This window comes from Gigantopelta aegis, chromosome 4 (assembly GCF_016097555.1).
Source record: "Gigantopelta aegis isolate Gae_Host chromosome 4, Gae_host_genome, whole genome shotgun sequence".
In the NCBI taxonomy this organism is placed as follows: Eukaryota; Metazoa; Mollusca; class Gastropoda; order Neomphalida; family Peltospiridae; genus Gigantopelta; species Gigantopelta aegis.
Genome location: NC_054702.1, coordinates 5,502,631 through 5,567,444, shown reverse-complemented (window position 1 = coordinate 5,567,444; position 64,814 = coordinate 5,502,631). Strand labels below are relative to the sequence as shown.

Sequence of the window (64,814 nt, the reverse complement as noted above, 5' to 3'; positions counted from 1 at the left end):
TTATTTACTAGCCCAACATTAAATGTCACTAGCCATGGGAGTGGGGCTACCATAATCTTGAAGACCTGACTTTAAAAGCAAATCATCTTTTGTTTTGGAAATCGCAAGCCACTAACTTATGCACAGCAGATTTCAATCGTTGTGTTGTTGATGATTATTTTAAGTCAGTTTTCAAACATGTTTTTTTTTGGTTTTGTTTTGTTTTGTTTGTTACATTAAACAACAATACTGGAGGTTCATTATAAAATTAATATACACGCATTTCGTTTTCTGTACCTTTTGAGAACTGCATGGCGTAGAAATAGCCCAGATAGCCGAGGTGTGTGCCCAGGACAGCGTGATTGAACCTTAATTGGATATAAGCACGAAATGAAATGAAAAATGAGAAGTAGCGTAATGAGGCGCCAACAATGGCGTAGGAGTGGTGAGCGTCATTTGGGAATTAGTGTGGCTTCCATGTTTGGTGTGGGGCGGGACGTAGCCCAGTGGTAGAAGCGCTTGCTCGATGCGCGGTCGGTCTGGGATCGATTCCCGTCGGTGGGCCCATTGGGCTATTTCTCGTTCCAGCCAGTGCACCACGACTGGTATATCAAAGGCCGTGGTATGTACTACCATGTCTGTGGGATGGTGCATATAAAAGATCTCTTGCTACTAATCGAAAAGAGTTTCCTCTCTCAATATCTGTGTGGTCCTTAACCATTAAATAAAATGTGTTGGGTGCGTCCTTAAATAAAACATTTCCTTCCTTCCTTCCATATTTGGTATGGCTGTTCAATCTGTTTCGATTCTATCTGTCAGTTTCCTCCGACTTTGTTTTCTGACCACGACTGGTATATCAAAGGCCATGGTATGTGCTATCCTGTCTGTGGGATGGTGCATATAAAAGATATCTTGCTACTAATGAAATGTAGCGGGTTTCCTCTATAAGACTAAGTCAAATTACGAAGTGTTTTACATGCAACAGCTGATGATTAATAAATATATGTGCTCTAGTGGTGTCGTTAAAGAAACCAAACGTTCATAACTTTTGAATCCTTTCATGGGCTGCTTTAATATTTGGTATACATGTTTACAATGTTTTATTTTTTAACCTGCACATCTCTTTGATCATGAACATATTGTATCAGAGTAAGGTAGAAGTCTTTTAAGGTTCCAGTGTACCAAATCAATTCGCATTGCTAATAATGTTAACATTTACTAATAAAACTGATAACAGTAGTGTATCAACATACCCTTGTAGTATACCAATAAATAGAGAATACTACATGAGTGGCCGTTAGATACCATTTATCTCGCAACGAGTTGTTTTAAAGGTTCTAATAGACCAAATCAATTCCTATTGCCGATAATGTTAACGTTTACTAATAAAACTGATATAAGCAGCGTTTCAACACACCCAGGAAGTACAGCAATAGAAAGTGTGGCACCTCACATCTAATCTACCTGTTGTATATGTAGTGTGTGCATGCATAATCAGAGTCTCTCATTTCCAATAAATAATTACCTTAAAACTCATTTATTGCAGTGACCCTGTGTTTTGAAAGACTTTAATGGGCATATGATAAGAACTTCACTAGAAAATAAGCATATTACATGTGGCATCTGAAATTAACACCACTGCATCCACAAATAGTAGTAAATTAATGTGGTACACATCATGGTGGGGAAAACACCCAAGGTATGGAATATGCTTGGATGTCAAGTCACTGAATGCAATATTTTCAAACCCATCAGCCTAGTTGGTTTTTATATATGCATTATTAAATCTACTAACAGCTACCAATATATCTGTTGATATTTTATTAATAATCTCCAGTGATTGGTGTTTACAGACATGTATCATATCTAGTTATCATTAGGGTTTTACATTTTTATTTTTTATTTGTCATAACAAAAGCACACTCAATGCATCAAAAGAGTGCGAAAGTCATTTTTCTTTAATTATTTTCTGTTTTAACTGAATATAATATTTATATTGTATGCATTACTACAATCTGTAATGTAACAAATCATTTACATAGTAATATTGACAAATATAGCTTTACAAGTGTGGTAATAATGGAAGACACTCCAAGGTAGATTAGCAAATGTGTCAAAATTGCTCTTGTACTTGGTATATACTTCAAATACCCTTTACTATAGAAACCTCACTGAATATATGGACAAGATTTAATGAATTGACCTAAAGCTATCATTACCAAGCTTATATTTGTGTACAAATAAAGAAGAGAACGCAAAATGGCTACACAGAACCCACTTCTGTAGATTTTAATGTTTTTGCCAAACTCACAAAAACAATTGTAAAAACTCCCATATTTGCCTAAAACATAATTCACCAAACTAAAATGTATGTTAAAATCACAGCAGAAATCAGGTTATTTAAATATAGTCATTCCAGAGCCAATTACATTCAAATACACATCGTTGATGGAGATCTAAAAGATTAACCTAATATCAGTTGACATTATTTTTTAACTAAAAATTAATTATTACTAATAGCTTATTTCATCTTGCCTAGACTTATTATCCTAAATAAGATTAGTGTTATATGACATGTCCATCACCTTGGATAAATAAGCTTTAAAATATTTTAAGTAAAAAATATGGGCTAAAATCTCCAATTCGTCAGCACAGACTTTTTTTCAAACTCTATTCTCAGCAGTGCAAAGTAAATTAATGCCAAGGTCAAGGTCATTGTGAACTCCCATGCCTGAGTGTAACCTAATTAAGCAATTATGACTGTCAAATAACAGTAAATGGCACACAATATAAAATAATGATAATATAGTGAATATATGCTATAGGTTCTAATAGACTTTGACACGGAACTCTCTTCTTTGGTACTATGCAACCTAAAATGTATCTAACGAGCGAAAGCGAGTTTGATACGTTTTTAAACAACGAGTTGTGACATAAATGGTATCTAACGGATACGAATGTATTATTCTATTTCTTACATATCCTCAAAAACCAGGTTTTAAGAAAAATTTTACATCTTTTTCGACTAAATGTTATTTACAGCCTTTGCACTTGTAGCTAACTTACGCGTTCACAGACCCATGATTGTCAGGTTAACTATACGTCACAATGTAATCGATTTCCATTGTGTAGTTTTTCATTGGATGTATGGCAGTGGTGATCTGGACATCACCTAGGAGCAGCTAGTCGTATATTTTGAAATTGTTGACACACATATGGTGTTCTCGCCAACGGGTGTGTAAGAAAAAGCATTCCCAGTCTGAAGCTTGCCGCGGTAAGACGTGTTTGTTTTTCCTGTGCACACTGCACGTGCTTTCGTGTGCTCGACTTGTGAATCCTACATTTTGTTTTGTTTTTATCAACAAAATGGAGTTTTCTATTGGGATGTATCCGGCCATTGGAACTGATTGAACGCTGGGACGCTTCTCGTTTGGACAGCCTGCAACACCAGGTTGGATTCTTTTTAGCAAGATTCCTTGCCTCCACGTCATTTTTCCGGTTGAAGTTTGTCGACACGTTTTTCTATGACTCGTATAACGGCCATTCTGCAGAACGCCACGGTTGTTCGCGTTTTGTGTCTACCTGTCCGAGCCTGTCCTAGCAGCACTGGAAGATTGACCGCCCCACTCTAAGAAGAAATAGGAAGCGGGGTCGGCCCCATCTACTCTTTTTCTAGACTTTACCTTGTTTTATAGTGATACCATCTCGTATCCTCCGGAGTCGGGCCCGTCCGCACCACTATACAAACCCATGACGACTGGACTATACCCTAGTCTGATACTCTCTCTCGTTCAGACGGATCCGGCTTCTCAAGATCTGTATTTCAGCACACCTTCAACGTCTATCGACTGTCAAAATTAGTTTTGTACCCCCCCCCCCCTCTTTTTTCACATACTTAAATACATCATACTGAGATGTATCCTCGTGCCAAATCCCATGTTTGTATATGCCATATTTAATTACTTACTCGGACGGTGAATACCAACTCTCTTGCGCAAACTGTTCACACAAATGTTATGGTTCACATATTCACTCATTCCCAGTCTGGAGCTCCACGCGGTAAGATGTGTTTGTTTCGCTTGTGCACACTGCACGTGCTTTCGTGTGCTCGACTTGGGGGTCCTTCATTTCGTTGTTTTTGTCAGTGAAATGAAGTTTTCTACTGGGATGTATGCGGCCATTGGAACTGATTGAACGCTGGAACGCTTCTCGTTTCGACAGCCTGCACCACCAGGTTGGATTCTTTTTTAGCGAGATTCCTTGCCTCCACGTCATTTCTCCGTCTGACTGTCGACTTGTTTTTTTCGTGACTCGTATGACGGCCATTCTGCAGACCGCCACGGTTGTTTGCGTTTAGTCTCTACATGTCCGAGCCTGTCCTAGCAGCACTGGAAGATTGACCGCCCACTCTAAGAAGAAATAGGAAGCGGGGTCGGCCCCCATCTACTCTTTTTTTTAGACTTTCATTTGTTTTATATTGATACCATCTCGTATTCTCCGGAGCCGGGTCCGTCCGTACCACTATACAAACCATGACGACTGGACTATACCCTAGTCTGATACTATCTCGTGGACGTGGACATATATATCGAACTTTAAACTTTTAGACCTTTTTATGCCGAAATTACCTTTTTAAAGTATTATTAAATAGTGCGATCCTCTCTTCTTTATCTTATTTACTCAAATGTGTTGAGTGTGTCGTTAAATAAACCATTTCCTTCCTTCCTTCCTTCCTTATGTATTGTTAGATCATCCTTCTAAAATGCTCCAAATTATATAAATATTGGGTCGAGCAGTCAATTCCTTTTTATTTTTGGCTTGTTAATTATTATGTTTTAAAATTCTATTAACTTTTTCACTAATTGCTATTTTAAAAATTCCGTCCTTTTCCAACTCTACTTCCCCACCCACCTTCTGTTCCAGACCCAGTCACTGGCGAAGTTACAGATTGTGCTTGAACCTTAATTGGATATAGGCACGTTAATATGTTATCCAATCCAATAAAAAAGCATGGCACGTCGTATTTAATCTACCTGCAAGAAAGCAGGAGGGGGATCATACACCATTTAAAAGATTGGATGAATGTTTTTATTTTGCTGAAAATCGAAGTTACATTTTTTGGGGTACCCGTCACTGATTTCAACCTCTTGTGTACACTGCATAACAACTTTATAACAAACAAAAGTGTATTTATTTATTGACAATGGATAATAGTATTTGCACAAATAATCATCGTCACATATTACTACCAATCAGAGCCGCAGCTGTTTTAACTCCGTAAATATTTCACGGTGCACCTCAAACTCCGACATCGAATTTTCTTATTTGGTGTAATCCAAGCTTAACAAATGGAAAGGCGATTCCGTGTAGGAGTCAGGTTTAAATACTACGCTCTAAAACATGTGCAGTTATGGAGTGCATTACACATGGAAAGGCGATTCCGTGTAGGAGTCAGGTTTAAATACTACGCTCTAAAACATGTGCAGTTATGGAGTGCATTACACATGGAAAGGCGATTCCGTGTAGGAGTCAGGTTTAAATACTACGCTCTAAAAGATGTGGAGTTTTGGAGTGCATTACACATGTTAAAGCAGTCTTATGTTGGACTAATGTTCCCTGCCCCAAAACCTGCAGCAATTATGAGGATTGACTATTCAATATACGGATTTAACCCAAAATTGGTTTTTCTAACAATAAAATTCCTGTATGACGATCGATCTATGTAAAACCTCTGTTACACTTGTATCAAAATCTGTAAACACACACGCAAGCACGCACGCACGTATACACGCACGCACGCACGCACTCTCTCACACACACACACACACACAAACACAAACACACACGCACGCACTTTGATATACCTTTGATATACCAATCGTGGTGCACTGGCTGGAATGAGATATTGCCCAAGAGACCCAGCGATAGGGCTGATTACATAAGCCCGAAAAATATTTCATATAATATATATTTTGAAAGAGAGCAAGGTTTTTCTTAATATTGTTACATTTAATGTAAAAAAAATAAAAAAATAAAACTTTGCCCTAAGATTAATATAGATGCAAAATAAAAACAAAAAGATACTTTAAACGGAAAAAAGTTTTAATATCTATAATATGTCAGTTTTACATTCCAACAATAAAATAAAGTTTAAACAAACTAGCATTACAATACGCACAAAGAAAGCAGATTGTCACACAAATAAGCAGTTTCCATGTGTGCACCGACATGCTGTTCAAAGTTTTCAAATTTACGTTGTACGAAGTATTCGTCTTTGGTTTGAGACTTGTATGGGTTCATCTTGTGGTAAAATTAGCAAAGTAATTGATGATACAGAGTATGCTTTGATTTTAGGTTCAAAGTGTAATATATTTTTTATTTTACAACATTACGAAATGCACTACATTGGAGTTGTCTGGAAAAGTAATACTGTACTACGCTCCGTTATGTTGAATTGGCTTTTAGAGTACGTAACGGTACCAGTCTACGGACATATGGCCGCAGATAAGAGTTACATAAGTAAAAATGTATGATTTCTTTAAAAAAATAAAAATACCAGAGGGTAATTTTGTCAAAATGTGATCCTGCGCCTAATCGTGAATGCATAATAGGGAATAGCCCCCCCCCCCCCCCCCCGACCAAATGGATATGGTGTTATTAAATTCAAATCACCAATCACAGGCCAGTATCCTACAGTAAATGCTCACAGATTAAGTGTCATGGTCTTCAATAAGGAGATGGAAATAGATGGCAGGGACATCAGCCACCTGTGCCATAACCGTCTTTGTATGTTTAAAGAGCACTTATCTGTTGAGCCACATGCAATTAGCAGCTCACGAATACAGTGTGTGAACAGGAATGTCTGTCATGGACATGGACAATACCCCCCCCCCCCCGTGCCTCTTGCATCTAAGAATGCAAAACATATATATAACAATGTGAAACAATAACAAAGGTTAATTTAAATACATTTTTAAAGTAATAAAATCACATATAAATATCACGACTGATTGGGAATGTTTAAATTCACTCTACAATGTCTAGGGCTCATGTTCCCAGCAGAAATGCTTCACAATCAAACTAGTAGTCTACACTGTATGTATAACTTGAACGTTTGTTAGAATGCACGACTTCGAGTAGCTAGGGTCACAGGAGTTATCTGCTCTTTGACTGTCAGTATCAAGTAAACATTTCTGGTAGTCAGTTCGCTGCTCTCTGTGTAAATGTTTATATTGTATGTGATCTCGAATTTTATATTCATGCTGGATTAAGTGGCTTTTAACAACCTGAGGTCTATTTAGGTATCTCTTTTGATATTCTGTTTATCTGTCCATCTGATGTAATGAATGCATCACCCGAGCTGACAGTTCAATCCCACAATGAAGTTTGTTTGTTTTGTTTAACGACACCACTAGAACACCTTGATTTATTAATCATCAGCTACTGGATGTCAAACATTTGGTAATTTTAACATATAGCCTTAGAGAATGAATGAATGAATGCATGTTTAACGACACCCCAGTACGAACAATACACCAGCTACTGGATGTCAAACATTTGGTAATTTTAACATATAGCCTTAGAGAATGAATGAATGAATGCATGTTTAACGACACCCAAGTACGAAAAATACTGGGTGTCAAACTATGGTAATGGGGTAGCCTTAGAGAGAAAATCCTCTATATTTTTTTCATTAGTAGCAAGGGATCTTTTATATGTACCATCCTACAAACATCCCACACCATACCACGGCCTTTGATATACCAGTCGTGGTGCAATGACTGGAACGAAAAATAGCCCAATGGACCCACCAACGGGGATCGACCACAAACCGACCGCGCATCAAGTGAGTGCTTTATCACAGGGCTACGTACCGCCCCCTCCCTCAGTGATTGCAGTTTTCTATTCAGCCTGAGAATGATGGATGCAGCTCGTCCAGTCATGGTTCGTGAATAGTTCACGATTTTAGGTAAAGAAACACCGAGAGAACGGATCGCAATCTTACATTTTGGTGTGCCTGTATAATATTTAATTTACCCTACAGCTGAAATACTTAGTTTAATCTTCAGAAGTTCCAGTACTAACATTTTGCCATTTTCATTCATATTCAGCTCTGTGATTCTGTGTGTACCCAGGAACATGGATTGGTGACACCAGTTGTTCGTTATTCCTTCATTGCAGACGACTGAGTACCGTGAACACTTTGAACATAGATTCCAGAACCTTTGGTAAGTTTCGTTTCAGTGTCCTGATATCACCAGCATGTAGTTTCATTAGTTCCTTAAGAATTAAACTGCACCTTTCTTTCATATCCTGGCTGAATACTTTTCCGTGCTTCACGTTTCTTTTCACGGGATTGAAGTTAGCTTTGTAACACTTGCAGAACTGGAGCCAATTTCACTAAAGTTGTCTAAACAACGTAAGTTACGTTTTGCACGTAAACGTAAATCTACGACTGAAGAGCATTTCACAAAGAAGTGTAAACTTAAGGTACGAGTAAAATTAGACGTACATCTAAGAGCGGACCTCGGCTCATTTGCCTTGCACAAACTCAACTTGCTTCTATTACAATTCTGTGACGCCCCTCTCCCCTTCACAAATGTCTAGATCCGCCCCTGCTATCAAATGTATTATTTTAAAACTTATATTTGACCACTGTATCATGTTTTACTTTCATCTTTTTAAAATTCAACATAATATTTTCTCTACAATTTAGAAATAAAAGATATATCCATACACAAATGACTGCCTGGTTAACTGACTATTATTTTGATTGGGGTGAAAGTTGTCTAGACAAAAAACAAAACAAACAACAACAACAAACAAACAAACAAACAAAAACAAACACCCCCCCCACCCCCACCCCACCCCAAATACACTCGAACAGTGGCGCAGCGTGGGTGGGGTTACCGGGGCGGTTGCCCTGGGCGCAAAATTCTGGACTGGTGGAAGGGACTCGGGGAGTGCTAACGGTCCACTGGTTATGGGGCGCAATACTTGCCTTGCCCCGGGAGCTGGCACCCAAACGTCATCTTGCATTTTGCCTAGTGTAATTAATTGTGGTCTGATACCTTTTTCGGTCGATCGGCATTATCTACATTATTTTTTTTTTTTTTTTTTTGTGTGTGATTTTTTTAAAACGTTAGGGTCGCACGGTTTTTGTAAGGACGGCCGGGTAATCGGAACCACAACTATTATTTTGTTTAACCTAATATCAGTTTTCATTTTTGTTATAGTTAACGTTATTGTCAATGAGAATAAATTTTATGTGAGAGAACCTTTAAGCCCATTGTTGACGAAGGTCAGTGGCCTACTTTAACTGTGTACTGATTATCAGTATTTAAGCCGATCGGGACGGACGGAAAGAAGACCCTCATTAGGTGAGTAGTTACAATTATATGGTCTGTTAGCTAGAGTCACCTCTAGTCCTTTTCTTGTCAAGAAGGGGAGGATTAGAGGTCTGTGTGAGTCCTCTTCTCCGGTGTACCCAACATGGCGTCATACTTATAGTTCTTCCCACAATGAACGCCTTTTTCACACTATGGAATTTAACAAAAGTTATTTATTTTTGAGCCGATTGTTTTCTAAATTGTACGCAAAAATAGGGTTTTTTATTTTTTGTTATTTCCAAAATACTTATATTGTTTTCTTACATCAAACCAGGAGGATGGGACGGATAATAGGCAAAATTTAGTAGTTGGTTGTGAAACTATGGACATCGAAATACCAAGTGTCCCTTGCATACGAATATAATATATAGAGCATGTCGTTGGCTAGTGTCAATCGAAATATAAATCCGACCCCACTACGGCAAACTCCGACTATTAATGCTATTCAACGGCACCCGATTGCCCGAACACAAACAATATGTCGGCTACTGGGTGTGAAACAAGGTAAATATATTAGAAATGAAATTATTTTCAACATCAGTTTTAAATTAAAACAGTCTTAAGAGAGGGGTGGGACGTAGGCTACGGTAACCCATGGATAAAGAGCTGGAAACAGAAAGTAGACATTTCTACGAAGAATATGTTCGAAGCGGGTAAAAAGAAAGTTCGAACGGATATAGAAAGAAAGTGTGGTTCTGTGTGGTTCTTTCGTACTGGTGTACGGGCATATGTACTTCCGTGGGACTTGAATGTTAATTTTTGGAACCATCCATGATTGTAATTGTTATAGTATTTAGATTACAAAAAAAAATATTATTCAATTTTTGTCTAAGGAAGGTCAATATCAATACTCAAAATGGATTTATAGCATCAATGTGAGAGGTGTTTTTTCTTTAGAACATGGACGTATAGTGTGACGGAACATGCTCTTAATTTTGTTTTCGCCTGTGGCGATATTAATTGTGTTAGAGGGCCGTGTGCAGTTCCATATGCACTTAGCCCAGATGCGGAGCCCAGGTGGCCAGTAGTTACGTAATACCTCCGCGAGTGCGGTTTTTACAACCGTGATTTGGCGACTTGGCGTCATTGAGTCTGGCGATCTAAGAGAAAGATATGCCGTCTTGGTCGCTGTGGAAATTCAGATGATACGTGAGGTACCGCCTTGTGCCCCCAGGCGATATTCGCTGTCTCTAAGAGTTTTGAATAAATAGCTAGGGTTTTAGAGGGTGTATACTACCAAATCAAATCCCATAGACGACAATAGTAACATATGTGGCTAAAACTCCTACCTGCAACGTATCAACCGACATAAACGCCACGGATATAAATACTACCACCCCTTACACTTAAAGTGAATCAGAAAAAAATGGGGGTCAAGCTGCTCGTTTCTGAGATAACGTGTAGCGTCTATGACTACCCTAGTTTCGCACAAAATTCGAGTCTTTTTTTTACAGGTACCCCATACATGTTTCAAGCACAAGGCTACTTGACACATTGGTACTAGATGAAATAAAATTGCACATTTTTTTTACCCAGATGAAACTATTATTTTTTACAACCAACACACTCACATTTATAACCAATCACAGGACTTGTGGTGTTCACTTCTCTATCAAAAGTTCGGTGCACCTCGAACATTGACCCAGCCGGAAGTTATTTGGTTTAGTACTACCTATAGATATCGAGAGAAACATTTGGAAGTATCCAGGGGAACGATCGTCGTCCACTGAACGATCTATATTAGTTTTCTGCTCTGTGTATAACCTTGATGTGATTGATGTGACTTTAAATATTTTAATACTGTATTATACCAATATTATTTAGACGGTGCTGCCGGTCATCTGACGCAGTAATCTGTAGGCTCACTGTCCTAAATAATTATAAAAAGCTTAACCAGTCATCCTAGAGGTCCTAGGTCAACTGTAGGTTATTGTCTTTATAGTATTAATTCTGTGTTACAAGGTTACTGAATGAGTAGTTAAGGGTTAATTACAAATTAACCAGTTAGGAATAGAGCTGTAATTCCTTTATTAATTAAGTTCCCCTGGAAGCGTTTCTCAATTATCACACGTGTGGGTGTTGTGTCACGGTGAAGTGATTAGCATATTGTGTAAACTAGACACCTAGAGATTAACTAATTAAGTGATCAGTTCTGGGTTGTTATTATTGTTGTTATTAATTAACTACTGCGGCAGTACATTTAGCAGCGTAGGTTAATACAGATTCCAAAGAGTATTGTGTTTTTGTTGTGTTTTCTAGTGAACTAAACGTGCTGTATTATATATACTTATATAAGATCGTATCTCTGATCATACCTAGACGAGCCACAGCGGGTATAACTGCCTGTTACAGAGAGATCTAATAGATATACAATTAGGAGAGATATTTGGACAATCGTGTTTCATTCAGTTACGGGTATTATAGAATCCCCGTGACATATAGTATATCGATGGATAGCTTGTGTTGAGTATTGTACAGATAAGTCAATATTATGTATGGATATGGTATACTTGGTCATAAAACATGTCAATAAACCGTTTTAATTTAATATAATTTTAAAAGTCTCTCTTTTATTCTAAAAACCTATGCGAATTTAGTTTATATTATAAAATTTATATGTGCCTAAATTATCTCTGTTATATAGGTAAAATAAGGACTATATTATGGTGAGCATACTATATTACCTGCCCTCAAATATTAAGTGTGCATTCCAACTACATGTATAAGGTTTCACTCAACATTAACATCATCATCCGATTCATCACCATCAAGAACAAGTGTGTGTGACTTTGATGATAAAAACATGCCATTTTGCATTTTAAGACATAGTTTAGGAAATATTTTTAAAATAGGAACATTAGAGATTTATTCGGTGCTTGTTGTGGCAGCCATTGTTTTAAAATGGCCACTTTGGCTGCCATGAAAGCCAGTGTAGGTATCAGAATTGAACACATTTATTGTTATTTACACACTTAATTACACAGATTTACATATATAAGTCCATTACACATCTTGTAGTTTACTGCTTAATGGCAATTTCATGTTGTTGGTTTTTAATAGCTATCATTAAAGATTTATGTTTATACTACACTAGTATGGCTTCTATTTAATAAATATTTCAAGGGCAGCTTCGGAATTAATGCCAACCGCCGTTCTTTGGAGAAGGGTTATGACCACCTTGTGTCTTTGGGGAAAGTGACTTACATATTTAATTAAGTTGCAAACATTCACAGGATAAATATTACACTGGTTAGTGCATATGCCAAATTGATGCACATATTGCAGGCATGAACCTTGTAGGGCATATGAGTCACATGCACCTGGAATAATATTTGAATGGTGTGGTGGGAACGAAAGTAAAAAATGTTCGTAGTCTATATTCCATGATAACCATCAACCAGTCAGTACCACCCATGAGAAGAATGTGACCATCATTTCTCTCGTATGCTCTTTTGTGACGCAGCCTATTCATCCTCAATGTGTGTTGTGAAGATGGAAGTTAATTGGCATTCTGAATCCCACTACCAAATGTTCATAATCACCCTGGACCACCCTTTGTATGTCAGTTACATACAGATCGAATGTATATTATATCCATTAAGTCATAGTGAATATCACTTAATTGTGCTTGTCAGATGTCATCGTATGAATATAGCATCTCTCAATGTGGTAGCAAATCATATTGAAGACAGTGAATTAGTGGATATCCTAGTATATATAGGCTGAAGTTGCCTTCTCAGGATTCCTTTACCAAAAACCGCTAATGTGTCATATCCTCACCATCTTACAGTAGAAGGCATGTGTGATTTATATTTCATGTCGGTCAAAGACTGATGCAATCACAGAGCCAAATCATTAACCCCGTTCCAGTTTTGTTTTCCAGTTCTGCAGTTGGGAATAAAAGTAATACTCTTTGAAAAGCAAACTTTCTTTTGTATATAAGTATTTTATCATTGGTTTCTTAAAACAACACAAACTAGGTGACTTTAGGTCCATTTGCAAGATTTGGCGACACTTAATGAATACGATGTTGATGTATATGCTGAATTTTGGCAGGGTGTATCACAGTGAAAACAAAGAGCATGATAGCCATTCTCTAGTGTTGATATTGACCAGGACCATGAACAAAATAATGCTTCTATAAAAGGTGGCAGTAGAGCTGGAGATATCTATGAAGCTCAGTCAAAAGTTGGAAAAATCTGAGAGACCATAAACAGACCAAATACACCCAAAATACAATTCTGAGAGATATAAAGTTGGGACGTATGGAAAATATTATATAGAAAGCAGCAAATAGACGAAGCATCGAAGAGGCACTAAGTCCAAGCTTTCAATGATATGATGAAAATACTTATTAAAATGGGCATGGAGTGGCGACAGCGGGTTTCCTCTCAAAATCTGTGTGGTCCTTAACCATATGTCTGACGCCATATAACCGTAAATAAAATGTGTTGAGTGCGTCGTTAAATAAAACATTTCTTTCTTTATTAAGATGGGCAATGGCCAGTATATTTATATTTATGATATATTTATTAATGAAAGGCTTGTTTCTTAGATCGTTTCAAGATGAATAATCTTTTCTTCAAATGACCTCTAACTCATAATAAATCCAGAAAATAACAGCATCTTTCTTGAAGGAAGACTGTTCCAGGCTTTATTACATTTCGTGTCAAGTAGAGACACATTTTATTTTAAGTTTAAGTAGGTAATGCTGTCAGTGAAGGACATTCTAAGATCCAAATACACACAATGGACAGTTTTCTTGGTTCTGGCAAGTGCAACAAGATCTGTGAAACAGAATATTTTTTTCTAGCCATGTGTTGCTTTTAATGCTGGATGCCCATGTGATGTCTTGAAATCTAGGACCTGGCAGGTGTCTTTCATTGCCCATGTTCCATTGGCTGCTGTGACGAAATGTTTGTCGAGAAAAATCGAACAATCAGAGCTTGGGTTCACCTAAGGGATTCAATCCTTCAACTCTAAGCACGCCAGGTGGATCCTGTGCCGACTGACCTAGATCCCACTCTACTGATCAACTGTACAGAAAATGTACATGGGGAGGGGTGATAAAAAAAATCTTTGATTTTAAAAAACCAAAACTTTATGGATGGTCTCCAATTAGTAGTCTGAAAGACCTACTACCTATTTTACAGTGACAAGTTTGCACACATCTCTCAGCAAACCTACTTGAATGAATGAATGTTTAACGACACCCCAGCACGAAAAATACATCGGCTATTGGGTGTCAAACTATGGTAATGCAAACAAATAAAGTGATGATCAACATCAATATAAAAATTCAAGATTTAAACAAAAACACAATGTAAAGAACTGTGCAAAAACACAAATATCACAGATAGATACTGACTTTTACTCAAATTCAATTTTGTTCTGTATTGGCCATTATCATGGACACACAAACCAAACATTGTATAACCTACCGTACTCACTAAATTCCGATTGAAGTACTTACGTCATTATTAACAAAATAAATCTTCCAACGACAACCTTCAAAACTGCCCCCTCCCCCTACGCCCCATTTTAAATTTGCTAAATAGAGGGAAGCATCTCGCCCTGTACATTAAGAAAAAGTATAAAAAAAAGTATTGATTTAATGCGCGCCCTGCACTAGTTCGAAGACTAGTACCGTTTAGTACTCTGTAAAATAACAAACATATTACACTTTTGACCTAAAGTAAAAGCACACTCATTATCATTTATTTCTTTGCAAATTTTACAACAAAATAAACCTATGAAAATGTCAGACGCAAATCGAATACATGTACTTAGTTACAAATGGGACTTAAAGCATGCTGGTGCACATGGAAACATGGTTATTCATGTAGCAATCTGTTATCCGTGTGTTTATTGTAATGTTAATTTGTTTAAACTTCATTTGGTTGTTGGATGTCCAACTAGACATATAAATACAAATTCTTGAATTTAAAGACTGTTTGGTTTTTATGGTGTTTAATTATCTATATTAATTTTATGGACAAATTTAACAACATATATCAATTAATTATTTTTTAAAAGTACATATATCTTAATATAAAATATTTCAGTTTTAAAAAAAAACAGTTTAGTCAACGCCTACCTATTCTAAATAATTTCCTCAAAATTATTATTTTTTAAATTGAGCCGACCTACCTACCCTAATTTTCAACTTCTGTAATCGGAACCAGACATTATTATCTTTGGCCTGATCGTTAAATAAAACATTACTTCATTCTTTCAGTGTAAAGAGCTATTCAAAAATATAAATATCACAGGCAAGTATATTAAAATGTCAAATAAAATTCAACATGTTAAAATATCAAAATAAACCTAGGATGGAACTGAAACGATTCTATCACATTTCATCGTCCGTAATATACTCTTCAAAAAAAGAAACGCAAAAGGGTACAAATGGGTTATAACTCCGATTTTATGTTTCCTACCGGTTCATGCTTTGTGAATATAAGTTCATTGCATGTCCCAAACACATTCCCACGGTTACATTCGATAAAACGCAGCTACTGTACAATAAAGTTCCAAAATGTGAATATTCGCAAAAACGCAGCCACGTGCAAACCATGTCACCACTGCACGTGCGTTGTCTGCACGTGCAACATGAACACCGACAGTATAAAAGTGCAGGGTGTTCGCTTGCCTGGCCTCTGTATCTGGCCGACAGTTGACAATCCAGGACATGCCACGTCTCAGTGAACCGCAGAGAAACAATGCCATCGGCCGACTAGACGCAGGCGAATCCAGAACGGCCGTTGCCAGGGCATTCCATGTGTCCCCAAGCACCATCTCCAGACTGTGGGACCGTTACCAGCAACATGGATCAACACGTGACCTCCCTAGATCCGGTCGACCACGGGTCACTACCCCCGGGCGGACCGCTACATCCGGGTACGCCACCTTCGGGAACGATTGACTACTGCCACCTCCACAGCCGCAGCAATACCAGGTTTGCGCAGGATATCCGACCAGACCGTACGGAACCGCCTACGTGAGGTAGGAATTCGTGCCAGACGTCCAGTTCGAGGTGTCATCTTAACACCACAACACCGTCGACTCCGACTGCAGTGGTGCCAGATTCATCGACAATGGCCTCAACTGCGATGGAGACAGGTGTGGTTCAGTGACGAGTCCCGATTTCTGTTCCGACGTCATGATGGAAGATGTCGCGTGTATAGGCGTCGTGGTGAACGTTATGCGGCAAACTGCGTGCAGGAAGTGGACAGATTCGGCGGGGGTAGTGTCATGGTGTGGGCAGCCATCTCACACACTGGCAGAACTGACCTGGTCCACGTGCAGGGCAACCTGAATGCACAGGGCTACATTGACCAGATCCTCCGGCCACACATCGTTCCAGTTATGGCCAACGCCAACGCAGTGTTCCAACATGACAACGCCAGGCCTCACACAGCACGTCTCACAACGGCTTTCCTACAGAACAACAACATTAATGTCCTTCCTTGGCCATCGATATCACCGGATTTGAACCCAATTGAGCATCTATGGGACGAGTTGGACCGACGCCTCCGACAGCGACAACCACAGCCCCAGACCCTGCCCGAGCTGGCAGCAGCCTTGCAGGCCGAGTGGGCCACCATCCCCCGGGACGTCATCCGTACTCTGGTTGCTTCAATGGGCAGGCGGTGCCAGGCAGTTGTCAACACACGCGGAGGCCACACCCGGTATTGACTCCAGATGACCTTGACCTTGGTGGTGTGTCCTATCACTTACTCACAATGGACTAGAGTGAATTGTGAACAATCCTGCAACATTTGGTAATTATCGGACTCACCATTCAATAATTAAATCAATTCTCCAAATGTTACGACAATGTGGTTTTGCGTTTCTTCTTTTGAAGAGTATATATCTTTCATCGTCCATAATATATCTCTCCTCGTCCGTAATATATCTCTCCTCTCTCCTCGTCCGTAATATATCTCTCCTCGTCGATAAAAGATTATTGCACTCCACCAAAATGTGGTGAACCGTCAGTGTACACATACAGTGTTCAATCTCAGGTGGGGGATCGTTCAGAATAAATGAAGATGTAAAGTATGTGTGACCAATGCGAGCACGACACAGGACTTTCACTCTTTCTGCACGTCTTATAAAAGGACTGCCACTCCCCCAGGACTAACTTGACATAATTTTAAGCTTGTTTGCAACCTCACCACTATTATGTTTAAGATCAGAGTAAGGCACACCAACCCCGACATATCTAATCAAAAACGACTTGGCAGCTGTTACAGTATCTCTTTTCATTAACCCTGATGACTGGGCACCCAACGCAGTACAATATCATACAATTTCGTATCACCATCCCAATTAATATAAGTTGTAGAAGCATCACGAGGGGTATATGGCTTTTTATGTACCCTCTGTGTGTTCTTTTACTCCGAGCCGAAGGCGAGGGGGTAAAAGAGCACACAGAGGGTACATAAAAAGCCATATACCCCGAGAAATGCTTCTACAACGAATTTATCTTGCCGACATGTTAAACCATATAGCCAAATAATCAAATTAACGCCAGACAATAATTGTTAACAATTTATTAACGGAGCCGTACCACGCGGACTTGCCACTTGCCAGTGACGAAAAATAGTTCCATCGATAAACGAGTTTTTAACTTCAAATGTTTGTAATATGAAATTGTCTGAAACAGATATTAATAATTTAAAAAAAAAAACACAACTTTTTTTTTATCAGAAATGTATGTAGTAAAAAAAATAAAAATATTAAAAATAAAAAACAACTGTTGCTAATCGCGCATTAATACAATAACACCACGACCGTAATTAGGTGGCCGAGTTCAACATTGCAGCTTTTAAAAGTATTGAAATAGTGTATTTTATAGTAAAAATTAAATTAATGATGTATACTTGATTGATTATCAATGTTATTTATAATCTAATTATTGCTTTAGCATTAACTGGGGCGGCTGGAAACTGTTGGGAAATTGCAGACGGGGTATAAGAGAATTTGGCTCCGCCCACAGGGGGATAAGTGATTTGTCCAACGGCAAACAACCAATGAGATTAAAGAATTTTACATGAAGGCGAGATAATAAGGTTTGTTCCAGCTTCATATTGTGTACATCTTGAAGACACGAAAGTGGTTATTTAATTATATTTTGTTTTCGAGGGAAGGGGTTTGTGCATTAAGGAAAATTACCACTCAAGTGGTTATAGACCCTGGGCCCACTACCCAACCATCCACGTATTAAGAGGGATCCGGTTTAAAGAGGTTAAGTTATGTACTGGTTTTTAAAAAATGACTGTGTAAAACGTCCGGTTTTTAGGGAATTCCGATTTACAGACGGTCCGGTCTTGATAGGTTTCACTGTATGTGGTGTGAATATGGTATACTCGCCAGCAGTAAGTTAAGCACTTCCTGATATACATATAATTCTCTATGTATAAACATGCTAAATTAACACTAGTATTTAGAATAGGCGGACATCTTCATAATAATGAGTCACATACATGTATACTCAAAACCATTAATTAAGGACGAGTAAACTTTCTGTTAATTCCTTGTTAGTGTCATATTATTATATGTAGTTTGGTCAAATACATGATTTCTAAACTAATTTAAACCGTGATACACTAAAACAAATCGTGAACATAGCTGGTTTTTCGAAATATTGAAATGCGCTTTCGGCTAGGATTTGGTTCATAACGATACTTGTGATATTGTTAATTCTAAATTGTTGTTCAAATCATTAAGTCTAACAACATGCCACAGTGCTGAAACCTTATAATCGAAGAAGTATTTCCCCCCATATCTAATATAAATGGCAATGCTAAAATATATACTGCCCCTTAATTAGTTTTCTTGAGTATATTATAGGCAGATATACTGAACCGTATTTGAATAAGGTTTCTTCCATATATTAAACACAGTGCCTTGTTTAATAATAAAAGGTTCAGGAAGTCCAAAGTATGTATAAATATAGAAAATAATGCATTGCAAGCATTACTTAACTTTTGCCGATGAGTGTATCATTATCCATCCCATTTATTGCATTGTTATTTACTTTGTTAGTATTAAAAGCCAGTATAGGATGAATATCATCCATTTTGGCCTTACATCTGTTAAAAATGTGTCTTTCCATTTAGTGTTTGTGGGACACAGAATGTGCAACGGTAGCGCTATTTTGTTTTCTTACAGAAAAGCAGATATTATTAAAACGTCGACTAAAGTCTGGTATTCTGGACTGACATCCCAGAACTATTTTCTCTTTGTGTTTTAATGATAACTACCGAAATTATTTCATACACATTGCCAGGTTCGTAATAATTGTCATTTTGTTCGCTCTAAATTGTTGTTTCAATCCTAAGGTAGGTTGGTGATATTCCGACCTTTGAGTACATCTGACTCCTTTTTGTGGTCCGTAACGACCCGGAAAGTAAGCTCGTTTCGTCCTAGACTCCTTTCGTGGTCCGTAACAACCCTTGAAGTTAGCTCGTTTCGTCCTAGACTCCTTTCGTGGTCCGTAACAACCCTTAAAGTTAGCTCGTTTCGTCCTAGACTCCTTTCGTGGTCCGTAACAACCCTTGAAGTTATGTCCATTCGTATTAGACTCCTTTCTGTGGTCCGTGACCACTCGGAAAGTTAGCCCGTTTCGTAAAACTAATATATAATGAAAACGAGAGTAGTATTCTATATTTAGAGTAGTATTCTATATTTATTTCTTGTTTCAGAAAACAGAACATGGATGCTTTTATAAAATATTTGCGCGATGTTCGTCGCCTGCCAGAGGGAACCATCATTAGAATGGACGCTGACAAGGTAAGCAGAGAGTGTGGCCTATAGGGTGTATACTACCACATCAAATCACATTGACGACAATAGTAACATATGTGGCTAAAACTCCTACCTGTAGCGTATTAATCGACATAAACACGACGGATATAACTATTACCACCCCTCACCCTTAAAGTGAATCAGAAGAAATAAGGGGTCATGCTACTTATTTTAGAAATAACATGTAGTGTCTATGACTACCCTAGTTCTGCACCAGATTGGAGTACGTTTTTTTATAGGTTCCCCATACATGTTTCAAGCACAAGACTACTTGACACAGTGATACTAGATCAAATAAAATTGCATACATTTGATTGCCAGATAAAACTACTTGGTTTTACAATCAACACACTCACATTTATCACCAATCACAGAACTTGTGGCGTTAACTTCTCTATCAAAATGTTGTTGCACCTCGAATTTTGACCCAATCGGAAGTTACTACCTATAGCAGGGTCAGAGAAATCGACTAGCCCTTTTAGTGAGTGGTTGGTCTGGACTAGTGGAAAGTATAACCATATTACTATAGCAAACAGGAAACTAAGGACACTTGTTCCGGGTGTCAGAGATGCAACTGCATCTTGCTCTCAGGGTTTGACAAATCCACTAGCCATCGGTCACTTCTGGTGATCAACGTGTCAGGGATAAGTTCAGCTCTGCTCAAAGTATGTACACTTAGTCCATGGGCCAATACCCCAAAATTCACATATCTGTACCATATTCAGAGACAAAGGCTCACTATATTTTTTGAAAGAACATCGCCTTGTTCACATTTTTCCAGTATGGTGGACATTCCCAAGTGGTAGCGTTATACCTTTTTCTGGTAAAATATGTGTTTTGGGGGTAAAATCACGTTTTTTAAATTTACGTTTAAAAAAGGGAATGTACAGCCAGAAAAAAAAAAAAAAAAGCATTCAAAAAGTGGAAATTGTGATTTATTGCCATTTATTTAACCTTTTTCTTAATGGTTGCCATGACAACAGCTATTTTGGGGCACTCAGGACTCGAATGAAATATCTGTGTGCTGTCGACGGCAAACCCATTCTGAGATACCCAGGCAGCTTTTAGTTACATTTGTATGCAATATATTTAGGAAGAATAGTCAATTTGGGGGTAAAAACAGGTTTCGACATTCCTCTTTTAAGAAGAGTTATTCATTAATCCAGATATTCAGCTTCTGGAACCGGACGGTCATAATTCTGAACCAAATTTAAAAAGTAAAGGCAATCAGTAAAGTTATTCATTAATCCAGATATTCAGCTTCCGGAACCGGACGGTCATAATTCTGAACCAAATTTAAAAAGTAAAGGCAATCAGTAAAGTTATTCATTAATCCAGATATTCAGCTTCCGGAACCGGACGGTCATAATTCTGAACCAAATTTAAAAAGTAAAGGCAATCAGTAAAGTTATTCATTAATCCAGATATTCAGCTTCCGGAACCGGACGGTCATAATTCTGAACCAAATGTAAAAAGTAAAGGCAATCAGTAAAGTTATTCATTAATCCAGATATTCAGCTTCCGGAACCAGATGGTCATAATTCTGAACCAAATGTAAAAAGTAAAGGCAAATCAGTAAAGTTATTCATTAATCCAGATATTCAGCATCTGGACGGTCATAATTCCGAACCAAATGTAAAAAGTAAAGGCAATCAGTAAAGTTATTCATTAATCCAGATATTCAGCTTCCGGAACCGGACGGTCATAATTCTGAACCAAATTTAAAAAGTAAAGGCAATCAGTAAAGTTATTCATTAATCCAGATATTCAGCTTCCGGAACCGGACGGTCATAATTCTGAACCAAATGTAAAAAGTAAAGGCAATCAGTAAAGTTATTCATTAATCCAGATATTCAGCTTCTGGAACCGGACGGTCATAATTCTGAACCAAATTTAAAAAGTAAAGGCAATCAGTAAAGTTATTCATTAATCCAGATATTCAGCTTCCGGAACCGGACGGTCATAATTCTGAACCAAATTTAAAAAGTAAAGGTAAAGTTATTCATTAATCCAGATATTCAGCTTCCGGAACCGGACGGTCATAATTCTGAACCAAATTTAAAAAGTAAAGGCAATCAGTAAAGTTATTCATTAATCCAGATATTCAGCTTCCGGAACCGGACGGTCATAATTCTGAACCAAATTTAAAAAGTAAAGGCAATCAGTAAAGTTATTCATTAATCCAGATATTCAGCTTCCAGAACCGGACGGTCATAATTCTGAACCAAATGTAAAAAGTAAAGGCAATCAGTAAAGTTATTCATTAATCCAGATATTCAGCTTCCGGAACCGGACGGTCATAATTCTGAACCAAATGTAAAAAGTAAAGGCAATCAGTAAAGTTATTCATTAATCCAGATATTCAGCTTCTGGAACCGGACGGTTATAATTCTGAACCAAATGTAAAAAGTAAAGGCAATCAGTAAAGTTATTCATTAATCCAGATATTCAGCTTCCGGAACCAGATGGTCATAATTCTGAACCAAATGTAAAAAGTAAAGGCAATCAGTAAAGTTATTCATTAATCCAGATATTCAGCTTCCGGAACCGGACGGTCATAATTCTGAACCAAATGTAAAAAGTAAAGGCAATCAGTAAAGTTATTCATTAATCCAGATATTCAGCTTCCGGAACCGGACGGTCATAATTCTGAATCAAAGTAAAAAGTAAAGGCAAATTGCTTTGTTTGACCGGTCGCCGCTGATTGAACATAAAAGTAATCCGCCAATTAACGCTCAAGGAATCGAGAGAGATAAAATGGCTGCACGGGGTTTCACACCGCGGTTTATTTAACCATTCACCTATGTTTATTTAATGTTAGTCGGATAGAGCACAAGTGTTCACAAGTGTTTTTTTGTTTTTTTTAAATATATTTTCTTTGATCTATGACCAGACTGGCTGTTTTTTTTTAATGAAAAACAAAAGTATTTTATTTTTAAAAGTGGGTAACTCTTAATCATACCCTACGATACTCCATGACCTCGTTTTGTAACTACCCTCCTAACTTACCTGTATGATTTATTACTGAATACTGGTCATAATTGTTTTGGTGTCCAACTCAAGAGTATTGCCAGTCACCAAAAATAAAGTCGGCAGCCATTAATGAAGTGAAAAACAAAGAAATCTTTTACCGTGGCAACCACTCATCAATGGGACCATTGGAATATGAACGAATGAAAATAATTTTGCAATGGATATTTACCGAAACACTCAACTTGACAGCTTTTGGGCATACCTAGGTGTCTTATATAGCAAGTAAATATAAACAGCTCTCTTTTCTGCCATTTTGATAAAAGCGGAAATTCGAAACAGATGTTTTTACCCCCAAATTGACTATTCTGCTTAAATATATTGAACACAAATGTAACTAAAAAACCCTGCCTGGGTATCTCAGAATGGGTTTGCCGTTCAAAGCACTCGAATATTTCATATGAATCCTGAGATATGAATTTTAAAAAGTTTTGTCACTACAAATTGTATTTTTCCCCCAAAATGTTCGTTACCATGGCAGCCGTTGAGAAAATGTTTGAATAAATGGTATTTAAATAACCGAAACATTTACTGCTGATAATGTTTACTTTTTTTTTTCTTTTTTTTTCGAGCTGTTCTAACCCTCTTTATCAGGCAAACTTCTTAAAACGCGAGTTTACCATAACCGTTTGGACTGACAAGGGACTAATAAATCAATGCGTCACTAACCAAAATAAACTAACTTTTCGTTGCTTGAAAACTACCGGAAAGGGTCAGGGTCATGTTTAGAGGAGGTTAGTAAGGAAAATCTGCTAAACATTGATATCTTTCTTAAAGGAGATATTTCCATTTTAGATATTCCAGCCAAGAAGGATTCACTCTTAAATAGTTATCCATTAACTACTCTTGTTCTTGTTAAAATATTGACTTTCACCCGTCTCACTATTCGTTAAAAAGAACCAATTTGATGCATTTAAAACTTAACTATTATAATAAAACCAGGCATCATTTTGTTTTAACAGATTTGATTAACGACGATGATCAATTGAAAATGAACATTTTAGAACTGTATAGTAATCTCTGAAATTCCCTGAAAACATTGTTTTAAAATCAAAAAAGTAGTTTGGAATTGCCTTGAATGTTTTTCTCAATGTTTCTGTTGACATTTTTTGGATAGTGTCACATGTATTACCACCACCTTAAGACAGGATATATAACAAGGGTAACCAGTATGCTTTATCACAAAGCACACAAGAGCACCTTGGTGTATCGCATTTATTCAGTAGAGGCTGATAGAAATGTTTGCTGCCCTGTCTTTTGAAAAGAGAAGCAAAAACATAAACTTTGCTGGCTCTCATAGCTAGCTGTAACCATTTAGTTGTGTTAAAACGGGCTAAATGAATAAATGTTTAGCTATGAGAGCCAACGCAGTTTGTTTTTGCTTGTTTTCTCAAAAACGTAAAAAAGTAACTTGCTTAATTTTGCCATGACAGGGCAGTTTGAATGCCATATATGTTACCGTGGAATTGCCCATACATAAGCATGTAGGATGGCATAAACATAACAATTTCAGGTAGTACTAAACCAAATAACTTCCGGCTGGGTCAAAGTTCGAGGTGCACCCAACTTTTGATAGAGAAGTGAACCCCACAAGTCCTGTGATTGGTTATAAATGTGAGTGTGTTGGTTGTAAAAAATAATAGTTTCATCTGGGTAAAAAAAATGTGCAATTTTATTTCATCTGGTACCAATGTGTCAAGTAGCCTTGTGCTTGAAACATGTATGGGGTACCTGTAAAAAAAAGTACTCGAATTTTGTGCGAAACTAGGGTAGTCATAGACGCTACCCGTTATTTCAGAAACGAGCAGCTTGACCCCCATTTTTTTCTGATTCACTTTAAGTGTAAGGGGTGGTAGTATTTATATCCGTGGCATTTATGTCGGTTGATACGTTGCAGGTAGGAGTTTTAGTCACATATGTTACTATTGTCGTCTATGGGATTTGATTTGGTAGTATACACCCTATAGCACATATTCAGTGCATAATAAAAAATATTATGATTTTGTCATTTTATTTAATTAAACTATACTGGTTGATTAATTAGCCATCACTCGATCATGGAAGTTCACAATGACCTTGACCTTGACAATAATCTCTGTACATGGCTCTGAATGGAGTTTGATTCAAAGTTAGCACTGAAGAAAAGTTGGTTTTGGCCTATAATTCATACTGTAAAGATTTCAATAATTTCATTTTACATGGTATTTCACTTGCCATATACAACTGCTCTTAAATATGGTATTATATATAGGCAACCTGAACTAAGATTTTAATAGCAATTTATTTTTATATTAAAAATAGCATGTGCCAATAGTGGGTTAATGTCTTTAGTTTCCATTAACATTGTTAATTTTTTATGTATGAAATTCTGAAAACTAAAATTTGTAAAGAAGTTGATTTTTATTGTCATTTTGACATATTTATAGGGTGCTAAGTTATATTTTAGACAAATTTGTAGTTTTATGCAAAATTTAAAGTAAATTTGAAGAAAAACTTTACCAAAAACATAATTAAATTTGTTGTCACTATTGTGCCTTCTGTTTTTATTTGTACATAACAATAAGGTTGTTAAACATATACTTAGATCTCCAGATCATTTTTTTTCCCTTAATAATCACTTAGTTAGCTCTCATGAAAAGCATTTTGAGTTTATACTAGATTCAGAACCAATTTTTTTCAGATTTGATTATCTGCCTTGGATTAAGTTGATAATTTATTTTATTGTTAAAGCTGTATTACCTAATGTTACTAGCAAAATAAAATGCTGGATTACAGATTGTAGGAATACATCTAATGTACATATTGTATTCATCCGGATTAGAAAATAATGCAAGAAAATAGATGTTCGGGTAATTTTGTCATTTAAAAATAGTTTTTTTCAGTAATTAATCAAAAATAAATGTGTTAAAGCTGCATGATTATTCCAGATATCACAACTATTAAAACCTCCAACTACAGTAGGCTATAAATAAAATATAGTCAGGAATATTGGTGGCTGCCAATAGTTTTGATGGTTCATTATGAAAATCAGCATGGCCGATGGATTTGATATTCCCACACCTGGTAACTTGAAGACACCCACACCCAGCATACTGGATTTCCTCCCAACACTAATGCTCAGGACATTAAGTCATTACTTCATACAGGTACAGGCATGTTTGTGTTCCCTTCCTCAGACAGTGTATTTTTTTTAATACTGATATTTCTTTGATGTGCCTGTTAAGGTCTTCATAATCTAGGGGTCAATCAAGTGCATGTGTTTTAATGGAATTATTTAAAGGGGTAGAGGTACTCTGACTATCTTTGTTGTCTCTACATATATACCTGAGTACACACACCCAACTGAAAGTAAATATCTTCAGGAGTTTTATTTTAAAACATTTTGTTGTTTAATATGACATATTGCATTTGTACAAAACTATATGCAATATATATGCTTTTTGTGGTGTACATTATATTAGGTTGCACTGTAGAAACAACAGTTTCAGTGAGGTTGTCAGTTTATGTCAGAATATACCAGATCCTGGTTGTCATAAAGACACATAGCTGGACACTTTTTGAAAAATGTATGTTATCAGTATAGGTAGTACTAAACCAAATAACTTCCGGCTGGGTCAAAGTTCGAGGTGCACCCAACTTTTGATAGAGAAGTGAACACCACAAGTCCTGTGATTGGTTATAAATGTGAGTGTGTTGGTTGTAAAAAATAATAGTTTCATCTGGGTAAAAAAAATGTGCAATTTTATTTCATCTGGTACCAATGTGTCAAGTAGCCTTGTGCTTGAAACATGTATGGGGTACCTGTAAAAAAAAGTACTCGAATTTTGTGCGAAACTAGGGTAGTCATAGACGCTACCCGTTATTTCAGAAACGAGCAGCTTGACCCCCATTTTTTTCTGATTCACTTTAAGTGTAAGGGGTGGTAGTATTTATATCCGTGGCGTTTATGTCGGTTGATACGTTGCAGGTAGGAGTTTTAGTCACATATGTTACTATTGTCGTCTATGGGATTTGATTTGGTAGTATACACCCTTCAACCATTTGGAAGAGGACCATCTTAGCAAGCCAGGAATCTGCAAATTCCCTGCTTATAGGGTAACGTCACACAATAACGTAGCGGCTTGCGAAGATGGGATGGGTATGTCTTCCCTTTCCACACTTCGGCTAAACCAGTTAGTCCATGGGCTAAAACACTTGTCGGTACCATTCACTATATTTATTTAAAGAACATCGCCTTGGGCACATTTTCCAGTATGATGGACATTTCCAAGTGGTAGCGTTATATCTTTATGGGGTAAAATATGTGTTTTGGGGGTAAAATCATGGTTTTTTAATTTACATTTTAAAACGTAAATGTACAGCTAGAACAAAAATTCAAAACGTGGAAATTGTGACTAGATTTCTTGATACCATTTACTTAAACATTTTACTCAACGATTGCCATGGCAACGGCCGTTTTGGGGCAAAAGTAAATATTTGGTGACTAAACTGTAAAAATTCATATTTGAGAAATCTAATAAAATACTTGGGTGCTTTCAACTGCAAACCCATTCCGAGATACCCAGGCAGTTTTTAGTTACATTTGTGTTCAATATATTTGGGAAGAATAGTCAATTGTGGGATAAAACATCAGTTTCGAAATTCCACTTTTATGAAAACGGCAGAAAAAAATCATGCCTCAGTTACAAACGTTTCAACAAGATAAACAGGAAACAAAAGTGTTAAAGTTTGTTTTGTTTAACAACACCACTAGAGCACATTGATTGATTAAACATCAGCTATTGGATGGCAAAATAGCGTTTTAAGAAGTTTGCCTGATAAAGAGTGTTAGGTTAGTACACCTAGAATTTTTTTTTTAAGTTAACATCAGCAGTGCATGTTTTGGTTATTTATTTACCATTTATTAAAATATTTTCTCAATGGTTGCTACGGCCATTTTGGGCCATAAATACAATTTGTATTGACAAAACTTTAAAAAATTCATATCTCAGGATTCATATGAAATATTTGAGTGCTCTGAACTGCAAACCTATTCTGGTACCCAGGCAGTTTAATTTTAGTTACATTTGTGCTCAATATATTTAGGCAGAATAGTCATCAACACATTTGTCACAGACATCTTTATATGGACTCTGTATTTGTAACAGATCCATTACATGGGCAGTATGTTTCATAGTGCTTCAAGTTTTAACACACAATTTGAAGTTGGACTGCCGATCTGCCTGCGATTTGAGGAACCAGATGAATGTGTACAGTGATATGCAATGTAGATTTACCTATATTATGACACGGACATATGTGTATGCAATATGTCCATCCACTTCCCACATAAATATAGGTTTTTTTTGGGGTTTTTTTTTTAATGATACCACTAGAGCACATTGATTTATTAATCACCGGCTATTGGATGTCAAACATTTAGTAATGTTGACATATAGTCACAGAAAGGAAACCCGCAACATTTTCCATAAGTAACAAGGTATCTTTTATAAGCACCATCCCATAAACAGGATAGCACATATCACGGTCTTTGATATACCAGTCGTGGAGCACTGGCTGGAGCGAAACATAGCGCGACGGGGAAATCAATATTCCCATAATTAAATTGATGACTAAACCACTTAAACCTCACTTTAAGCATACATTGTTGTTTTTTAATATTTAATGCACTTTATCTTAAACGCAACATCTTGTGAAAACACACAATCTAAATGTTACATTATGGGAGTAGATATCAGTGTTACAAGACTGACGCTGCTAGTTCAAAATCGCAAATGTTTAAAAATGTGCGATTTTGAACCAGCAGCATTGCTGCCATTTTAATTTGGATTCAGCATACCTTGGAATCCGGGGCATTATCGGTCGTCGAGCCAGTTGGCTACAGTACTTCATGTTCCAGCCAGTCCACCACACCTGGTATATCAAAGGCCGTGATACGTGCTGTCTTGTCTGTGGGATAATGCATATAAAAGATCCCTTGCTAACAATGGAAAAAAATGTAGCGGGTTTCCTCTCTAAGGCTGTATGTTAAAATTACCAAATGTTTGTCATCCAATAGCTTATGAGTGATAAATCAATGTGCTTTAGCGGTGTCGATAAACAAAACTAACTTTAAACCTTAAAACGATTATATACAAAATTTCATACTTTATGCCAAATATGCACATTTTGAATAAAATCTGTCACTTATCTGCCTATTATTAATAAATCAATGTACTCTAGTCGTGTCGTTAAATAAAACAAACTTTGTTTTCCATATAATATTTATAGGATATTAAACGAGCTTCCATTCCGTGTCATGTTTATATCCTGAGTGAAATAGTTTTCAATTGTCACAAGCTTTAGCGAGTGACAATGAAAATTATTCAACAAGGGTCATAAATATGATGTGAAATGGTAGCGAGTTTAATATCCTATTTATTACCCATAATCGATCTTAATTTATATCACTCAACTCGTTTGATTGGTGTTCCTGTAAGGTTGTAGTGTGTCAATCGATAACGTCGAAGTGTTGCGTCCCACTATGATATTTTTAACCATATGGGTAATAACTGAGTTTAAGTATCGAAGTGGGTTTTTTTTTAATGTGTTTACAGATTGACCCTATTGTCATTCGAGCTATGAGCGACGACCAGCTGGCTAGGTATATCGATACACCAGGAGACAGGATAGCCGTGAGGCAGTTCTGTGAAAAACCTGCAGCAGAAGTATCTACCAGTGGTCTTGTCAACCTGGCAATAAACGTCGAACAGAACCTAGGGAAACACACAGAAATCGCTGAACCCAGCGAGGCAGTTACTCCGGCGAAACGTCCCAAGATCGCCGAAAATCAAAGTGCAAGTAAAGAAATGAAAAGCTACCAATTAATCTGGAAAAACTTTGATCGAGGCCAGTTTCGTTTAGTGACGCAGAATAATGGTGGTGGAACCAGATGTCTTAAGGATAACAAAAATATCACTATTAAGAAAATTAAAACAGAAGCTATAAAACTATTTTTCCCAAATCGTATTTCCAAGTTTGGTAGGGTAGATGAATTTAATATGAAGATAAAAGATATGAACGGTGAGAATATTTTTCTGAAGACCACATTAATTGATCTGTATGAAAAGTACAAGGTGAAAATGATGAAAATATACCTGTATACAAAGAAGCACGAATCTGCAGGTCCAGCCACAGATCCCATGACATCTTCTACATACATCGGGGCAGACTCTTTAGAGTCGACGTCTGCTATCTTAGGTAAAACAAACGGCGACGAAAGTTTGCCTGTGATTCCAGTTACACCAAAGAGGCCAACGGTTACGGTGAAATTGCACCGAGGTCATGTCTTCAACGATCTGAATGATGCAGTGAAAAACGGCGAGCTCGGGATGAACACGGTAGCTGTAGAAGTGCAGATGCTGATGCCAAACGGAGATTTTGAGATAAAAGATGTAAGTGGAGAAATATGGCGCGAGGCACTAACCGAATATTGGGAAACATTTTACAGACAAGCAACCAGAGGCAGCGTTGTCAAAGTCCCTAAGATTTGTCATGACATGAAAGACAAATGGGAAAATGTGGCAACAATAATGGTCATTGGACACAAAACTGTTGGATATTTCCCAATATCCATTGCAAAGCCGTTTCTAGAATACTGTCTCGGAGAAGACACGACTGACCAATGTCTGAACAACGCCTATCAGCAATTTGTACCAGAGCACGAAAAGGTGTTCGTAAAATCAGAGAAGTACAGTAATGATGAATCCTTCAGACATTTTTTGAATGCCCATGGCGTGGAGTGCGCCGAGGTTGATAACTGGCTGAAACTCCGACAGGAACTTGCCCACAAGGAGCTCATTCAAGAACCGGCGTATGTCTCACAGTGCTGGGGTAGGATTCTTCAATGTCACCTTCAGGTTCCCTATGGAGGAATTGGTGAGCTGATTGCACCCCTGATACCAAGTACCAGAAATGTCTTCCAGCATTTGAAGTTTGGACCGAATATGGATCCGACAGATCGAAACTGTGCCGAGTACCTGAAGGAATTCGTTAGAAACAGTTCTGTGGATGATATCAAAAGATTTCTTCGATTTTGTACAGGTGAGTTTTATTTTATATATATATCACTTTCGTTAAGATTTTGGCGCTCTATTCTGATCACACACTTCAATGAGTGCCATCTTCGTTAGGGCAGGTTATATCAACCACGGATCCACGGGGGGTGCTTTTCAGGGTATCAATCCCCTAGGCCTTATATGTAGGAACAAGCCCCCCCCCCCCCTTCCCCTTCCTTGGTAAGTATGATGAAAGACAAAATAGTATATGCAGTCTGCAGTTAAGAGAGGCGCTATTCCACAGAGACAAGATGATTCAAATGTCTTACACCTACGTTATGGTGAATGTTGGAGCATTCACATTACAGTTCTTTAATAGATCTATCGACTGAGATCCCCCACCTGCCATTCACGCCTGGATTCTTCCCTGTCCTTTCCATTGAACTCTTGCCTTGTGCAGGTTTGAATTTGTGAAACGCGTCTTGCAAGCGGTAGCCATCTTACAGAGGAGAACTTCTGGGTAATCAATAGGCGAGCAGTCACGACGTTGTTAAAACGTTCTTTAGCAACGACCTTATGCCGAGATACGAGGGAGAGAGCACACATTTGTAAATATTTGAACATTTTAACGGAGGTATTGAGTCAAATTGTGTTCCCATTCCATTCAGGGCATCACGATTGGTACATCATGGCCGTTTTTGGCAATTTTAAGAGTGTATTTAAAACATCCTTTTTTGTTAATCAAGAAACATATAAATATATTAATGCATTTCCTTATGTGTGTGTGGGGGATTTAGCTCAGTCAGTTGAATGCTCGCATGAGGTGCTTGCGTTGCAGGATCGAACCACCTCAGTGGATCCATTCAGCTGTTTGGGTTTTTCTCGTACCAACCAGTGCACCACAACTGGTCATAGGCCGTGATATGTGTTTTCCTGTCTGTGAGAATATGCATATAGAAGATCTCTTGCTGCAGTACAAAAATAATCAGGGCACAATAGTAAAATGTCCTCTCGAAGCAGGTGAAAAGACACCTTTAAAATAAAAAAGAACTTTGTATGTATTTGTTTAGAGATGCACTTGCCCCCCCCCCCCCCCCCCCCCCCCCCTTGCGCCATCCGATTGTTACTGCCCTGATATTTGATATATCTATTTTTTTTTACTATTTCCAGGCACAGATATCCTGATTTGTCGCACAATAAAAGTGCAATTTGTAAAGTATCAAAGTGTCTACCCTCGCACTCCAGTGGGACACAAAGACCGATGTGTTCTGGAGCTTCTCAACGACTACCAGTCGGCGCACGACATGTCCCAAGATTTCCAGAAGGTGCTTTTCCGGTAGATAAAACGTGCAGCGGTAGACATAACGTGCAGCTGTAGATAAAACGTGCAGCGGTAGATATAACATATAGCGGTAGATATAACATACAGCGGTACATAAAACGTGCAGCGGTAGATATAACATACAGTGGTAGATATATCATACAGCGGTAGATATAACATACAGCGGTAGATAAAACATACAGTGGTAGATATAACATACAGTGGTAGATATATCATACAGCGGTAGATATAACATACAGCGGTAGATAAAACGTGCAGCGGTAGATATAACATACAGCGGTAGATAAAATATGCAGGCGTAGATATTGTGTGCACCAGTCAATATAGCAGGTACTGGCAGATAGATCGTGCATCTGTAGATACCTTTTTTAAAATGTGGACTTCAGCTTCTATACAAATACGCAATTGGAATCTTTTATAAGCACAGTTACTAGATTACGAGACTCCTGTTTTATTAGTTTATAGAGAAACATTCCCATATTCATCTGTTCGATATTAGATATGACGGTAATCTTAATAAACATGAATATAGTTAGAATGTTGTTAATTGTATGGTCGCATTCCAGTGTAGTTCTTCGCAAGATGCTGGCTCTCTCACTAAGAATGTTTGTATATGGCAAAGATTGTAAATTAATACGATCTGAAGGCAAGGTGATCCTCTGTCTCCTTTTATATTTATTTTATGTGCCGAAATCCTTGTTATCATTGTTAGAAATTCACCTAATATTAAGGGTATTACCATTGATGGAGAAGAATATTTAATATCACAGTATGAAGACGATACAGGTTTTATTCCCTATACAGTACATTGACAATTTTAGATTATTATGAACAAGTATCGGGCTAAAAATAAATTTTACGAAATTAAAGGCTATATGGATAGGAAATAATAAATATTCAAAGGAAGTCTTTCATCATACCAAATGGAAACTAGAATGGGGTGCAAAACAATTTAGATAAAATTACTGAACTAAACTACGATTAAAAAATCATGGAAATATAAAAGTTAATAAAAATATGGTCTACTAGAAGACTAACCGTATTGAGAAGAAGAACAGTTTTAAAATATTTAATAATGCCCAAACTAACCCATTTATTTATAGCATTACCTAACCCAGGAGAAACATTGCTAAAACAACTAAACATGTTGTTGTTGTTGTTTTATAATTTATCTGTAACTGTGGTTCTGAGAAACTGAAGCGTAGTTTAATAACCCAAAATTACAAAAACGGAGGTATTAAATGATAAAAATACATAATTTTATAATAGCTTTAAAAAGTACTTGGATTAGACGAATGTTTAACAGTAATCCAAAGTGGTTTAATCTTTTCAAATCTATTACGCGCTTATCCACAACTGACTTGATTATATACGGCGACCATTTCATAGTGAAGAAAACAACAAAAGGAAATATTAAATGTATTCTTGAGAGATACCCTACACAGTTGGCTACAAATACAACAAAAACAAAATCCGCAAAGTATAGATGACCTTCTAGGTATTAACAACTGGTACAACAGCAAAATAAGTATAGACAAAAAAACTTTTTTCTATCATAAATGTATGAAGAATTCATACACAAATATCAAATAACTACAATTTTGTTACAGTATGATTCATTAATAAATGCTGTTAAAAGTTTTTATTCCCCACCCACCCACCACCCCCACCACACCCCCCACCCCCTGATCATTTTGGCAAAGTCAAGGTTGGGGTGCCTTACAGAATTTATATGCATAGAAAATATTCAAATATATTCAACATATGCACACATTTAAATAGGTATATAAAATCTACACAGTTTGTTTCATTGTACAGTACATTCATTTTTTATAAACTAAATCATGGATATTGAAATGGACTCAATATACACCCGTAAGCTATTTGTTATGTTTATTTGTTCTGAGGATGGCTAGTACAGAAAAAACAAGGTTGAAAAATAAAACCAAAAGAAAAAACAAAACAATGTGGTTGTAGTATTACAAAGGTGAACAACGATGAGAAAAACAAAGGAAAAAAAAGAGAAGATATTAGTTAGTATGAAATATCGTGATTCTAACACTATCATAATAGAGATGGAGTAATGACATTTAATAATAGAGATAAAAAAACCCACAAGAATATTTTTTGTAAAGTTGAAACTGTGTAGACATTTATATACTGTAGATAAAATCAAAGTTGTTTCTAGTATTTTTTAATCGAAAAGATTAAGCCACTTGGACCATTCGATGTTAAATTTATCATATTCACAGTTTTTATAATAGATATATTTTTCGATATGAAATTTCTTTTGTAGAATCATTTTTATAGTATCAATACATAGATTTCTTTTAACCATGTTCATTGAATAAATATAATATTTAACATTCATTATTAACCAGTTTATTTTTTTCCCCTTTTTATCATCTATCATACCAAAAATAACTATATTGTTAGTAAATGAAATGCGAATTCCAGTTTTTATAAATATCCATTTTTCAACATTTTCCCAAAGTTCTCGGACTTTGTCACAATCGTAAAACAGGTGCTGTAGCGTTTCTGGGAGATTATTACAGAAAACGCATTTATTTGAATCAATATAATTTATCATATGTAGAGATGTATTGGTACTAAGATTTCTGTGTAGCAGTCTGTATTGAAACCATATTAATGAAGTGTCTTTCACGAATTTAAATGATATAAGATAATACTTTGTCCATGTATGATGATCAAATATTATACCTTTATCTGCGTATTTTGTTTGTGCTTTAGGAGTTTTTATTTTATTAATCAAAGTGCTGTATATAGCCTTAATTGATGCATTCTTATTTAACAACATTTTTAATTTAAAAGGCAGAATTGGTATTTTGATTTCAATATATTCTGTTATATTGAGACTGTTTTGTATTTGTATAAAAAGCTTTTACAGCATTCGCCATGGATGCATAACTTAAAACAAGCATCAAGCAGATCACTAATAAAAATAATACCTTTCTTAATAAAGTTCTTGTATAAAAATGGTTTATTATTTAACAGTATTTTACTATTAAACCAAATATTTTGTCCCTGTATATCTTCAGTAATTTGGAACTTTTGATGTTTTTGAACTAGTGCCCAGATGCATAAAACATCTTGCCAAAACATATTTTTTATGCTTTTCTCTTTAATTTCAATAAAGTAATCACCATATATAATAAAATCTTTTGTTATTAAACCTGTAGTGGACGCAAAAAGTTTAGTCCATGCTGCGTTTTGCTGATAAAGTATTTGTAACCACGTCGTTTTTAAAGATGTAATAAGGTTTAATATATCAGGAACCTTTAAACCACCATATCGATAATCTTGTGTTAATATATTTCTCTTGATGTTTTCTGGTTTATTTTGCCAAATAAATTTTAAAAACTTGTGTTTAAAAGTTTGAATCATGTGTTTTGGTGGATTTGGAAGAGTTAGGAAAAGATGGATGATTTTAGGTATGATTAAAGATTTTAGAACTAACTCTGAATAGACAGTTTTGTAATTGATCAAAGCTTCATTGGATTCTGCATTTCTATAATGTTTTAGTTATAATTATATTCTATAATGTCATCTAAGTTAAGTGTCATATCCATTCACCTTAGATTAGATGTACATAGATCTACAGCTATCATTGTCCTTTTAATGATTATTTTAAGATAACCTAGATGAGTAAACAGTAGATATTAAATATTATATGTGTTGTTCTGTTTGCTCTATCTGTAGAGATGCTACACATTGACAAGGAAATGGTCTACTGTTACGTCTACTCTATAAATGGTATACTGTTACGTTACTCTATATTTATAAACTTAAAGCCATATCCTATTTTTCGAATGATAACATTCTTAGGGAGTGAATTTTGTCAATTCACATACGTGGAAAATCGATTTAAAGTCATCTAATTGGCTGCTCCATAGCCATGACCTAGACGCCAAACCCACACTATCCAGTGAAATTATTACCACCGAAACAGATAAAGTTTCATTGGAAAGGCATAGTTTGTGATTTTGTTTAAATAATGGATTATATTATAATGGTGTCAGATACCACATACACACACACACGCACACGCACACACACACACACACACACACACACACACACACACACACACACACACACAGATAGATAAATAGATGTCCTCAAACAAAATAAAAAAATCTTTAAATCATTGTTGTCTATCACACAGAGACGACCACGGTTATCTACGTCAACCACTACAACTCCCACAAGACCCTCGTTTTTAGTCAGAACATCAGTTTCGTTACCATTCACTAGCAAAGAGACGTAATTTGAAAGGGTGCGAACGACAAGAATGTTGCCGTCTGAATCCACGCAGTTGCAAGACATGGTTTTTCCTCTGCGGTATGTCAATATGTGTTTTCCATCATGGCCGAAGAAGATGCACGATCTGCTGCTGCTGTCGCTCATCATTATATGGCCTGAAGGCAGAGCCACCAGGTGCTGGAAAACAGCCGAGGTGTCCATGTACTGTCCAGCTAGAGACATCAGGTCTCGCCTCACGTTTCCAGACAGGTCCAGCAGGTGAACCACCAACGGCCGAACACTGACGCCAGCGACGGTGGTCTCATTGACAGCACAAAGGTTGTAATATTTGAGCTTTGTTACGATGCGTGCTACGACCTTGACATTTGGGGTAACTGAAAGGATGGGGCAAAACTTCGAATCCTGACTGTTGCATACCAACGTACAGGGGTTGAGTTTTGTTATACCTTCCGGTGTGGGCATGAGCGTTAGGAAGTCACTGCACATTGTTGGACCACATGCATAGAACGACTTCACTTTCAAATTTATGTAGTCAGTGACGACTGTCACTGTAGTTCCATTGATGGTGAGCACGGCAATACCAGAAATGACGGGCTTAAATGTGTCTCGTTCTCTGCAGTGGTGCGGTTTCTCGTACAAAAATGGAGTAAAATCAGGAGGATTAAAGTTCTATCTTCAGTGCATACCATAGCTATAGCCATAAGACAGTGCATATAGAAGAATGTTCTGCTGAATAGTTAGTGTAGCCTAAGAGTGGTAGAGGGTTTCCTTCCTCTATTTCTCTGCCATCGGGATGTCAACTGTTACCAAGCAACACGCATTTGAATGTTCCTCTTTTCAATATTGTATGCTAGGCCTATTTGTTTCTTCCTTGATACAGTGATGTCTGCACATATAAAGAATTCTTTGTCGTTACAACTGACTAGGAATTGTACGATTTGTGCCGTGCCAAACTACAAAAAAACATCTTTCTATCTGTACGTATGTATGTCTCACTGCGTACCTGTCGGTCTCCCTGTATGACGTGTCGCCGCTTCCCTGTCAGTCTGTATTTATCGCTGCGTCTCTGCCAGTCTGTCTGTACGTGAGTATGACTCATTGCTTCCCTGCCAGTCTGTCTGTACGTCTGTATGTCTCTCCGTTTCCCTGTCTGTCTGTATGTCTCGCCACTTCCCTGTCAGTCAATCTGTATGTATGTACGTCTCGCCGCTTCCCGGTTGGTCAGTCTTTACGTCTGTATGTCTGAACGTCTGTATGTCTCGCCGCTTCCCTGTCAGTCTGTCTGTATGTCTCGCAACTTCCATGTCAGTCAGTCTGTAATGCATGTTGTGACAAAATGTCATATTCTAAGCAAGAAAATATAAGTAAATTTTAATTTTAATAATGTAACAATATTTTCTTTGCCGAAAACCTTTTTAAACTGGTTACAAACTCAGAGTAGCCCTTTCAGGAAAGCGTTCTACCACTGAACCACATCCTGCCCATTTTATACCCCCCCCCCCCCCCCCCCCCCCCCCAATACTCACCGGCGTTTTCTCCACAGCTGCCAGGGTTCGGAGCCATCAGGCACGGATTCTAGTTGTATGAACTTCAGGTGGAAAGTACAAGTAGATTAACAAACGACATGTTAAAACTGTCTACGCTGCTTTAGAGCATAACATTTGGTGAAATTTAGAGAACGTGGTCTCGCCATCGAATTTGAAATTATCATTTTTCTATATTTGTTTTATCCTGCACGCATACAAAACGTATCTCCAACTAGCAGAGACGCGTTAATAAAAAAATAATCAAATATAGAGCTTAATAACATAAACTAATGTTTGTTTTCTAACAGGACATCACTAGAGCTCATTGAATACTTAATTAATCATCGGCTATTGGCTGTCAAACATTTAGTAATTATGACTCGTACTCATCAGAGGAAACCCGCTACAGTTTTCCTAAAAAATATTTAAAACGGGATTTAGATCCGTTGCTTGAATGCTCGCTTGAGGTGCTTGCGTCGCAGGATCGAATCACCTCGATAGATCCATTCAGCTGATTAGGCTTTTTCTCGTTCCAACCAGTGCACCACACTGGTCAACGGCCGTGGTATGTGCTTTCCTGTCTTTTGGAAAGTGCATATAAAAGATCCCTTGCTGCATTAGGAAAAATGTTGCGGGTTTCCTCTGTTGACTACCAAATGTTTGACATCCAATAGCTGATGATTACTTAATCAATGTGCTCTAGTGGTGTCGTTAAACAAAACAAAACAAACTTCTTCTTCTAAGCAAGATGGGGTAAATATCAATCGGACACATCCAGGAACGTAGCCAGCTGAAGTCATCTAAAGTGGGAGGAGTCAACTTTAAAGGGGGGGATACTTAATTAAGGCATACACACACTAATGTTTATTCACGCAAAATGTGTTACCCAAATGGTCAGTTCTGAGAGGCGTGTTTGTGTTACTTTTGTCGTATTGACAAAATGCATTTTGTAGACGGAAGCGACGTGATGGAAAGACACGGCTTCGCAGACGTCGTCGTACTTGAGTAGGCAGGCTCTAATGCAGGTTCGTGCTGATACGACGTCATCTGAAGGGAATTAAAACCTTTCGAAGACGTTCGCTTTCCTGCTTTACGCTCTTGGAATCTGACAGCTCGACAGTGTTAGCCACGCCCAAAAGAGAATATTACAACTAATAGACGTAAATATGGACATCCACATCTTAGTTGTTTTACTTATTCTTTCTATTGTATATACATTTTTTTTTTTTCGACCTTTGTTTCTTTCCTCTTCTTTTGTTTCCCCCTGTTAACAATTTTATAAATAACAAACGCAGTCGCGATGACAATGGATTCACAAATGTCCAACGATATAAACATCGCGTGAGTGATCCAGATCAAGCATATTAAATGTACGCTCTAGGGTTACTATTGGCGAATATTTAAAAAAATAAAATATGAAGGGCGGGTCATGTCTCACGATGGGAGAGGGCTTTATTTCAGTTTACCTTGCCTTTCATATTTTCGAATCCTAATGGTAGATCATTTGTGTTTTTAGTAGCCTATATCAAATTTAAAATCAAGGACATTGTCTTTGTCTTTGGGCTGTCTGTCAAGGACACCGTCCAGGGTTCGCGCCTTGGTTATATGGGCTGAGTGATATGGACGTTGGTGCTGTGGTCGCCAGTGAGCCATTAAAACTGGAATGGGAAATTATTACCTGTCATCCTTAGGAACAAATTGTATTTGTTCGTAATCTGCATGCATGTACGTAAACGTAATCCGTAATCCGTATGAGTTATTTTCTATGTAAATGGTTTGAGAAGATTCCATTTATGCGGTCCCCGTACATGTGTGCGTATTCGATCACTCTGGGCATTGTAGATTACATGTACGGATCACGGGAAATGGAATTTGCGCGTCAAGTCCGATGGCTGAAACAACTACACTACCCACCGATAGTAACCTACGCTGCTGTCGGTAATTTAACTCAATATTTTCTTATGCTCATAGAACGACAAACAATGGAATTGTTACAGCGCCAAGAGTAATGTATAATATGTATTAAACTACGAACAAACAGTCGTAGAATATCCAATAATTATGTACGTGTTTTACATGCATTATCAATATTCGGTCTAAGAAGGATTTCCATTCCAGAGGTTTAGAATTTTCTCGCTAAAGACTGATTCTCAATAAAGAGGTGCATATAAGGATCATGAAACGACCAAAAATAAATTTTTTGAAATCAATGAATATTATATTCCATATAATAGTTATATATGTCAGCTGTATAGTGGTATAATGGTTTCAAGTTAACTTTCGTGGTTTTGTCTCACTGCATGGAATTGTAGCAGCTCTTGATACTTAATTTTGCAGTACAGAAATGTACGTTATACATTACCCCCTTCCAATAAAATTGTACTGAAATATCACTAAGACACATATCGGAAAAACACTATCAGCATGATAGAAATATATATTGAATAGACCTATCAGGAATTAAACAAACACATCAAACTGATATCAACATTTATTTATTTGTATTGGCACCAACACAGTCACAGTAAACCACTGCCAAATAGGATTTTAACTTCAAACTGATCTGCTACAAGTTCACTCACTAAGTAGCATCTTGAAATGAAATAATAAATGCACATATTTTGTGATTTCAAAGACAAGCAAGAAAGAAAGCTCAATACCTAAACATGTTTGCTGATCGCCGCAGTACACAATTGCTATCCTTTTCATAATAGTAAATTGTTTCACGAACAAGCTAAAATCTAAGAAATACTATTTTAAGTGAAAAACACCAAGGAAACGAAGAATTATAGTTATCTTATTTTCTGATAACCTAAAACTTTAATAATGAGTGTCTATCTTCGACATAATAATTCCTTTAAACAGTGTAACGTACATTTCACATCTGCAAATATTTGTATTCGGCCACTAATTAAACTAATGAAAATAGTAGAAAAAAACATCTTTCGAGGTTTCAGATTATGCTGATAGATAAACTGAACAATAATTTTGGGTCACATCCAAACATTAATGGCATACTTTCTTAATGATTGGAATCGTAAGTTTCTTGACAAAGTTCAATTTTGTCAACCTCTTTCTGTGGAATTTTGAACATTCGCTTTGATTTTCCCGACGGTACTGGATCATGAATGATACACAAAACAGACTCCAGGCTAATCCAAATGACATCTGGACGTGGGGGCCATTGAAACATCTGCCTACTTTGTTTCATAAATGAAACTTCCACTGGCAAGTTACTCGCATCCTTCTCAACTTGCAGTATTTTGCTTGATGGAATATAATTGACCTTTCTTCTTTCTCTTTCTTTCTTCAGGTATTTCTCTCCCTCGTTTGCCTTTTTGCGTTCTCTATATGCATGTTGAATCTCAGCTCGAGTTTTTGCCATAGTTTCTATAAATGGAGACTGAAAAATTAAAAATAAAATTACGTTACCAAAGGTTTCATAAAGAGTTGATAGATGCAAGAAATTAATTATAAAATATATGTGTAAATATTGCAAAATATATAGTTTTGTCAAATCAGGTTAACCGTTAAATGACACGTACTTTAACTTTAATGGAAGAGGTAGTTCTAATTAATGTCACTCTATTTATCCTAGTTATATGAAACCGATGTAGTATATTTTAAATTAACGTAAACCTGCTTTAACTTAAAAATAATTACATCTAACATTTATAATTTGATTGTAAATGTAATAAAATATGATGGCCTAAACATTCAAGAAGTTTAACTTACGGCAAGAACATTAATTAAACAATACAAACTGGTGCCTGATAGTTGAAATGTTCGTTACCAATTGTAACGTACATTTCAATTATTTTAGTCCACTGTGGAGGAAAAGTAATAAAAAGTAGCAAAATACGCACCAGCTGATTGATTACATAAAATATCTAATTTTATTTTTAAAGCAGAAACAGTTTTGTTCATACTTGACTATAAGCAAAAATTGTTCTGAATAAAATACCAACTCACAGCTTGACTTTTACACTCTGTGCAAATATTCCCATCCACGTGTTTCAGTCTCTGAGATCGTAGATTACAAAGTGGAATCCCCTTGCAAATCACTTGGCAGTAGGGGCCTACTAATAATCAAGCATTCTTCTTATTTCATGAGAAACGTACATTTCATATAACGTACATTTCAATAACGAACATGTCATACGCGCACAAATCAATATCTATAAACATACTGTTATAAAAGGCATATTTGCTAACATGCAGTATTTGAGTGGAATATACAACTAAATTATGGAATAACAAGGTATAACTTCCGGTGACGATAATTATTGTATAAACAGCGGTAACATACATTTCAAGAATTTGTATACGCTGCCCAAACTAAATAATTGTCGTGCTGTTTATTTTCAGCATTAAATTGAAGGTGATGTCTTTCCTTATAAAAGTGATTGTGCAATAGAAATAAATAATTTCGAATATACATCAGTGTCAGAACTCACTTAGAAAATGCGATATTAACAAATATAAAATGTGTAACGTACATTTCACATTTACTTGAGACAACATCGTTTGACCCTGGGATAGTAATTCAGTTCCCTCACTTAATTACAATTTCATAAAAAGTCTACAGAATATTAACAAACTTTGCGATAATAACAAATATTTGAACCCAGTAGTGTTTTTCCATTGGTAGTATACATTTGTTATAAAATATATTCAAGTGAGACAGTAACGAACATTTCCAATTTGAAATGTTATGTCGCCGAACCATAAAAAATAACTGAGATTCCAGTCCACATATTATGTTACAAAGGTAATACATGGGTATGTTTCGGACTAGAAACTCACTTGGTTTCCCAGAGTAATTGACGACAGTATTTTATGGTGCCGCACGTAAAATACTGAAATGAACATCCTTATTGAGAATCAGTGTAAAATACACAACCCTCGTACGTATGTAAACACGCGTGCGCATGAGCGCGCATAACGTTATGCAGACAAACAGAGAGGAAACCCGCTGCAGTTACACAAGCTATTCCTGCCAATGAATTAGCAAGCTTACAGGCTTTTTATATGAACCTTTTCACAGACAGGTCAGTACATACCACATCCTTTGATGTAGCAATCGTTGCACATAAGATGGAACGGGAAAAAACCCGAGTCCTCAGATTCTACAACCCATCGTATCTCATGCGATCGCTCTACCACTGAGCTACACCCCCAAATCCTGACTACAGAGTGCAGGTTGATTTATAAACTCGTCGCGTGTAATCAACATTCTCATTTAAGGGCAGAGTAGCAGAAACGGATCTTTTATATACACTTTCTCAAACAGGGGACGGGACGCAGCCCAATGGTAAAGCGCTTGTCTTGTGCGTGGTCGGTCTAGTGTTGCATCCCTCCGGTGGGCCCAGTGGGCTATTTCTCGTTCCAGCCAGTGCATCACGACTGGTATATTAAAGGCCGTGGTATGTGCTATCATGTCTTTGTGATGGTGCATATACAAGATCCATTGCTACTAATGGGAAAATGTAGTGGGTTTCCTGTCTAAGACTGTATGTTAAATTTACCAAATGTTCGACATCCTCAGTGGTGTCGTGGTTAAGCCATCGGACACAAGGCTGGTAGGTACTGGGTTTGCAGTTCGGTACCGGTTCCCACCCAGAGCGAGTTTTAACGACTCAATGAATAGGTGTAAGACCACTACACACTCGTCTTTCTCACTAATCAGCAACCACTAACAACTAACCCACTGTCATGGACAGACAATCCAGATAGCTGAGGTGTGTGCCCAAGACAGCGAAAGAAAGAAAGAAATGCTTTGTTTAACGACGCACTCAACACATTTTATTTACGGTTATATGGCGTCAGACATATGGTTAAGAACCACACAGATTTTGAGAGGAAACCCGCTGTAGCCACTACATGGGCTACTCTTTCCGATTAGCAGCAAGGGATCGTTTATTTGCGCTTCCCACAGGCAGGATAGCACAAACCATGGCCTTTGTTGAACCAGTTATGGATCATTGGTCGGTGCAAGTGGTTTACACCTACCCATAGAACTTTGCGGAGCACTCACTCAGGGTTTGGAGTCGATATCTGGATTAAAAATCCCATGCCTCGACTGGGATCCGAACCCAGTACCTACCAGCCTGTAGACCGATGGCCTAACCACGACGCCACCGACGCCCAAGACAGCGTGCCTGAACCTTAATTGGATATAAGAACGAAAACAAGTTGAAATGAAATGACATGCAATAGCCGATGGTTAATAAATCAATGTGCTCTAGTGGTGTTGTTAAACAAAACAAGCTTTAACTTTCCCAGACAGGATAGCACAGATCACGTCCTTTGATATATCAACCGTGGGGCAGTGGCCGAGATGGAAATAAAAAAACCCAACTCCATCAGAGAATGGGTACACAGAGGAGGTTAGATCCTTTGAGGCAAGCACCCCATGCGAGCGCTCTACCGACTGGGCTAGTTTCCGACCATAGGTAATGAAAGTGCTAACACATCGAGACATTGTTTACTTAGTGGCCGTTACTTGTCAACCATGAGAACCACAGAACGGCTACTTATCATGCCTCTCCTTAAATTAACTATACAGGATCTTGCAAATAACACAGGCACATTATATTTACCTTGCCAGTAGACAGGAGAGTACAAACCACAGCCTTCGACAGATCAGTAACGGAACGGACGTAAACCAAGTGTGTGGGGGGGGGGGGGGGGGGGGGGGGGGGACCCGTGTATCTTTCAGACTGTAATGAGTCACTGGGAAAGAGGAGGACTCGATCCTACAACTTTTTGCACTTGAGGCGTATAGTTTACTACTGAAATATTGAGAACCTGGCAGGAGTCCATCCTACCATATTTTGGTCTTTGGCAAATGCTAATGAGCCAGATACCTTTCTTTAGAATACTTCGCAGTCGCCACTGACTTCTCACCAACCCACCCTCCTATATTATCACCTTTGTTCGTTCCTTCCTCACATTGTTGTTCAGTATTTGAGTAAATGCGGTCGTCGACCTTTTCTATACGCTTAAGTGATGTTTAAATAAATAAATATGTTGTGTGCCAGCGGGAAAAGCTGGATACTCAAAACTGTTTACAACGAAAGTCTCGATTAATTATTAATTTGATAGTAAATTAGTAAAAGTATCTAAGTATCCCATATAAATGAAAACTCGGTTAACAATGTAATTGGGAAATGGTTCAAAACTGTTAAAAACTTTAAAATGTGTTTTGTTTAAGAACACCACTACAGCTCATTGATTTTATTAATCGTCGGGTATGGGATGTCAACCGTTTGATGATTTTGACATATAGTCTGAGAGAGGAAACCCGCTTCATTTTTACATTAGTGGTACGTGATCGTTTATGCGCGCACACCATGGCCTTTGATATACCAGTTGTGGTCACTGGCTAAAACGAGAACTTGCTCAATGGGCCAACCGACGGGAATCGATCCTAGACCGTCCGCCCAGCAGACGAGCGCTTTACTATTGAGCTATTCAGTGCCAACGTAGGTGGAAGAACAAACACCTGAGTAGACAAAGGACACATTAAACTGTATGTATATATGCCACTACAGAAATCACCATTAAAGAGACATTCCCGAGTTGCTGCAATTTTAAAGATGTTATCCACTAACGAACACATTTCATAACATAGCAAATATATTTTTCTGCATACGATATTAGTGGCTGTATATCAAACGTGTTTCTGATCGTTCTAATATTTATACTAGGTTAAATTTAATTTTATTTCCTAAAATGTTTTGTTTTTCGTACGTACGAAATTATTTGCAGACAAATCAAATTTGGGTTTCTTACAAATATTAAGACGACCAGAAACACATTGGATATACATACACTGATATTCTAAACAGGAAACTATATTTAATATGTAAGTTTAATCGTAGAAATATTTTATTAGTCGGAAACATCTTACAATGCAGCAAAGTCAGGAATGTCCCTATAAGATCCACTGCTTTTTTTCTGGAAAAGTAAAGTAAAGTTTGTTTTATTTAACGACGCCGCTAGAGCACTTTTCTGGACAAAAATCCGATTTCCGGGGATTATATTTGACAGAAAGCTATCTTTTGCCCCATATAGAATATGTTAAAATGAAGGGTTTAAAAGGTCCCGGTATTTTAAAAGTTATTGGCAATACACAATGAGGGTCAACCCGAAAGGCAGGCCCATAGGAACGTTATCTGGTGTCAGAGTCGGGGGGTGGGGGGTGGGTGGGGGGGGGGGGGGGGGGAGGGGGCATATTTTTTTCTAGTGGAGGTAGCACAAATCACATTTGTATTTATTTATATACAGCAAGACGTACATTAGTGTCCTTATGTTGATTGGGGGGGGGGGGGGGCTGAAAGGTTATACTCCACAGTTTGGATCGCTTTTGAGATCAAGGGGCCGGACGTAACCCAGTGGAAAAGCGCTAGCCTGATGCGCGGTCGGTCTAGGATCGATCCTCATCAGTGGAGCCATTGGGCTATTTCTCGTTCCAGCCAGTACACCACGACTGGTATAACAAAGGCCGTGGTATGTGCTGTCCTGTCTGTGGGAAAGTGCATATAAAAGATCCTTTTCTGCATTAGGAAAAAATGTAGCGGATTTCCTCTAATGACTACGTGTCGGAATTACGAAATGTTTGACATCCAATAGCCGATGATTAATTCATCAATGTGCTCCAGTGGTGTCGTTAAACAAACAAACTTTAGAGATCAAATTTTGACAATGGCCGCAGTGACATTGTATATTAGTCAGAATACAAGACTTACTGCATATACAATCAGGAACGTATACTTTGTTTTCTTGCTTGTACCTTGATCTGCATCAAGGACGTATGCTTTGTAGTTTTGCTTGTACCTTGATCTAGACCACGGACGTATGCTCTGTCTTCTTGTACCTTGATCTAGACCAGGAACGTATGATTTGTCTTCGTGCTTGTACCTTGATCTAGACCAGGGACGTATGCTCTGTCTTCTTGTACCTTGATCTAGACCAGGAACGTATGCTTTGTCTTCTTGTACCTTGATCTAGACCAGGAACGTATGCTCTGTCTTCTTGTACCGTGATCTAGACCAGGAACGTATGCTCTGTCTTCTTGTACCGTGATCTAGACCAGGAACGTATGCTTTGTCTTCCTGCTTGTACCTTGATCTAGACCAGGGACGTATGCTTTGTCTTCTTGTACCTGGCTCTAGACCAGGGACGTATGCTTTGTCTTCTTGTACCTGGATCTAGACCAGGGACGTATGCTTTGTCTTCTTGTACCTTGGTCTAGACCAGGGACGCATGTTTTGTCTTCGTGCTTGTATCTTGATCTAGACCAGGGACGTATGCTTTATCTTCTTGCTTGAGTCTTGGTCTAGACCAGGGACGTATGCTTTATCTTCTTGCTTGTACTTTGATCTAGACCAGGGATATATGCTTTCTCTTCTTGCTTGTGCCTTGGTCTAGACCAGGGACGTATGCTTTGTCTTCTTGTTTGTACCTTGATCTAGACCAGGGACGTATGCTTTGTCTTCGTGCTTGTATCTTGATCTAGACCAGGGACGTATGCTTTTTTCTTCGTGCTTGTACCTTGATCTAGACCAGGGACGTGTGCATTCTCTACTTCTACCTTGGTCTAGACCAGGGACGTATGTTTTCTCTTCTTCTATCTTGGTCTAGACCAGGGACGTATGCTTTGTCTTTTTGTACCTTGATCTAGACCAGAGACGTATGCTTTCTCTTCTTGTACCTGGATCTAGACCAGGGACATAAGCTTTGTCTTCTCGTACCTTGGTCTAGACCAGGGACGTATGCTTTGTTTTCTTGTAACTGAGTCTAGACCAGGGACGTATGCTTTCTCTTCTTGTACCTCGATCTAGACCAGGGACGTACGCTTTGTCTTCTTGTACCTGGGTCTAGACCAGGGACGTATGCTTTGTCTTCTTGTACTTGGGTCTAGACCAGGGACGTATGTTTTGTCTTCTTGCTTGTGCCTTGGTCTAGACCAGGGACGCATGTTTTGTCTGCTTTTACCTTGATCTAGACCAGGGACGTATGCTTTGTCTTCGTGCTTGTACCTTGGTCTAGACCAGGGACATATGCTTTGTATTCGTGCTTGTACTTTGGTCTAGACCAGGGACGTATGCTTTGTCTTCGTGCTTGTACCTTGGTCTAGACCAGGGAGGTATGATTTGTCTTCTTGTTTATACCTTGATCTAGACCAGGGACGTACGCTTTGTCTTCGTGCTAGTATCTTGATCTAGACCAGGGACGTATGCTTTATCTTCTTGCTTGAGTCTTGGTCTAGACCAGGGACGTATGCTTTGTCTTCTTGCTTGTACTTTGATCTAGACCAGGGAGGTATGCTTTCTCTTCTTGCTTGTGCCTTGGTCTAGACCAGGAACGTATGCTTTGCATTCTTGTTTGTACCTTGATCTAGACCAGGGACGTATGATCTAGACCAGGGACGTATGCGTTTTGCTTCGTGCTTGTACCTTGATCTAGACCAGGGACGTATGATTTGTCTTCTTGTACCTTGGTCTAGACCAGGGACGTGTGTTTTGCCTTCTTGCTTGTGCCTTGATCTAGACCAGGGACGTATGTTTTCTCTTCTTCTATGTTGGTCTAGACCAGGGACGTATGCTTTGTCTTTTTGTACCTTAATCTAGACCAGAGACGTATGCTTTCTCTTCTTTTACCTGGGTCTAGACCAGAGACGTATGCTTTGTCTTCTTGTACCTGGATCTAGACCAGGGACATATGCTTTGTCTTCTTGTACCTTGGTCTAGACCAGGGACGTATGCTTTGTCTTCTTGTACTTGAGTCTAGACCAGGGACGTATGTTTTGTCTTCTTGCTTGTGCCATTGTCTAGACCAGGGACGCATGTTTTGTCTTCTTGTGTTTACCTTGATCTAGACCAGGGACGTATGCTTTGTCTTCGTGCTTATACCTTGGTCTAGACCAGGGACATATGCTTTGTATTCGTGCTTGTACTTTGGTCTAGACCAGGGACGTATGCTTTGTCTTCGTGCTTGTACCTTGGTCTAGACCAGGGAGGTATGATTTGTCTTCTTGTTTGTACCTTGATCTAGACCAGGGATGTATGCTTTGGCTTCATGCGTGCACCTTGGTCTAGACCAGGGATGTATGCTTTGTCTTCTTGTACCTTGGACTAGGCAGGGACATATGCTTTGTCTTCTTGCTTGTGTATTGGTCCAGACCAGGGACGTATGCTTTGTCTTCATGCTTGTACCTTGGTCTAGACCAGGGACGTATGCTTTGTCTTCGTGCTTGTACCTTGATCTAGACCAGGGACATATGCTTTGTTTTCGTGCTTGTACCTTGGTCTAGACCAGGAACGTATGCTTTGTCTTCTTGCTTGCACCTTGATCTAGACCAGGGAAGTACGCTTTGTCTTTTTGTACCTTGGTCTAGACCAGGGACGTGTGTTTTGTCTTCTTGCTTGTGCCTTGATCTAGACCAGGGACGTGTGTTTTCTCTTCTTCTATTTTGGTCTAGACCAGGGACGTATGCTTTGTCTTTTTGTACCTTGATCTAGACCAGAGACGTATGCTTTCTCTTCTTTTACCTGGGTCTAGACCAGAGACGTATGCTTTGTCTTCTTGTACCTGGATCTAGACCAGGGACATATGCTTTGTTTTCTTGTACCTCGATCTAGACCAGGGACGTATGCTTTGTCTTCTTGTACCTTGGTCTAGACCAGGGACGTATGCTTTGTCTTCTTGTACTTGAGTCTAGACCAGGGACGTATGTTTTGTCTTCTTGCTTGTGCCTTTGTCTAGACCAGGGACGCATGTTTTGTCTTCTTGTGTTTACCTTGATCTAGACCAGGGACGTATGCTTTGTCTCCGTGCTTGTACCTTGGTCTAGACCAGGGACATATGCTTTGTATTCGTGCTTGTACTTTGGTCTAGACCAGGGACGTATGCTTTGTCTTCGTGCTTGTACCTTGGTCTAGACCAGGGAGGCATGATTTGTCTTCTTGTTTGTACCTTGATCTAGACCAGGGATGTATGCTTTGGCTTCATGCGTGTACCTTGGTCTAGACCAGGGACGTATGCTTTGTCTTCTTGTACCTTGGTCTAGGCAGGGACATATGCTTTGTCTTCTTGCTTGTGTATTGGTCCAGACCAGGGACGTATGCTTTGTCTTCATGCTTGTACCTTGGTCTAGACCAGGGACGTATGCTTTGTCTTCGTGCTTGTACCTTGATCTAGACCAGGGACATATGCTTTGTCTTCGTGCTTGTACCTTGGTCTATACCAGGAACGTATGCTTTGTCTTCTTGCTTGCACCTTGATCTAGACCAGGGACGTATGCTTTGTCTTCTTGTACCTTGGTCTAGACCAGGGACGTATGATTTCTCTTACTGTACCTGGATCTAGACCAGAGACGTATGCTTTGTCTTCTTGTACCTGGGTCTAGACCAGGGACGTATGCTTTGTCTTCTTGTACCTTGGTCTAGACCAGGGACGTATGCTTTGTCTTTTTGTACTTTGCTCTAGACCAGAGACGTATGCTTTCTCTTCTTGTACCTGGGTCTAGACCAGATACCTATGCTTTGTCTTCTTGTACCTGGATCTAGACCAGGGACGTATGCTTTGTCTTCGTGCTTGTACCTTGATCTAGATCAGGGACGTATGCTCTGTCTTCTTGTACATTGATCTAGACCAGGAACGTATGGTTTGTCTTCGTGCTTGTACCTTGATCTAGACCAGGGATGTATGCTTTGTCTTCTTGTGCCTGGATCTAGACAAGGGACGTATGCTTGGTCTTCTTGCACCTTGATCTAGACCAGCGACGTATGCTTTGTCTTCGTGCTTGTACCTTGGTCTAGACCAGGGACATATGCTTTGTATTCGTGCTTGTACTTTGGTCTAGACCAGGGACGTATGCTTTGTCTTCGTACTTGTACCTTGGTCTAGACCAGGGAGGTATGATTTGTCTTCTTGTTTGTACCTTGTTCTAGACCAGGGATGTATGCTTTGGCTTCATGTGTGTACCTTGGTCTAGACCAGGGACGTATGCTTTGTCTTCTTGTACCTTGGTCTAGGCAGGGACATATGCTTTGTCTTCTTGCTTGTGTATTGGTCCAGACCAGGGACGTATGCTTTGTCTTCATGCTTGTACCTTGGTTTAGACCAGGGACGTATGCTTTGTCTTCGTGCTTGTACCTTGATCTAGACCAGGGACATATGCTTTGTCTTCGTGCTTGTACCTTGATCTAGACCAGGGACGTATGTTTTCTCTTCTTCTATCTTGGTCAAGACCAGGGACGTATGCTTTGTCTTTTTGTACCTTGATCTAGACCAGAGACGTATACTTTCTCTTCTTTTACCTGGGTCTAGACCAGAGACGTGTGTTTTGTCTTCTTGCTTGTGCCTTGATCTAGACCAGGGACGTATGTTTTCTCTTCTTCTATCTTGGTCAAGACCAGGGACGTATGCTTTGTCTTTTTGTACCTTGATCTAGACCAGAGACGTATGCTTTCTCTTCTTTTACCTGGGTCTTGACCAGAGACGTATGCTTTGTCTTCTTGTACCTGGATCTAGACCAGGGACATATGCTTTGTTTTCTTGTACCTTGGTCTAGACCAGGGACGTATGCTTTGTTTTCTTGTAACTGAGTCTGGACCAGGGACGTATGCTTTCTCTTCTTGTACCTCGATCTAGACCAGGGACGTATGCTTTCTCTTCTTGTACCTTGGTCTAGACCAGGGACGTATGCTTTGTCTTCTTGTACTTGAGTCTAGACCAGGTACGTATGTTTTGTCTTCTTGCTTGTGCCTTTGTCTAGACCAGGGACGCATGTTTTGTCTTCTTGTGTTTACCTTGATCTAGACCAGGGACGTATGCTTTATCTTCGTGCTTGTACCTTTGTCTAGACCAGGGACATATGCTTTGTATTCGTGCTTGTACTTTGGTCTAGACCAGGGACGTATGCTTTGTCTTCGTGCTTGTACCTTGGTCTAGACCAGGGAGGTATGATTTGTCTTCTTGTTTGTACCTTGATCTAGACCAGGGATGTATGCTTTGGCTTCATGCGTGTACCTTGGTCTAGACCAGGGACGTATGCTTTGTCTTCTTGTACCTTGGTCTAGGCAGGGACATATGCTTTGTCTTCTTGCTTGTGTATTGGTCCAGACCAGGGACGTATGCTTTGTCTTCGTGCTTGTACCTTGATCTAGACCAGGGACATATGTTTTGTCTTCGTGCTTGTACCTTGGTCTAGACCAGGAACGTATGCTTTGTCTTCTTGCTTGCACCTTGATCTAGACCAGGGACGTATGATTTGTCTTACTGTACCTGGATCTAGAGCAGAGACGTATGCTTTGTCTTCTTGTACCTGGGTCTAGACCAGGGACGTATGCTTTGTCTTCTTGTACCTTGGTCTAGACCAGGGACGTATGCTTTGTCTTTTTGTACTTTGCTCTAGACCAGAGACGTATGCTTTCTCTTCTTGTACCTGGGTCTAGACCAGAGACCTATGCTTTGTCTTCTTGTACCTGGATCTAGACCAGGGACGTATGCTTTGTCTTAGTGCTTGTACCTTGATCTAGATCAGGGACGTATGCTCTGTCTTCTTGTACCTTGATCTAGACCAGGGACGTATGATTTGTCTTCGTGTTTGTACCTTGATCTAGACCAGGGACGTATGCTTTGTCTTCGTGCTTGTACCTTGATCTAGATCATGGACGTATGCTCTGTCCTCTTGTACATTGATCTAGACCAGGAACGTATGGTTTGTCTTCGTGCTTGTACCTTGATCTAGACCAGGGATGTATGCTTTGTCTTCTTGTGCCTGGATCTAGACAAGGGACATATGCTTGGTCTTCTTGCACCTTGGTCTAGACCAGGGACGTATGCTTTGTCTTCTTGCTTGTACTTTGATCTAGACCAGGGAGGTATGCTTTCTCTTCTTGCTTGTGCCTTGGTCTAGACCAGGAACGTATGCTTTGCATGCTTGTTTGTACCTTGATCTAGACCAGGGACGTATGCTTTGTCTTCGTGCTTGTATCTTGATCTAGACCAGGGACGTATGCTTTTTGCTTCGTGCTTGTACCTTGATCTAGACCAGGAACGTATGCTTTGTCTTCTTGCTTGCACCTTGATCTAGACCAGGGACGTATGCTTTGTCTTCGTGCTTGTATCTTGATCTAGACCAGGGACGTATGCTTTGTCTTCGTGCTTGTACCTTGGTCTAGACCAGGAACGTATGCTTTGTCTTCTTGCTTGCACCTTGATCTAGACCAGGGACGTATGCTTTGTCTTCTTGTACCTTGGTCTAGACCAGGGACGTATGATTTGTCTTACTGTACCTGGATCTAAACCAGAGACGTATGCTTTGTCTTTTTGTACCTGGGTCTAGACCAGGGACGTATGCTTTGTCTTCTTGTACCTTGGTCTAGACCAGGGACGTATGCTTTGTCTTTTTGTACTTTGCTCTAGACCAGAGACGTATGCTTTCTCTTCTTGTATCTGGGTCTAAACCAGAGACCTATGCTTTGTCTTCTTGTACCTGGATCTAGACCAGGGACGTATGCTTTGTCTTCGTGCTTGTACCTTGATCTAGATCAGGGACGTATGCTCTGTCTTCTTGTACCTTGATCTAGACCAGGGACGTATGATTTGTCTTCGTGCTTGTACCTTGATCTAGACCAGGGACGTATGCTTTGTCTTCGTGCTTGTACCTTGATCTAGATCAGGGACGTATGCTCTGTCTTCTTGTACCTTGATCTAGACCAGGGACGTATGATTTGTCTTCGTGCTTGTACCTTGATCTAGACCAGGGACGTATGCTTTGTCTTCGTGCTTGTACCTTGATCTAGATCAGGGACGTATGCTCTGTCTTCTTGTACATTGATCTAGACCAGGAACGTATGGTTTGTCTTCGTGCTTGTACCTTGATCTAGACCAGGGATGTATGCTTTGTCTTCTTGTGCCTGGATCTAGACAAGGGACGTATGCTTTGTCTTCTTGCACCTTGGTCTAGACCAGGGACGTATGCTTTGTCTTCTTGCTTGTACCTTGATCTAGACCAGGGGCGTATGCTTTGTCTTCTTGCTTGTACCTTGTTCTAGACCAGGGACGTATGCTTTGTCTTCTTGATTGTACCTTGGTCTAGACGTGCCAAACTTTCTTTGCAGCAAACTATCAAGGTGAAATTATTTCCAAACATCCTGCACATAATGCGCGCCGGTGTGTCATAACAAAATTATATATTAAGCTGTTTGATGCGAGGTCGAATGCCATCCGAGAATTTGGTCTCTCGTTAAGCAATGTTTATCCGTCTCCATCACTGATTTAACCGACGTTTAGAAAACAAGTTCATATTCGGTTTTGCCGCCTTAGTGTATCAAACATCCAAAATTGGATTCGATCGTGTACATCTCGAAAACGATAGCACATACACAGTTATTTATAAACGTTTCCTGGAAATCAATGCAGATAGCATGATTACATTCCTGTTTATACAGACGAAGTATGTGGCTTCTGCTGCACTATTTTCATCAGGCACAATAATGTCAATAAGATTGCCCAATTCAGCAGGTATATTTTTGTTGAAATTTGGCAATCATTAAACAAACAACACAATGGCCTTCTATAATTAAAGATATGTATTTCGTTGTGTTACTGCGATCTTGACATACCTGACCTCGATAACATCGATTCTGTGTTTGGACATCAGAGATTATGTTGATAATCGATAATATATTAAAAGTGGGCATCGTAGGTTCTTCCCATATATATATATACACATTTGTTTTACACACAATTATTTATGCTTCGCACCTCTACTTTTTTTCTCCAATCTGGCCACCCGTCCTCCATTTCTGGACCCTACGCGAGATTACTTGGATGGCAAGAAAACAGAACTTTTTAAAACCGATCTGGCAAACCCCACATTGCCGGGTCCTTCCCCAGAATACACGATCTGTGATGTATCTATTTTTAACATAACTAAATGACTAGTTATTGATAAACATTAACTGATACATAAATAGAAAATCTGGTTGACAACGTGTGACCGGGGCTTGAGGCCGGGGATTCCTACGATTAAGTACGGGTAAGTATGGGTTAAGTACGGTTTATTACGGATTAGAACGGATTATCACGTCCTTCTACGGATCATTAAGGATGTACTACGGTTGTTCGATCCGTGATGAATTTTTGGACATATTAAAAAATTTCACTGACATACAAGTACTACTACGATTGATTAGAAAATTAATACGGACAGCTACAGACCTCTACGGACCACAACGGATTGTCACGAATGATGCTGGATCGTATCCGTGGCTAACCCGGCGTCCTGATCCTTGACAGTGTGACCGGAGCTTAACGATTTACCGTCATAGTCACAAATAATTTATAAGACAGCACCGAAATCAATGTGTACTTAAACGTTTACACGCCCCACTCTTATTTGCAGGAAAAAACACAAAACTAGGTGAATGTTTCCGTTATTTTTAGTCATATACATGCAGTGTGTATTTATTTGGTATGTCTGAAGTTAAGACACCTCCACCCTCCATATGTATACAAATAAAATGATTTTACCGTATCCCTGTTTAAGTGGCAGAGAAAATATAGAATTTTTGGCTGTCAGACAAAAGTATTTTTTGTTTGTTTGGTCTTTAAAATTGGTAATTTTCGTGCACTTGTACCTGTAGTTTTCCCGATATGAAAACACTAACTAACTTCATAATGTTGAATACATTGCTTATTGTATTGCTTATTTTATGTGCTTTTCCATTTGTAATGACCATTATCACGTTTTCCATTGGAAGTCTTTATATTAAATATGTACATGATCTTTTTGTATAAAATTATTGAAAAAGATCATACTGGATTTATTAAAGGCAGATACATACAAGGAAATATAAGACTAATTGTTTTTGTTTTTTTGGCCTATTACTATTGGTAGATTTTGAAAAGGCCTTTGATGCAGTTTCTTGGCTATTTATTGAACAAATTTTAGATATTTATTTTATTTTAAAATATCAACAAAACAGTGGATTAAAACTCTTATAAGAATTCAGTCCAGAATAATTTAAAATGGATTTCTATGAGAAAGTTTTAAAATTGAAAGAGGCTGTAGACAAGGGTACCCTCTCTCTCCTTACATTTTTATCATCTGTGCTTAAATTCTAGCAATATTAATAAGAAATTCGAAAGGTATTAAAGGCATAAATAGAAGAGGCAGACTATGTAATATCCCAGTTCACAGATGATACGACATTCATTTTAGATGGTTCTCCCGCATCTCAGAACACTACATTGTATACTTTATACCGGTCTCGGTGGCGTCGTGGTTAGCCCATCGGTCTACAGGCTGGTAGGTACTGGGTTCGGATCCCTGTCGAGGCATGGGATTTTTAATCCAGAGACCGACTCCAAACCCTGAGTGAGTGCTCCGCAAGGCTCAATGGGTAGGTGTAAACCACTTGCACCGACCAGTGATCCATATCAGGTTCAACAAAGGCCAAGGTTTGTGCTACCCTGCCTGGGGAAAGCACAAATAAAAGATCCCTTGCTGCTAATCGGAAAGAGTAGCCCATGAAGTGAAGACAGCGGGTTTACTCTCAAAATCTGTGTGGTCCTTAACCATATGTTTGACGCCATATAACCGTAAATAAAATGTGTTGAGTGTGTCGTTAAATAAAGCATTTCTTTCTTTCTTTGTATACTTTATATCAGTATGCCAACATGTCTGGCTTAAGAATAAATTATTCAAAGACAAAAAAAAATGTGCATAATACCCACGTTACTGTTGCATTTATTGACTTATAGGTCGACAGTCCTATTTTATCTCTGACAAAAACTGGTGGTCTTACAAGATCGGTGTCTTAAATAAATACATCGAGTTAAAATAAAACTTCAGAAAATCGTGTATATACACACGATTTTCTCAATTATTATCGTAAGTAGTTTATTTAAGACACATACTAGTATCATACAAATCCATAAGTTTTTGTAGAAACATTTATATATTAAATGGTTAATGATATAACTATATTACAAGTTTTTTGGGGGTTTTGTTTGTTTGTTTGTTTGTGTTTGTGTTTGTTTTTGTTTTTGCTTTGTTTAACGACACTATTGGATAATACTGATTAATTAATCGTCGGCTATTGGATGTCAAACATTTGGTAATTCGGACTCGTAGTCATCAGAGGAAACCCGCTACATTTTATCTAATGCTGCAAGGGATTTTTATATGCACTTTCCCACAGACAGGCAAGCACATACAACGGCCTTTGACCAGCTGTGGTGCATTGTTTGGAACGACAAAACCCCCAGTCATTTGAATAGATCCACTGAGGTGGTTCGATCCTGTGACACAAGCACCTCAGACGAGCACTCAACCGACTGAGTTAAATCCCGCCCCAATTATATTATAAATGAACTGCATTCGTTTAAATGATAATTTGGAAAGAAAATATTTTCAAGATGTTATTAAATACCAAAATTTACTATTAAACAAACTTTTCAGTTGAACTAAATGTTATTTTAATTTTTATAAATATAATGGTGGTGACACAGCTATATTATTTAATAATATTTTAGAAATTTGCTGGTATTATATATGTATATATTAAATGGATAATGATAAATTATTAATTAACTGCATTCGTATAAATTATAATTGGAAAGAAAATAGTTTCAGTATGTATAACACAAGAATGGTTCATTTACATTTTACTTAATATCAAGAACAAACTATTATACAAAATTTGAGTTAAACTTAACGTTATTTTAGGTTGTATAAATCTAATGCTAATTTTGAATTATTCGGTATGAAATTAGATTTTGAGATAAATAAATATAGTAGAGATTGGAAAACCCCCCACCTAAATTCCATAAAGAATTTGGTCCACTGGAACCTTAACACCATTAGGTAAAATATAATATTAAGAAGCCTGATTAAACTAAAATGAAAACAAATTTAATCATTTCTAATTCACCTAGTGATGGTATTCAAATTTCCAACGACAGTTATTTTGTTTTTCCTATGCAATGGAAACCAAAATAAATTCAAATGTACTCATTATGTCAAACAATACAAATGATGGTGGCATTAAAGTTCCTATAATTAATGATTACCTATAATTAATGATTTTATTAAAGTTCCGCAAAATCGTTTGGATCAAAACATTATTACCACCGATTGGAAATGAAACGATTATTAAATTATACTTTTGTTAAATAATGTCATGGATTTAAACTCGGGAGAGGATAGGAAAATATTCTCATTATGTTCATAAATAATTTTGGAAAGATATCTTAAAGGTGTGGGGCTCTTATCTTCTTTTTTAAAAAGCAAATCTAAGATATGGCCGAATATATTTGGAATAAAAGATAAATGAATATACATTATTTTAATGGGATTGTGTTTGAGGTAGGACTAGAATATATTAATGATTTATTAAGCAAACACGATCAATTTCTAATATATAAGGAATTTAAGCTGATTTACAAGCTCAATACTAATGTGTTAACCTATCAAGGTGTTATTGTTAAACAATAGTTCGCATTGTGTAAAATTAAACAGATAAAGAAAAGGCTGCCCTTTCCTGTATTACCGTACAGTATTAGAAAACAGGAGGTAAATACTGTTATAAATAATAATAATATTTCTTCGTTTTCAATTTATATTAAATGCTGAACTTTCTAGTATTTTCCATCAATTTCTTTCAGTTTATATTAAATGCCGAACCTTCTGCTCTTCCTCGTGAATTCTTTGAATTTATATCAAAGTAGCGTTCCAGACGGAGACCATACACTAAAATTTCAAACTACACAATTAAGTGCCTTCTTAATTTATTGCAATAGTATTTTACACCGATATGTAAAACAATAATTTCGAAAATGCCCCATACAAGTATTAAAAATCACTTCCGTAGAACACTGCCGGAAACGACCAAGTACAATTCTCGGTAAAAACATTTGCCTATAAATAGCCGTGACGTCATGAAGGGATCTCGCTTCACAGAAACCTACCACAAGATGATTTCCAGCGCAAGCGAAAGTGGGACCGACCGTGACTGCCGGGCTCAATTATCATTCTTCTCCTTTCGAGGATGAATATTGTAATGATGACGACTGGACTAATATTTGTACAACATAACAAATAATGACTTATCAGTTTTAACCTGGCACGTCTGCCGAAGAACCACCAGCCTGACAGATGACGATGCAAATGGTCGTGAGAGACCGCTTAAGCCCCAGTCACACCGGGTCTGCGACCAGGTTACGACCTAGCTGCGACCGAAAAATGTTGCAATCGCGGACAAATTGTAGAAAGAGAGCGCGACTGGTCGCAGAGATTGTGGGTTCAAAACTTCTGACCTGCGATTCCATATCGTAAGAGGTCGCAGACAGGTCTTACGCACCACCAGTCGTGCATGATCGCAAGTCAAGTAGTCGCACGATTGGCTGTGCTACTGGTCATGCCACCGGACAATTGGTGGTGTCACCTATCGTACGATCTCACGATCGGTAGTGCGACCAGTCACGACCTGTCCCGACTGGTTGCACGACCTTACGATTGGTGGTACTACCAGTCTTTTAGCTCGCAGACCAGTATATTTGGAGTGGCTTCTGAGGTTCAGGTCACTCTCCACTACGACAACCGAAGAGAGCATATCGCTATGACGGGTGAACCTTCTTGGGAGGCATAGCGAATTATAGTTTCAGTTGAAAAGTTCGACGAAGTGTACTCTTTGAGCGCTAGGTGACTACTGATGCTGATGCACGATCGCGAGCCTCTATATCTGATCGAGCGACCCACCTCACGACTGACTGCGATTGGCTGTGATCGGTCGTGCGAGCGGTCGCAGGTCGCCACGATTGATCGTACGATTACCTACGATTGATCATGCGATCGATCTTCTCCAATCGTTGGCCCCTGCGCGTGCTGTAACCTCACCGTGGTGCAGAGGTGTAACATTCTCTCTGAGAATGGCCAATACAGCACAAATTGAAATTTTGACTAAACGTCAATATCTATCTGTGATATTTGTATTTCTCACAGTTCTTTACACTGTTTTTATTTAAATCTTGAATTTTTATATTGATGTTGATCATCAACTTATTTGTTTGCATTACCATAGTTTGACACCCAATAGTCGATGTATTTTTCGTGCTGGCGTGGTTAAACATTCATTCATTCATTCATTCATTCATTCTCCAATCGTTGGTGATCGCATGACTAAGCGTACCATCAATCGTACGATGGCCTACCCCTAATCTTAAGAGCAATCGCAGAATGCGATCGCAAATGGAGATCGTAGCAAACATTGCCGATTGGTCGTACCTAGGCCAAATTATCACCAATCGCACGATCTAGAAAACGTACGATCCAGTGTGACTGAGGCTTTACCACTGAATGACTATTTTGATTCTTGTTTTGTTCTTTAGCTTTTCGTGCGATTTGTTTTGCTAAACTATATGTTTTAGTATTTGTGATGTAGTAAAGACGATAAATAACACTTCAGGTTTTACCAAGGTATTATGTATTTTCGTTGCATCAGTTTAATCGTTTTGTGATTTTTGTAAAACTGCACATTAAAAATACACAATGCTTATAGTATATATAGTTTATGTGGAAAATTAAGTAAAAGTTGCCAATACGAATTCGTACATAATTTCATTCTAAGTAATTAACATTAAAAAGTGTATCGTTGAAATACAAAATGATTTTTACATTCTGCCTGCAAACGATGTTCAGGACTACAAACAGGCGTACGGGCCTCCATTTTTGTAGGAGGCAGGTTGGTTTTTGCCCGAATTCAACGAACATGCCAGGTTATTCATTTATTCATATAGCATTACTACCAAACAGCTATTTAGGGTTGCAAACTGTCACGGGTCGGTATCCCAAAAGAAACAAGACGACAACTCAGGAATCATTCATACACATTTATTTACATAACACTTCCCTCCCAACCAATACATATTGCACTTTCACGCATGTAACACATATCACATGTAAATTAAACTATGAATCACTATTAAATAGAGTAAAAATCTTTTAACCACAAAATAATACTAAAATGTCTGTCTTCCACTATTCATCACATTTCACAATTCATCATCATAAGTCACCCTCATCATCACCCTTGTCATGATCATTCGCTGATCATCTTCAGCATTCCCCATTATCATTATTATCATTCACTAGAATCATCACACCTCATAATGATCATTCACTGATCACCGTTGTCGTTTACCATTAATACCCCTGTCGTTCACCAGAATCACTAACCCCCTCGTCACGGTCATTCACTGATAATCTCCGTTCACCAGAATCATTGGTACCCTCATCACGATCCTTCACTGATCATCTCCTCCATTCACCATTATTACCACCATCATTCACCCGAATCATCAACACTCTTTGTCAGGATCATTCACAGATCACCTTCGTCGTTCACCAAAATCATTGACACCCTCGTCACGATCATTCACTGATCATCTTCTCAATTCACCATTATTACCACCATAATTCACCAGAATCATCAACACTCTTTGTTAGGGTCACTCAGATCACCTTCGCCGTTCGTCAAAATCATTGACACCGTCGTCACGATCATTCACTGATCATCTTCTCTGTTCACCATTATCACCACCGCCCTTCACCAGACTCACTCTTCGCCAACTCCCAGAATACATCATCTACGTTCGTCATCACCAGGACCCAATACACAAATACACTGAAATACAATATACCCTAATCAAAACCATGTAATATTTATATTACCATATCAGATGTTAGACAATGTTCTCTTAATATAATGTCCGCACTTCACAAGTGTCTTAAATATTACATAAATCAGATTTACTTAAGACTTTTGTTTTGCAATGACGTTACATACAACTACTAACACATTTACACAATAGTATACCACAGTTATACAACAAACAAACAAAATCTACTTACGGTTGTCATCAACCCAGAGTTATACAGAATAAAATATTTCACAATATCTTAACACACAGTTTCTCTCTCAAGAACGTTATGTGACTGCCCACAACTCATTACATCTCCCAACTATATCCCCACTATGCATGCCTTCACTCACAAACAAAAGTGTTCACCAATGTAAGCCCAAGCCCAAGTTCTTTACAAACACCTCTGCTAGCGAGTACAGTATAAAAATATAGTTTGCCTTAGCAAGCTATGACACACAGTTCAACAATATATTCTCAATTACCCAAGTATTTACAATAAATGTTCTAAAATATAATATGGTTCTTATATTAGTACCCTTGACTTGTGACACAAACAAATTACTGCCCATTTTTATATGGATTATAACTAATGTTGATGGAAATACATGGTAAAAAGGTCTCAGGTTAGCACATTTTGTCCTAATATCACAATATCTTTTGCACCAAATTTGAGGTTTTCCATCAGCATTGGGGGCGGGGGGGGGGGGGGGGGGGGGCGGAGACTCTAGTTTAAGACTACAAATATTCTGAAAGACGTAAAACATGTTCGTATAGTCTTAATAATTAATAAGTAATCCCAATTTCGTTAAAACAAACGCAGAAACGATGTTATATCTTGTATTGAGATAGGCAGAACACAATCCTTTGGACCAGAGACGTGTTAGACTCTTATGCGGCCCTAGGACGCTAATATTTTGCCCCTTGCCCCCCAAGCTTCCAAAGCATAGTTGTAAAAAAAAGAGAAGAGATTTCCCCACTGCGTTAAAATTTGGCGCTTCTGACCAGGGTCCTAATTCACTAAACTCTCGCAGTACAATGCTAAAAGACTTGCAAAGAGGATGCTTTGTTGTCTAGCAGAGCCTAAGAGACCTCTGTGAATTAGGCCCCTGGTCTGTGCACTAATACGGCTCTGCTTTGGGCTGTACTTTTACAATATAATACAGCTGCGAAATATATAATTTTTAAATCTATAAAATTGTTTGTACTTCGGCATGGTTTTCTAAGATGAAAATCAGAATCTTGCTCTAAATGGGGAAAATGCAACCCCCCCCCCCAAAAAAAAAAAAAAAAAAAAAAAAAAAAAGAAAAGAACAAAAACAACAAACCCCACCCCCCCCCCCCAAAAAAAAAAAAACACACAAAAAAACAACAACAACAACAAAAACATAAAACAAAACAGCAACAACAACAAAACAAAACAAAACAAACAAAAAATAATAAAAAATAAAAACCCAACAACCAACCACCCCAAAACAATTAAATTCACCAACAGGTATTAGTTATGACAGTCTTACACAGAAACTGTCTGATGAACAAAACACACCCTCCTTTCCTGAAAATAATAAATTGACTTCATATAAATTCGTCAACACTTCTCAATTTGGGGTTGGGTGTTGGGAGGTGTGCACATCTGATAAAGGTGCTGTGATGTCAATACATATATGCATTACGTACATACACGTGAATAGTTTGTAAAATATCAAGTTTCTAATGGATTCGTAATTAACACAATTTATACCCTCAACATTTTATTTACAATTGCTATGAATGGATTATATCTACTATTCACTGCAGTAGAGGCACACAAATTTAACATACCTTTTGCAGATCGAATATAATATACGGATCACACAGATAGCAACAACAAATAATGACTGGATCAAAAATCAATTCATATTGTCAGAAATTGACTGGAACCATATAGGCAGCACATTCAACACTACAGACATTCAATCCCACATTACAACTTGGCATGAAATACAGACATTACTACGCTAGTTGTGAATTAAATATGGTATAACTGAAAACAAATCCTAACAGCAGGGGGCTTAAATATCATACAAATTTAATGAATAAAAACGGCTTATAGTTCGTCCCATCCTCCTATAAAAATGTTTTGTGTAAATAATTGTAAATCAACATACGATTTGTTGTCGTATGCTTCTCGTTCATTTGTGGTGTTTTTCTTCACTGGTCGAGAACATTTTCATTAGTAATAATTTTCAGACAAATAAGTATCTACAGCCGTCCCATCCTAAAAAAATTGAGGGTTTTTTGTTTTGTTTTTTTGTTAAATAATTTCAGTTTGGTTTGACGTAAGAAGAAAAGTAAAAGTGTTTTGGAAAAAACCCACCCCAAAAAACAAACTACGATACTATTTTTGTATGCAAGTTAGAAAACAGTCGGCTCAAAAATGAATAACTTGTAGTAAATTCCATAGTATGAAAAAGACGTTCTCTGTGGGACAGTCTATAAATACAAAACTTTATAAACCCCTAAAACCATTAATTTTACTTCGTACCACGCTTTGGGATCGGTCCCTTTGATTTTGCCCGTGGTAGTTAGATCACGGACGTGTCTAACCTAAATTTTAGCGATTGCTGAATGGCTGAAGAAAGTTACGTCTATAGGTCACATATAGTTCAGCAAGAAGTAAATTAGAACATTGTTTTAAAAAGTAACACTTTCA

At 38.1% G+C, this 64,814-nt stretch overlaps 1 protein-coding gene across 3 annotated transcripts; it reads left to right on the top strand.

Annotated features, from left to right (window-relative positions):
• Positions 1-8,936: 8,936 nt before the first annotated feature.
• Positions 8,937-36,912, top strand: LOC121372542. 3 transcript variants are annotated; one of them, XM_041498928.1, is made up of 6 exons: positions 8,937-9,359; positions 20,081-20,168; positions 29,810-31,295; positions 32,420-32,574; positions 36,312-36,365; positions 36,778-36,868. In XM_041498928.1, the coding sequence occupies exons 2-5, from the start codon at positions 20,091-20,093 to the stop codon at positions 36,360-36,362; spliced, it is 1,770 nt and encodes a 589-aa protein (XP_041354862.1). In that variant the 5' UTR covers positions 8,937-9,359; positions 20,081-20,090; the 3' UTR covers positions 36,363-36,365; positions 36,778-36,868. The 3 variants fall into 3 exon arrangements, with proteins under 3 accessions (XP_041354862.1, XP_041354861.1, XP_041354863.1); XM_041498927.1 differs by lacking the exon at positions 36,312-36,365 and having other exon boundaries at positions 36,778-36,912; XM_041498929.1 differs by lacking the exon at positions 36,778-36,868 and having other exon boundaries at positions 36,312-36,579.
• The last annotated feature ends 27,902 nt before the right edge of the window (positions 36,913-64,814 follow it).

Bases quoted from the DNA above. Each gene is read 5' to 3' on its own strand.
- LOC121372542 (XM_041498927.1), top strand. From the start codon at position 20,091: ATGGATGCTTTTATAAAATATTTGCGCGATGTTCGTCGCCTGCCAGAG. The intron at 31,296-32,419 runs GTGAGTTTTATT...TACTATTTCCAG, and splicing joins ATTTCTTCGATTTTGTACAG to GCACAGATATCCTGATTTGT. The intron at 32,575-36,777 runs GTGCTTTTCCGG...TCTATCACACAG, and splicing joins TGTCCCAAGATTTCCAGAAG to AGACGACCACGGTTATCTAC.